This window comes from Cnephaeus nilssonii (genome assembly GCF_951640355.1).
Source record: "Cnephaeus nilssonii genome assembly, chromosome: 7".
NCBI lineage: Eukaryota > Metazoa > Chordata > Mammalia > Chiroptera > Vespertilionidae > Cnephaeus > Cnephaeus nilssonii.
In genome coordinates, this window is record NC_137078.1 from 11714610 (window position 1) to 11766398 (window position 51789).

General features: G+C 46.4%; 1 protein-coding gene across 1 annotated transcript; it reads right to left on the reverse strand.

Annotated features, from left to right (window-relative positions):
* Window positions 1–24338: 24338 nt before the first annotated feature.
* Window positions 24339–27538, reverse strand: LOC307103776 (tubulin beta-2B chain). The gene is made up of 4 exons (XM_079778284.1): window positions 27295–27538; window positions 26403–26511; window positions 25994–26104; window positions 24339–25656 (listed from the first exon to the last, which is right to left on the reverse strand). Exons 1-4 carry the CDS (start codon window positions 27349–27351, stop codon window positions 24596–24598), a joined length of 1338 nt encoding a protein of 445 aa, XP_079634410.1. The 5' UTR covers window positions 27352–27538; the 3' UTR covers window positions 24339–24595.
* Between the last annotated feature and the right edge of the window lie 24251 nt (window positions 27539–51789).

The window sequence follows — 51789 nt, forward strand, 5'->3', positions numbered from 1 at the left end:
GAGCCCTATAATAGAGGATGAAACATTTTTGGAGATAGTTTTCTATTCCAAATTGCAAATAACCCTTAATGAACTAGTACTTGTTAGGTTTTTAGTGTACTATCAAAGAATATATTCTATTATCAGAACAGGCATGAAAATACTCCTCCTTTTCTATAACATATCTGGGTGAGGCCAGATTTTTGTTTGTTTTTAATCAAAATAGCATATTATAACAGATTGAACACAAAATCACATATGAAAATCCAGCTGTTATGTATTAAGCCAGACATTAAAGAGATTTGTAAAAATATAAAACAGTGCCACTCATGTTACTGTTATTTTTTTGTTTAATAAAACATTATTTTTCATGTTAATATGTAATGTGTTTTATATTTTACTAGAGGCCTGGTGCACAAAATTCGTACAAGAAGCTTAACCCTCGCAGCCACAGTGGCTTGCCTCAGCCCTCACAGCCTCGACTTCGTCCAGACAGTCGTCTGGAAGGTTGTTCAACTGTCTGGTCTAATTAGCATATTATGCTTTTATTATTATAGATAATGGATTAATTATCCATTTGATTTAATGAATTAATAAATAGTATTTTTAAATGTTCTCAATTTCAATTATGGTAAATACTGATAGCTATAACCTGCATATACAAAAGCTCATAGGGTCCTTGATAATTTTTAAGAGTGGGCTCTGAGACAAAAATATTTGAGAACTGATGATTTAGAACTAGGACAGTAAAAGGGTTGGTCACTACATCATCTCACTGACATTATCACAGACCAAGTGTTCCCTACCTTTCTTGTCGGTCATCCTGAGCATATTTTTTTTTTTCAATTTTTTTTATTAAGGTATTATATGTGTACATATCTTACCATTGCCCTCCCCACACCCCACTCCCATATATGCCCCCACCCCCCAGAGTTTTGCATCCATTGGTTATACTTATATGCATGCATACAAGTCCTTTGATTGATCTCTTATCTCCCCCACCTCTCCCTAACCTTCCCCTTGTAATTTGACAGTCTGTTTGATGCTTTACTGTCTCTGTATCTATCTTTTTGTTCAAGTTTATAATGTTCTTTATTATCCATAAATGAGTGAGATCATGTGGTATTTTTCTTTCATTGACTGACTTATTTCACTTAACATAATGTTCTCCAATTCCTCCCAGGTTGCTGCAAATGATGAGAATTCCTTCTTTTTTATGGCAGCATAGTATTCCATTGTGTAGATGTACCACAGTTTTCTGATCCAGTCATCTGCTGACGGGCACCTAGGCTGTTTCCAAATCTTAGCTATGGTGAATTGCGCTGCTATGAACATAGGGGTGCATATATCCTTTCTAATTGGTGTTTCTAGTTTCTTCGGATATATTCCCAGGAGTGGGATTACTGGGTCAAATGGGAGTTCCATTTTCAGTTTTTTGAGGAAACTCCATACTGTTCTCCACAGTGGCTGCACCAGTCTGCAATCCCACCAGCAGTGCACGAGGGTTCCTTTTTCTCCGCATCCTCGCCAACACTTGTCGTTTGTTGATTTGTTGATGATAGCCATTCTGACAGGTGTGAGATGGTACCGCATTGTTGTTTTGATTTGCATCTCTCGGATAATTAGTGACGTTGAGCATGTTTTCATGTGTCTCTTGGCCTTCCTTCTGTCTTCTTTTGAAAAGATTCTATTTAGGTCTGTTGCCCATTTTTTTATTGGATCATTTATCTTCCTTTTATTAAGTTGTATAAGCTGCCTGTAGATGTTGGAGATTAAACCTTTATCAGTGATGCCATTTGCAAATATGCTCTCCCATGCAGTGGGCCTTCTTGTTGTTTTGTTGATGGTTTCTTTTGCTGTGAAAAAGCTTTTTATTTTGATGTAGTCCCATTTGTTAATTTTCTCTTTAGCTTCCATTGCCCTAGGGGCAGTGTCAGTGAAGAAGTTCTTTTGGCATATGTCTGACATTTTGCTGCCTGTGGATTGCTCTAGTATTTTTATGGTTTCCCGTCTTATGTTTAATTCCTGTATCCATTTTGAGTTTATTTTTGTGTATGGCGTAAGTTGGTGATCAAGCTTCATTTTTTTGCATGTATCTGTCCAATTTTCCCAACACCATTTATTGAAGAGACTGTCTTTATTCCATTGTATGTTCATGCCTCCTTTGTCAAATATTAATTGAGCATAGTGGTTTGGGTCAATATCTGGATTCTCTATTCTGTTCCATTGATCTATATGTCTGTTCTTGTGCCAGTACCAGGCTGTTTTGAGAACAGTGGCTTTGTAATACAGCTTGAAATCTGGTATTGAGATCCCTCCTACTTTATTCTTCTTTCTCAGGATTGCTGTGGCTATTCGGGGTCTTTTTTTATTCCAGATGAATTTTTGGAGAGTTCTTTCAAGGTCTGTGAAATATGCCGTTGGTATTTTAATGGGGAGTGCATTGAATCTATAGATTGCTTTGGGTAGTATGGACATTTTAATGATGTTGATTCTACCAATCCATGAACATGGTATGTTCTTCCATCTGTTTACGTCTTCCTCTATTTCTTTTTTCAGTGTCCTGTAGTTTTCCGTGTATAGGTCTTTTACCTCCTTAGTTAAGTTTATTCCTAGGTATCTTAATTTTTTTGGTGCGATGGTAAATGGGATTTCTTTTTTAGTCTCTCTGTCTGTAAGTTCACTATTGGTGTATAGAAAGGCCATTGATTTCTTGGCGTTAATTTTGTATCCTGCTACATTGCCGAATTCATTTATTAAGTCTATGAGTTTTTTGACGGAGTCTTTCGGATTTTTTATGTACAATATCATGTCGTCTGCAAATAAAGACAGCTTTACTTGTTCTTTTCCAATCTGGATGCCTTTTATTTCTTCTTCTTGTCTAATTGCAATGGCTAATACTTCCAGTACTATGTCAAACAGGAGTGGTGAGAGTGGGCATCCCTGTCTTGTTCCTGTTCTTAGGGGAAATGTCTTTAGTTTTTGTCCATTGAGTATGATGTTTGCTGTGGGTTTATCATATATAGCTTTTATTATGTTGAGGTATGAGCCATCTATTCCCACCTTGTTGAGAGCTTTTATCAAGAAAGGGTGTTGGATTTTGTCAAATGCTTTTTCTGCATCAATTGATATGACTATGTGATTTTTATCTTTCAATTTGTTTATGTGATGTATCACGTTTATTGATTTGCGGATATTGTACCATCCTTGCATTCCTGGAATAAATCCTACTTGATCATGGTGTATGATCTTTCTGATGTACTGCTGGAGCCTATTTGCTAGAATTTTGTTGAGGATTTTGGCATCTATGTTCATGAGGGATATTGGTCTGTAATTCTCTTTCATTGTGTTGTCTTTATCTGGTTTTGGTATTAGGGTGATGCTGGCTTCATAGAAGGAGCTTGGAAGTGTTCCTTCCACTTGAATTTTTTGGAATAGTCTGAGGAGGATAGGTTTTAGTTCTTCCTTGAATGTTTGGTAAAACTCTCCTGTGAAGCCATCAGGCCCCGGGCTTTTGTTTGCTGGAAGCTTTTTGATGACTGCTTCAATTTCGTCCATAGTTATTGGCCTATTGAGCTGTTTAGAATCTTCTTGATTGATTTTTGGAAGGTTATATTTTTCTAGGAATATGTCCATTTCCTCCAGATTGTCCAGTTTGTTGGAATAGAGTTGTTCGTAGTATTTTGTAACAATCCTTTGTATCTCAGCGGGGTCTGTTGTTATTTCACCTCTTTCATTTCTGATTTTGTTTATTTGGGTCCTCTCTCTTTGCTTCTTGGTGAGCCTGGCTAGAGGTCCATCAATCTTGTTTATCCTTTCAAAGAACCAGCTCTTGGTTTTGTTGATCTTATGTATTGTTTCTTTGGTCTCTATGTCATTTATCTCCGCTCTGATTTTTGTTATTTCCTTCCTTCTGGTTACACTGGGCTTTTCTTGCTGCTCTTTTTCTAGCTCTTTGAGTTGTAGGGTTAAGTAATTTATTACCATTGTTTCTTGTTTTTTGCAATAGGCCTGTAGAGCTATGAACTTCCCTCTCAAGACTGCTTTCCCTGTGTCCCATAGATTTTGGATTGTTGTGTTTTCATTGTCATTTGTTGCCATGATGTTTTTTATTTCTTCCTTGATCTCTCTGGTGACCCAGTCCTTGTTTAATAGCATGCTGTTTAGTCTCCATGTGTTTGATTTCTTTGGATTGTTTTTATTGTAGTTGATTTCCAGTTTTATGCCACTGTGATCTGAGAAGATGCTTGATATAATTTCTATCTTCTTGAATTTGAAGAGACTTTGCCTGTGACCCAGCATATGGTCTATCTTTGAAAATGACCCATGTGCACTTGAGAAGAATGTATATTCTGTGGCTTTGGGGTGAAATGTTCTGAAGATGTCAATTAATTCCATCTGGTCTAGTGAGTCATTTAGGATTGCTGTTTCTTTGCTGATTTTTTGTTTAGAGGATTTGTCCAGTGGTGATAGTGGGGTATTAAAGTCTCCTACTATGATTGTGTTGCTATTAATCTCTCCCTTGATATCCTCCAGGAGTTTTTTTATGTATTTGGGTGCTCCTATATTGGGAGCGTATATGTTTACCAGAATTATTTCTTCTTGTTGGATTTCTCCCTTTAGTATTATGAAGTGGCCTTCCTTATCTCTTGTTATGGCATTTACTTTGAGGTCTATTTTGTCAGATATAAGTATTGCTACCCCAGCTTTTTTTTCATTTCCATTTGCCTGAAAGATATTTTTCCATCCCTTCACTTTCAATCTGTGTGAGTCTCTTGTTCTGAGGTGGGTCTCTTGTAGACAGCATATATATGGGTCGTGTTTTTTTATCCATTCAGCTACTCGATGTCTTTTGATTGGAGCATTTAGTCCATTTACATTTAAAGTTATTACTGAAAGGTATTTGTTTGCAGTCATATCTATTTTTGTGTCTGTATTCCTTCTTACCTGTTTATTTCTTCTTTTTACAGTATTCCCTTTAGCAATTCTTGCATTGCTGGTTTGGTGGTGATAAACTCCCTGAGGCTTTTTTTGTCTGCAAAGCTCCTGATTTCCCCTTCAATTTTGATTGATAGTCTTGCTGGATATAGTATTCTTGGATTCAGTCCTTTGCTTTGCAACACTTTGTATACCTCCTTCCATTCACTTCTAGCTTGTTGTGTTTCTGATGAGTAATCATTTGACAATCTGATGGGTGTTCCTTTGTAGGTAACTCTCTGTCTCTCTCTTGCCGCCTTTAGGATTCTCTCTTTATCATTTATATTTGCCATTGAAATTATGACATGTCTTGGTGTGGGTCTTTTGGGGTTGATCCTGCTTGGGACTCTCTTTACTTGCGTAACTTTTATCTTTCCCATATCCGGGAAGTTTTCTGTCATTATTTCTTCAAATAGATTTTCTAATCCCTGCTGCTCTTCTTGTCCTTCTGGCAGCCCTATTATACGCATGTTACTTCGTTTCATGTTGTCCCGAAGCTCCCTTAGGCTTTCCTCCTGCTTTTTAATTTTTTTCTCCAATTGCTGTTCAGCTTGAGCTTGTTTCTGTACCTGATCTTCTAACTCACTAATTCGGTCCTCTGCTTCTTGTAGTCTACTGTTGAAACTTTCCATGGTGTTTTTGATTGTAGCTATATCACTTTTCATTTCTTCCTGATTCTTGCATAAGTTGTTGATTTTCTCATCCATCCGATGTATAAATTCCATGACCATTACTCTGAACTCCTTTTCGGTCATGTTGCAAGCTTCATTTTCACTAATTTCCTTTCTTGGCGACTCCACATTTTCTTTCCTCTGTGAGTTATTTCGTTTCCCCATTCTGGCTATTACCAGAAAGCTCAAGCTTCTGTTTGCGTGGACCTGGGCCGTGTGCTGTGGGGACTTCGCTCCACCCTAGTTTCACTGAAGTGCTCTGACACTAGGACGTGTGACTGTCTTTGGTTGGTGGTAACCAAACTTGCCCAGGATCAGTGTCCCCAGTGTTCCGTGTGGTCTCGTGTGCACATTTAGAATCAGGGGCCCTGTCTGCACCACACTGTTGGTATGTGCCGAGAATGAGATCCTTAGCATGTGCCAGGAGTCAGAGTTTCCCTGTGTCTGCACCAAGACTCGAGTGTCAAAGTCTCTGTTGCCTTGTGCGGTTTCTCGTTGAGAATCAGGGTCCCTGTGTGTGCACGCACCAACAATTGGGGTCGCTGGCTCTTAGTGTGAATGCGCTGTGAGTCAGGGATCCCAGGCAGCTGTGTCCGGCGTGCCAAATTCCCTGAAGTGGGGCTGCGTCCTGTGTGTGCTCTCTCTACTGAGCCAAACCGGCTAGAGCGCACATTCTTAAAAACCTGAAGGTGAGCCGGCTCAGTGCACTCTCCCAAAGTCCCGGAAGGGGGGCGGAGTCCGTTCTGCGCGCCAAATTCCCCAAAGGGAAGCCCCTCTGTGCACGCTTTTAAGAATCTCCGAAGGGGGAGCTGTGCCCCGCGAGCCAAATTCCCCCAAATTCCCCGAAGGGGAGCCCTCTGTGCGCACTGACAGATTTCCCCGACGGGGAGCTGCTTCTGTCCCGTGCGCGAGCGCGCGCCAAATTCCCTAAGAGGGAGCGGGTCCCTGCGCAAAGCTCGGCAGCTTGGGCCAGGGGCGGATCTATCAGTTACTATGGCGCTGTCTGCGCGCGTGCCTGTGAGCAGCTTGTGCGAGGGGCGAGTCTATCAGTTACTATGGCGCTTTCTGCGCGCTGTGGGCGCTCAGCAGCTTGGGGGAGGGGCGGGTCTATCAGTTACTATGGCGCTATCAGCGCCTGCGAGGAGGGGGATAGGCTCTTTGACTCACGGAAATCTGCCGGGAAGTCTGGATTCTTGTTTGTTTGTCTGAAGCTGTGATAGCAGTTCTCTGTCCCCAGTGGCTGCAGGGTCCTGGTTTGTGTCGGAAGCCAGGATCCGAGTCTCCCGCAGCTCTGTTTCCCAAGATGGCGTGGTCTCTGCGTCCGCACCAGCCGCCGAGAAGTGTCCGCTTTGTGCGCAGGGCTCCGCCGTCTAGGGCTGCCCTGTTCGGGAGCCCCTTGGAAGACCTGCAGAATCTAACTGACCCTATCTCATACACACACACACACCACACACATCTACACTCTCCTCTATGGGTTCCTCACTCACACTCTCTCTCTCCCTACCTTCCTGCCGGTCGCCATCTTTTTCCAGGAAAACCATCCTGAGCATATTGACCTGTCCTCTTGTATAGCTCTCCTTTTGTTTGCTGCTGCAACAGTTCCTCAAAGCATGTGTCCTCAGAAGCAGAAAAGGTACTATTTATTTTTGCTCAACAATGTTTTAAGAGAGAGGGGAAAAAAAGAAACTTTCCCCAGAACCAGTGTACTATTTTTTATTACCCTAACAACAACAACAACAACAACCCTCATTTAAAAGGAGTGTATGTGAAGTCATTGATAGCAGATCAACCAGAGCACTGGACCAAATATATGAAACAACTGTTTTCAGTCCTTAGGAAATACACAGGCAAGGACTGTAACTTCTGAAATCGGAAAACAAAGGAGCTGAGCCTTACAAGGCTCTGCTTTCTGCCTGAAGTACTTTCTAAACTATGTTAAAAAGAGAAGAAACCCCAGCAGAGCGCAGCAGTCTTTGCTCTAAGAAGCTGAGAGCTAAGAAGACAGAGACAGTTTTTTGGAATGCTGAGGGAAGTTGAATTTTCAAAGATAAGCAAAGAAATAGCTCATAAATCATGGTGCCTTGAAAGTTTGGGCTGAATGCTAGGTTATGATGTTCAGGTGAGATTCCACAAGGCCATGCAAAAAAACCCAAAAACAACAAAAAACAAAAAGAAACAACCAACTGACAGGAAAAAGAGTAATTACTGGGTAATTACAGAGTGCACAGGACTGGAGACATGTGAATTCTGACCAGCCACCTGGAGATTCTATATAATAAAATGTTAATATGCAAATTGTCCCTACGGGTGGGAGTTCAACCAACCAGGAGTTAGACATACACTGACCACCAGGCGGTGGCGTGGAACATGGCGGGCGTCGGCAACGTGGCACTGGCAGCGGGCAGCAGTGGAGGCACTGCTGCCCCCGATGGGCCCCAACGAGAGCAGGACATTATATTCAATTAATATTTGACAAAGGAGGCAAAAGCATACAATGGAGTCAAGACAGTCTCTTAATTAAATGGTGCTGGGAAAATTGGTCAGATACATGCAAAAAAATGAAACTAGATTACCAACTTACACCATACACAAAAACAAACTAAAAATGGTTAAAGGACTTAAATCTAAGACAGGAAACCATAAAAATCTTAGAAGAATCCATAGGCAGCAAAATATCAGACATATGTTATAGCAATATCTTTACCAATACAGCTCCTAGGGCAGTGATGGCGAACCTATGACACACGTGTCAGCACTGACACGCGTAGCCATTTCCGATGACATGCGGCCGCTAAGGCGGCCGCATGCTGAGGATGAAACATTTGTGAAATAATGTTTTTTCCTCAAAGTGACACACTACCCGAGTTATGCTCAGTTTTTTGGTGAAGTTTGACACACCAAGCTCAAAAGGTTGCCCATCACTGTCCTAGGGCAATGGAAACTAAGGAGAAAATAAACAACTGGGACTACATCAAAATAAAATGCTTCTGCACAACAAAAGAAACCATCAACAAAACAACAAGAAAGCCCACTGCATGGGAGAACATATTTGCCAATGTTATCTCCGATAGGGTTTGATCTCCAAAATTTACAGGGAACTCATACAACTTAACAAAAGGATGATAAACGATCCAATCAAAAAATGGGCAAAGGCCTTAGCAGACACTTTTTAAAAGAGGACATATAGAAGGCTGAGAGACATATGAAAACATGCTCATAGTCACTAATCATCTGAGAGATGCAAATCAAAACAACAATGAGGTACCATCTCACACCTGTCAGAATGGCTATCATCAACAAATCAACAAATGACAAATGCTGGAGAGGATGTGGCGAAAAAGGAACCCTCGTGCACTGCTGGTGGGAATGCAGACTGGTGCAGCCACTGTGGAAGACAATATGGAGTTTCCTCAAAAAGTTAAAAATTCAACTCCCATTTGACCCAGTAATCCCACTTCTGGGACTACATCCCAAGAAACCAGAAACACCAATCAGAAAGGATATATGCACCCCTATGTTCATAGCAGCACAATTTACAATAGCTAAGATTTGGAAACAGCTTAAGTGCCCATCAGCAGATGAGTGGATTAAAAAGCTGTGGTACATCTACACAAAGGAATACTACACTGCTATAAAAAAGAAGGAACTTTTACCATTTGCAACAGCATGGATGGAACTGAAGAGCATTATGCTAAGTGAAATAAGCCATTCAGAGAAAGATAAATATCACATGATCTCACTCATATGTGGGATATAATGAACAACATAAACTGATGAACAAGAATAGATCCAGAGACGAGGTAACACTGAACAGACCATCCAGAGAAGGCAGGGGAGGGGGGTTTAGAAATCAACCAAAGGACTTGTATGCATGCATATTAGCATAACCAATGAACACACACACTGGGGCAGTGGGGACTTGCCCTCAGGGGTGGGAGTGGCTGGGGGGTGTCAATTGGGGAAAAAGGAAACATATGTAATATTTTAAACAATAAATAAATAAATAAAATAAAGATAATTTCCAGATAAAACTGAATATATCAACAGCAGGCCTACATGATATGAAATGTTAAAGGACATTGTTTAGACTAAAGGAAAATAAAAGCAGAATGAAACTCAGGTGCAGCCACATGATGTGTAATGATAGGGTACATTGTGAGAAATGCATCATTGGACAATTTTGCCCTTGTGCTAACATCATTGAGTACACTTACAACAAGCCTAGTTGGTGTCGTCTACAATACACCTAAGGGATAGCCTATTGCTCCTAGGCTACAAGCCTGTACAGCATGTTACTGTGCAAAACAACATGAGATTAATTCAAGAACCAGAGAAAATGATGCAATCAAGAGGTTAAATAAACATGAGATGTGTGAGGCTGCTGCCAGTGTAACACAGCACACTGTTTTACAGCAAACTTTTTTATAAGTAGAGAGTCTACGCTGAAATAATGGTAAATATGATAGTACAGTAAATACATAAATGGGTAACAGCCATTTATTATCATTATCAAGTATTATGTACTGTACATATGACATGTGCTGTACTTTTACATGCTGGCAGCACAGTAGGTTTATTTACATCAGCATCATCACAAACATGTGAGTAATGTGTTATACTATGATATTACAATGGCTATGATGCCACTAGGCTCCATTATAATCTTATGGGACCACTATTGTATGGGGCCACAAAATGTTATGGGGCATAGGACCGCATACACAAAAGAATGAAGAACAACGGAAATGATAAATATGTGGATAAATTTAAAAGGAAGTCTAAGGAGAGAAGTAAAGTAAAAAACACACCTGTGTGTACCCAAACTCCCCAAATAAGGTCTAGATCAAATTTTAAGAACCTAGCAGCCACCACATCAACTCCAGAGTGGCCCAAGCGGAGCACTGGTGTTACTAACATAACTTCTGAGGCCGGTATTGAGGCTGGCAAGCAGGACCTCGGCCACTACAAAAGGCTCAGTCATGGTTAGTGGAGAATGGAACCTGGAGGTCCCAGCTACCTTCTGGTTCACATGCTGCACTGCCCTCTCCACAGCCTGCCTGACAACAGCTTGACCTTGACTCTGGCCCTTATTCTAATCAGATTCCGGGCCTACACCCCCCTTATAATGTTGCCCCACAATTCAGACACTAGCCCAAAGGCTTTCCTTTTCTTCTTTTGGCTTGGGGATACCTGGAGGAAAGAGAGAAGAACCAGCCGGTCTTCCCTCACTGCTATAGGGATTGGCATTGTGTCCAATTCCTTTCTTAGGTCACCTTTACTCCCTATTGCATAATGTCTGCTGTATGTGTTGTGAGTTTCAGACTATTGAGTTTCACCTTTCCCTTAAGTTGGCCACCCTGGGAGTGTGTTTTTTTTAAAATAAATTTTTATTGATTTCACAGGGAAGAGAGAGGGAGAGAGAGAGAGAGAGAAACATCAATGATGAGAGAGAAACATTGATTGGCTGCCTCCTGCATGCCTCACCCTGGGGGTCAAGCCCACAACCTGGGTATATGCCCCGACTGGGAATCGTGACCTCCTGGTTGGTCAACACTCAACCATTGAGCCACTGGCTGGGCCACCCTGGGAGTCTTAAGAAAATGTGTTATGTGAGTGCAACGTAAACTAAAATGTGTTTGCCAAGTGCTGCCACCCAAGATAGTTCTTATATAACCTAGAAAGTTGAGTTAACTAGCTACAGGCTACCTCAGAGGTATTTTGGATTCAGTTCCAGATCACCAGAATAAAGTGAATATAGCAATAAAGGGAGTCACATGAATTTTTTGGTTTCCCAGTGGATATAAAAGTTATGCTTACACTATACTGCAGTCTATTAAGTGTGCAATAACAGGTGTCCAAAAACAATGTACACACCTTAAAATATTATGCTAACCATCACCTGACCCTTCAGTGAGTCCTAATGCTTTTGCTGATGGCGGGTCTTGCCTCAGTGTTGATGAAACACAGTGTCTGTGAAGTGCAACAAGGCAAAGCTCAGAAAAGTGAGGTGTGCCTGTCATGCCTCTGATCCCAGTGGCGAGCCCCTCGACTGTCTTTCCCATCACCACCAGAGTACCTATTGCAAGTTATCATCCGAACACCACGTCACCACCCCGTTAAAATCAGAACTCTCTTCTAATGTACCACTGCTCTAACCCGGAGGCAGTGACTGCCAACATGTTTGCAGTGAGGGCCCAGGGTTGGGGGGACAAGGGAAGTTAGAGATCATAATAGGTGATGGGTTAGTGGATGAAATAAATGTCAAGTATACATGAAATGCTAGAGGATGATGTCATTTCCAGTGCAATTTTATGCATTATACACTGAGTGGCCAGATTATTATGATCTCTGAACGCATATATACTGAGTGGCTGAGTGGCCAGATTATTATGACCGCCCTATCAGTACTTTGTTGGGCCACCTTTTGCCTTCAATACTGCGGCGATTCTTCTTGGCGTTGACTCCACAAGATGTTGAAAGGTGGTGCGAGGAATCTGACACCATGCCTGATGAATAGCACTGTCCAGTTCTGTGAGATTTGATGGTTGTGGAACCAGCTGCCTGATGGCTCTTTTAACTTCGTCCCACAAATGCTCAATTGGATTGAGATCTGGTGATTGTGGGGGCCACCTAAGCAAGGTAAAGTCTCCCTCATGTTCTTGAAACCACTCCTGCACAATACGAGCACCGTGGCATGGCGCATTGTCTCATTGGAAGAAGCCATCTCCATTGGGATACGCCATCAACATGATAGGATGAACTTGATCAGCAATGATACTTAGGTATGTTGTGCTATTCAGACGTTGTTCCACACAAATTAAAGGGCCCAAATCATGCCAGGAAAACATGCCCCAAACCATAACACTGCCCCACCAGCTTGAAGGGTTGTACTCATGCATGTGGGGTGCATGCTTTCATGCAGTTTCCACGAAATTCTCACTCTGCCATCTGCATGATGCAACTGGAAACGTGATTCATCGGACCACATGACTTTTTTCCAATGCTCGACTGTCCAATCCTTGTGTTCCTGTGCAAATTGGAGACGTTTTATCTTGGTAACCGCAGACAGCAAAGGTGTTCGAACAGGCCTTCGGCTTCCATATCCCATATGATGCAGTGTACGGCTAATTTGCCTACAAACGTCAGGTGGTCATAATAATCTGGCCACTCAGTATGTGTGTGTGTGTGTGTGTGTGTGTGTGTGTGTGTGTGTGTGTGTATTAGAGGCCCGATGCATGAATTCGTGCATGGGTGGGGTCCAGCCAGCCTGGCCAGGGGGAGGGGACATGGGCAGTTGGCCGGCCTGCCTGCTGGTCGAACTCCTGGTCAAGGGGACAATTTGCATATTAGCCTTTTATTATATAGGATATACACTGAGTGGCCAGATTATTATGCGTTCAGAGATCATAATAATCTGGCCACTCAATGTATAGATCAGATATGTGTGTGTATTTCAGGCATTTGAATTACAAAAGCAATGCGATATCAAAAGTAGAATTAATAGCCTCCCCTCACCTCTCCTCTCCATCACCACAATGCACATATCCCTTTCTAGCCATGACCTTGGAAAGATGATTTCATGGAAATTCACAAGTTTGCTCTGCAGAGCTGATGGTCTCAGACGCTCATTGTTACATTTTTGCTGATTCTCTTTAAAAAGACAGGAAAATGTCTTTGGGGGCTACACCTGCAGCTTTGGGGCTGCGGGGCAGTGCCGGCCTGAGTACTGCAGGTGCTGCAAGTGTCTGGATGCCGCCCAGCCACACCCACCAGGTCCAAGCTACCTCATCTTCTGCGGCTGCCACCAACCATTGAGCTGCAACGGCCTGCGAGCTTTTAGGAATCAGTTTTAGGACTTCAACACCTTTTGAGGATCAGCCCCGCCCCCCCGCCCCCCGCCCCAGACAGGAGAATCTCTGTGCCTCCAGCTCAAGCCTGGTGCTCATCCTGCAGGGGTGGGGCCTGTTTGGGTTCCAAAAAGAGTCTCCAGAGATCGCAGGCGGTGCTTCAGCGGGAGCATCGGGCTCTGCTTGGAGATGGGCATGAGAGGGTTTGATTTCTCTTTTCGTCTCATTATATCCAAAATGGAGAGACTTCCAGGGTGGGAGCAGCTCTGAAATTCCTGGCCAGCTCCATTTCTCAGTGTAACATGGTTGCAGTAGACAAAAGAGCCTGGCAGGGTTTTATTGATCTGTCCCGACAGCTGGGCTGTGAAATGTCACGCACCATGGACATTTGCCCTGAAATACTTCTCGGTTCCCCAGAGGCTGGGAGGCCAAAGCTGATGCCTTGGAAGCAGTTCACAGCTCGTGGGCATCTCAGATGGGGAACCTGCAGGCAGGAGGTCCTGCCCGGAGGTGTAGTCCTCAAGCCAGCTGCTGTTCAGCGGAAATGTGGTGCTGGGGCTATGACTGAGACATTTCTCTGCGCTTGAAGCACTAAGTGTGGCAGAGAGAGAAGCAGAATTCAATGTAAAACTGTCCGAATGAAGAGGGCGTAGGAAATCCGCCTGGGAGCACAGGCGAGCCCGGAAAGGGGTGCCACACCTTGCAGGGGGCGAGTGAGCAACGCGTGACTGGTGACAGCAGTGGGAGGGGTGTCTGCAGGAAGAGGAGAGGAGGAGGAGGAGGAGCCAAGCTCACAGGCTGGTCAGCAGATTGTGGGGACAGCTTCTCATAGCGGGTAGGGCTTGAGGTTGCTGAGCTGTTGGGTGAGGGGATAAATCCACTCTAAGCTGGTGTTAGAATGCGTCTTACGGCACTTGCACTACATATTGTGGGGAAACAGGAGAATTGTAGGAGGAAGGATAGCAGGGTCAGGTTTTCATTTCTTACCTCCGCTGCAGTGCAAGGCATGGGCTAGGATTTTTCTTCACTTACATGGTAGGTGCTCAGTAAGTATCTGTTAAATGAATGGTCAGTGAAGAAAGGAAAGAAAAATATCCTTGTTAGTAGGCTTACAGGGCTTGCAACAAAAGGTGGGGTTGGGGGGACATGTTACATGCAACTTTGCTTTATTTTGTTTTTAATATGCTAATGTGCAAGGGAAAGGTTAATTCCAGGATCTCCAGAGCTAACTCTACTGACTACTTCCTAGCAGCAACAGCACCCCCTGGGAGCTCAGAATCTGCATTTAACACGACCCCCAGGTAAGGAGCAGGTCTAGACACAGACTGGCTGCATGACGAGTCACCAGAAGAACCTGGGAGAAGTGAGAGGCACTGGGAGACCTGAGGAACCCGCATTTCCTCACTTCTCTGCCTGGAACTAACATAAACCTATAGTTTTCTCCCAAAACCCCAGCAATTTCATATCATTCAAACTCATACCCTGGGAGCACCGATAGTGAGACCCCTGTGTCCACGCACCCTCCTCCCCTTTCTCTCAGTTACCTTATGGTGTCACTGTGTCCCCGCTCTCTGGCCTGGGTACCAGCCGTGCCTCCTGAGGAGCGATGGTCAGGATGCTTGCCTAGAAGGGCCCTCCCCTTCAGAGGGGACAATTCTGCACCTCCTTTAATGTACCAACAATGACGATAACACCCAGTGCTAACATCAAACACTGCTGTGTATGAGGTACGGTTCTAGGTGCTACATTTGTTTTTCACCTTATGGAACAGGCACAATGATATTCCCATTTTATAGATGCGGACACTAAGGCCCAGAGAGGTTAAGTAACTTGCCCAAGTCACACAGCTTATAAATGGAATTATGCCTGCTTATCATTTGCACCCAATGGCAGAGCTGTGTGGTATCTGAGTATTGAATAGAACCTTTAGCAAAAGACTTTGCTTCACTTATTGCCGGATGTATGAGCTAAAAGCTAGGGAAACCACTGAGACTCGGTGAATGGTTTTAAATGAGTTAAAGAAACTAGGACATGAAAAGAATCTGACTACGGCCATGCCCGTGTAGGGCAGGTGAGCTTCCAAGGTGCTCCTACTGCGTGCCCATAACCTCTAGCATGATCAGGCCCAAACTCTACTGTGCCACTGGGACAAATAGGGGGACCTCACTGAAGGGTGCAACTATTATGTCCACAGATGACCAGCTGTGTGTGGGGAGGCTGGACAAGACCAGAAGTGGGACAGAGGCGGGGAAGGAATGCCAGGCCACGGCCTTCGAGGCCTCCTGGATAGAGTAGCTGCCGGGTTTATCTGCTCCAAAAGCTTGAAGCTCCAAAGGTAAATGCTGACTGTCCAAAGGGGAAGTGTCTTCGTCAGTGGTCCAGGGATAACTGAGGGAACAAAACAGAACCCCCACCTCCCTGGGGCAGCCTGATGCCAAAGGTCCAACCTTGGGCCATGCCCCCCGTGAGAGCAAGAAGGAAGCCGTGCCTAGGGGACTGAGGTCCCCACCCAGATCCACTGTGTCTGCGCGTGCCCACTCAGAGCTGACGTGAGGAAGAGGAAGAGGAGACCCTGCGAGCTGTGCCCACAGAGCCAACCTGTAAGACATTTAAATGATTTGGGGCAAGAATCGTGTAGCTGGACAGCCATTGCAATACATGAGCCATTGCAGTACCTGAGCTCCACAGAGACAGCGCCGGGGCAGGTGTGCGGGGCAGGCACTGGGCGACTGAGCACTTGCTGAGGAAAAGTAGTAAAACTGGGCAAAGGGGATCCTAAGGCTCCGAGAGGCAAAATGTCTTCGTATGCTTTCTCTGTGCAAACGCCCGGGAGGAGCACAAGAAGCAGCACCCAGAGGGGGCAGTCAGCTCCCCGGTTTCCTGAGAAGTGCTCAGAGAGCTGGGAGACCATGTCTGCTAAGGAGAAAGGAACCTCTGCAGACGCGGCAAAGGCAGATGGCCTGCTGTGAAACTGAAAACTTACCTCCCTCCTAAAGAGGAAACGGAAAAGAAGTTCAAGGATCCCAACGCACCCGAAGCCTCCTTCAGTCTTTCTCTTGTTTTGTTCTGAATATCGTCCAAGCATCAAAGGAGAGCCTCTCAGCTGGGCTGCTGCAGAGAAGCGGGGAGAGTTGTGGAGTCACTGCAGCAGGGACAGGCAGCAGGTGGAAGGGAGGCGGCTAAGCCGAGGGAGGAGTAAGGAAAGGGTATCTCCGCACAGGAGCAAAGGAGAGCCTGGTGTGGCCAAAAAGGGAGTCGGCAAAGAAGGAAGTCACCAAGGCTGAAAAAGGCAAGAAAAAGAAGAAAGAGGAAGATGAGGAAGAGAGAGAAGATGAAGAAGACGATGAAGATGATGAATAAGTGGGTTCTAGTGCAGTGTTTTTCTTGTCTATAAAGTATTTAACCCACCCTGTACCCAACTCACTCCTTTTAAAGAAAAAAAGTGGAAATGTAAGGCTGTGTAAGATTTGTTAAGCTGTTCAGTGTCTTTTTTTGTACTGTTACCACACAACTGAATGCGTCTTTACGTGGCCCTGTCCTGGTGGTATTTTCAGTAGCCACTAACCTTGCCTGGTACAGTGTGGGGGCTGCAAGCTGGCGTGGGAATGTAAGCAGGCTCTTGCTGGTGTGCAGCACAAAGTAGTTAGATATGGGATGGACATTGTCTCATCTTCAGTTCTCTGATGCAGCTTATAGGAAATCATTATTGTTCTGCTAACTGAATACCACTCTGTAATTGCAGAAAAGAAAAAGTTGCAGCTGTTTTGTTGACATTTTGAATGCTTCTAAGTAAATACAATTTTTTTAAATAAAAAAAAAGAATCTTGTAGCTTAAGAGCAAAGGACTTTCTCTATTTCTATTTCTATTTGCTTAAAGGAAGTTTCCAACCAAATCATGCAGACTGGTGCAGCCACTGTGGAAGACAGTATGGAGTTTCCTCAAAAAGTTAAAAATTCAACTCCCATTTGACCCAGTAATCCCACTTCTAGGACTACATCCCAAGATACCAGAAACACCAATCAGAAAGGATATATGTACCCCTATGTTCATAGCAGCACAATTTACAATAGCTAAGATTTGGAAACAGCCTAAATGCCCGTCAGCAGATGACTGGATCAGAAAACTGTGGAACATCTACACAATGGAATACTACACTGCTGTAAAAAAGAAGGAATTCTTACCATTTGCAACAGCATGGATGGAACTGGAGAGCATTATGCTAAGTGAAATAAGCCAGTCAGTGAAAGAAAAATTTTACATGATCTCACTCATTTATGGATAATAAAAAACATTATCAACTGATGAACAAAAATAGATACAGAGGCAGAGAAGCAGCAGACTGTCAAACTACAGGGGAAAGGCTGGGGAGGGTTGAGGTGGGGGGAAGTAAGAGATCAACCAAAGGACTTGTATGCATGCATATAAGCACAACCAGTGGACACAGACACTGGGAGGGGGATGAGGGCATGTGCCGGGGTGTGGGGGAGGCTGGGGAAAGGTCAATTGGGAAAAAAAAGGAGACATATGTACTACTATTTGCAATACTTTAAACAATAATAAAAAAAATGAATCTTGTAGCTTTAGAGCAAAGGACTTTCTCTATTTCTATTTTCTTAAATGAAGTTTTCAACCTCATCATACAGAACTGTCTAAAGGGATTTCCTCACTTGATGAAGAATTTGTGGGGGGTGAGGGGAATGTCAGTGACCCTCAGAGGCCAGAAGCAATGTTCAACTGCAGTGACTTGCCTCAGGGCCTGGGTGCAAGCTAAGAAGCTGGAATAGGGGTGACAAGGCACCCAGAGGGGCAGGGGTTTGGGTCCTGGGATGGCTCTAATCCCTTCTCTTCTGGACTCTAAATTCCCTTCCTCCTCCCTTTTTAGTCAACAACTTCCGGGCTGTGCTTGCCAGTAGCTGTCCCCCTGCTGGATGGCCACTGCTGGGCTCATACAGGAAGAGGCCTTTAGCTCACACCCTCCCCTCTCCTGGCCTCGGGAGTGAGTTACCTCTGAGCTCTGGTTCGGGAGGAAGGCATAGCAGCATGCACTGAGGAAATGCTGCAAGTTCCAATGATAACACATCTTCTATGTCTTCTTTTAAATGTCTAACTGAACCTTTGCATAACTGAATACAGAATTCAATGCACACACACAAAAAAACACCAAAATAAACAAAAATACTGCTCCCCGTCCGCCCCCTCCACCCCGCCCCCACCTTCTTATGTCTTAGAAGCAAGACACACGCATTGGGCCTGGCTGGCATGGCTCGGTGGTTGAGCATCAACCTATGAACCAAGAGGTCACAGTTCAATTCCAGGTCAGGGCACATACCTGGGTTGTGGGCTCAATCCCCAGTATCTCTCTCCCTTTCTCTTCATCTCTGAAATAAATAAAAACATATTAAAAAAAAAAAAAGACACACACATTGGTAATGTACAGTGAAGATCTACCCACAAAGATGGCTCTGGGTAAAAACTGCCCTCTTCCTATGCCAGCCTACACACCAACCCACTGGCTTTTTATGAGAACCTCCAATCCAAGGGGCATGATCATCACCAGGAGCCAGCCTGTGAGCCTCCCCAGGTGATGGGTGGTATGGAGCTGGGTTGAATGGACAGGTCAAGAACACAGAAATGCTCAAGGCAGGACCCCTCTTTCAGCAGAAGATTGGAAAGCTATAATCTGGTGTGTCTTCCACAAAGGGAAAGCGATAGCATCTGCACCCAGCCCAGCCATGCTGTCTTCTTCCCTGAGGCCTGTCAAATTGCCAGGGAAAGAGGGAAACCAATGAACGAAGGAGGCCAGGCTGACGGTGGTGATGAGCACCCAGTGCCGCGGAGGAGGCAGCACTAATTACCTGGCTGCATTTTCTTTAATGACACATTTTGGCTGTTTTGAATGCTATTGTTTAAATCAGTTCACCCTCCTAAAGAACCCTGATTCTCATTATTGTGTGAATCACGTTAGACCTTCTAGTTTGGGTGGGGGGGTATAACTGTTGTTTCTTTATGAAAACTGCCTGGTTTGAAACTAAGGAGAATTAGTTGATGTTTTCTTTCTGTTTCCGTAGTTTCTTCACAGCGTTTGCCACAGCCTGTTGCACTTTGTTGTGCTTATATTTGTCTTCCCCACTGACTTGGAAACTCCTTGAAGGCTAGAGTATGCTTCTTCATATTTGTATTTTTAAAAATGTTTTTATTGATTTTTAGAGAGAAAGGAAGAAGGGACAGAGAAACAGAAACATCAATGAGAGCAAAACATCCAGAGACTGCCTCCTGCACACCCCCTATTGGGGATGGAGCCCACAACCCAGGCATATACTCCCACTGGGAATCGAACTGTGACTTCCTGGTTCTTAGGTTGATGCTCAACTACTGAGTCACACCAGTTGGGCTCATATTTGTATTTTGAGCACAGTGTCGTGCATGTAGTCTGTTGTATAGATACAGGTGTGAACAAAAACCATCTTCATCTCCTTGCCCTCTCATGCTGTGACTTCTGGCCAATCTCACTGTCCTTAGCAAGCACATCAAAGCCCTCTAGTTAATAATTATCTGTGTTCCTTAAAATGTAACCATAAATACTTTTGTTAGGTATGGCCGGAATGACAACCAAGCTGAATATCAAACTGGTGATATTATGGACCACAAGGAGGGATGGCCCAGCCACTGCTGATTCTTTTTCCCTTGGTCTTGTCAATCAGTAGTGCCCGAGTTATAGTATAAAAACAGCACAGCAATGGGAGTCTTTGGAGGAGAATAAGTTGTGCGAAAGTGAGGGGCTGTCTAGTCTGCTCCAGCCCAACTTTCCCAAAGGTAAATTATCCCATTTTAAATTCTGTTCTATTCTATAGAGTTGCCTGCTCCATCCTTCAGTCTGAAGATATCTTCTCATTACAGGGACAGAAAAATATTTGAAGAAATTATGGTAGAAATTTTGTGAATCTGATGAAAACTATAAGCTCACAGATTCAGGAAGCTCAAGTAATTCCAAGTAGAATAAACACATAGGAAACCATACCAAGGCACATCATATTAAAGCTGCTGGAAAATGGTGATAAGGAGATTATCTTAAAAGCAGCTAGACCAGAAAATAAAACATTACATGCAAGGAAACCAAGTTGATAATTACTAGTGACTTCTCACTTTACACAGCACAGGTCAGGAGATAAAAGAATAACATCTTTATCATGCTGACAGAAAACAAGTTGTCCACCTAAAATTCAGTATAAAGCAAAAACATCTTTCAAAAATGAGGCAAAATGAAGATTTTTTTTCAGCTAAACAAAAGCACTAGATTCATTTCCCACAGATCTGCACTACAAGAAATGTTAAAAGAAGTTGTTTTTTTTTTTTGTTTTTTTTTTCAGGCAGAAGGAAATGTGATCTACCCAAAGAGATGAAGAGACCTGACTGGTAAAATTGGACAAATATGCTTTTAATCTCTTAAAATGATAACTGTTTAAAGCAATAACAATGTATAGTGGGTTTTCAAAATATGTGAAAATAAAATATGGTTGCAGAGCATGGAAGACAGAGGGCCGATGGAAGTGCATTATAAGGCTCTCATCCTGTGCATAGATGAGAAGGCATTATTTCAAGTGGAGGGTGGTAAATTAAAGATTAATATTGTAAACTCTAGAGTAGCCATTGAACATATTAACACAAATAAGCCAATAGTGGAGACAAAAACGGAATAAAAATATCTGTAATAATAAAAGTGTAATATGGTAATTAGACTGGATGTCCTTCCAGATGTTCTTCCAGATGACCTTCTGGACAAAGCCGGGGCTTCGAGGGAAGCCTGAGTCCAGGGTGCCGGAGGGAAGCTGGTGCCAGCAACCAGGGGAAGGAAGGCCTACTCTTGCATGAATTCTGTGCATCGTGCCTCTAGTTTATAATAACCAATGACAATAGCCAAAATCTAAGAGAAAATGTCAGGATTGGGACTGAAGTTGCCTGGCTCCTGGGTCTGTGCCCATATTAGAACAACTGTGCAAATAATGTGCCGCTTGGAGCATCAGAGTAAAGAAAGTTTTTTGGGAAAAAGTGAAACCTTAATATACTTGAAGAGCTGAAAAGCATTTTAGGAAGAGAAGTGAAATAAGATATTCTAGTGAGGGAGAATGGCATAGGCAATGGTGAAGGTGGGAGAAGGGGAAGTACAATATTTTTAGTTGGAGAAGAGGATTCATGCAGAAAGTAATAAGAGAATATTGAGAGGTACCGGGGTTGTTGGCAGATGGTCAAGTGCCTTGATTAGACGTGGCCTGCAGGCCAGAGGGAGGCTCTGAAGCTCTGCCTGTCTCTGAGTCAGTGCCTCGCCCTCAGCAGCTGCTCTAGAGGTCCTTTTCAACCTGTGTAACCACTGTTTCTGGTGTCATAGTGCCATACACTTTCGAGTAAAAAACCCTGGGGTTTATATCCAGGTACTGTGCTCAGAAGTGACTATCCTCCTATGCACACCAGGGAGAGATCAAACAGTTCCTTTGCAGAGTGTTGAAAAAACACAAAACCACCACTACCACCACCCCAAATCCCATCACACAATGGTAACGTAACAAAGGACGCTAACAGGAAAGGCATCTCTTAATCCAGGCTAGTCTGTACATTTTCCTGCTTTTGAACTATTTTCCTGAGTGTGTATTTCACATGCATATTGATATGATACAAGTGTGTTTTCAAGCTTTGCTCCAGAGCATCTGCTTGGCTGAAGAGTGTGGCACCCTCTTCAGGTCATGCCTGAGCTCTAGCCGGGTGCGGTCGTGCACATGCTGGCAGGCTGGCCGGCTGGCAGGCTGCTGCCTGCGATCCCCTTCTCACACGGTAGGAGAGAAGCACACGGCTTAGTGCGCCCGCCCGGGCACTGGCAACAATCCCTCTCTTCTCCACAGTGACTGGTCATGTGTCTGACAGGTTGTGGGACTGCACGGCCAAGGAGAGATCCGGGGGCCCTGGCAGCTGACCCATGTCTTCAGGACATTTAAAACCAATGTCACCCTTCAATTAGGAGGTTGGAAGCTTTACACTGGGCTCCTGCCAGTTCACTGTTAAATGTGGAACAGGAGCAGAAGCCGCAGCTCCTGACCTGCTTGGCCCTCGGTCTAGCTGTTGTGGTGTATGCATGTAAAGTGAACTGCTGGTTTTTCATTGATGGGAGCCATTTGGTAGAATTAACTTTTCATACTATTTATGAATGATATTACTCACTTTTCTTGGGAACTGTTTTCAAATAGACATCTGTTTCGAATATGGAAATCCCTGTCTACCCTCATCTTTCCTTTTCTTTTTCTTTTAACACTTAGGTAGAAGAACCATGTAGAATGAAATAAATACAGGGTAAGATTTAAAGTAGTATATATTTTTCTAATTTTGAATTTGTCTAAAAATTAGAAAAAGCATAAACCTAGTTTTCTTGATTTTTTTTCCTTCCTTTTGGGGTACATAAGTAAGTTTTGTACGTTTGTTTATAACTTACACTCCACTTCTTTTCCTAAACAAGACACTGACTAACCCAGATTAAGGCAATGCACTGGCACCCTGCGACAAAGCACAATTTCTCCCGTGGAAGCATATCATCTTAACTGAGAGTCACTTGTTGAAATCCCACTGCTTCATTAGTGGTTGAAAACCCAAACCCCAGCTCTGCATGATAAGAATGCAATAAACCATAAAGATTATGGCTTGCCTATTTAAAGTAAAATTCTCCAATAATGGAGAATTCACTCTCATATAAATTCAAATGTCGTTAACTTAAATACAAATAGTTTGCTCTGGAGTATACACATGATTGCTGGGAAGAAAAGTTGCTTGAAAATTTTAGTGCATTAACTATTTATAAATCCATGACTATTCCTAAGTACAGGTGATTTCATCAGCCTAAAAAAGGCATCACCTACCTTTTGACAGAAAATCTACTTAGCAAAATTTACAAGCTATTCTCATATACACCATCTTATACGCACATAATTATTCATTGTGGCACTATAAGAAATAAGTATAAACAACTACATGTTCATTGATAGAAATTGCTTAAAATATGGTACAACTACATAATGGATGCTATGCATCCATTTAAAGGAGAGAAGGTCTCTGTGTTTTAAAGATATTCTATTTAGTAAAAAAAAAAAAGAGGCAGCAGAACAGTGTGTTAGTGTCATAATGTGTGTGACAAAAAAAAGGGGGGTGAGGGAATCTACATAGGTTTGAAGTATATGGACAAGGATGCTAAGAATGGTTGCCCTCCAGGGAAGAAACTATTCCACAAGACACAAAAGGAAGATATTTGCTTTGTGATGTGTGGATATAGTAAATATTTTTTAAAATGTTTGTAAAGGAAATAGAGGTATAGTAGGATTTCTACATGAAAATACTCACATTTAGTGTACTTTCAGGTAGGCATCCTTTCAATGAATTCAATCGTTACTTAAAGGCATTTTAACACTTGGATTGATGTCCCATCTTAAGTTGGGTTCGACTGTGATTGATTCAATCTTACCACTGAAAGACTAAATTCATTTGAACTTTTACCTATCCTTTCCCTTTTCTAAAGGAAGAATCTATAATAATAAAAGGGTAATATGCTAATTAGACCAGACATCTTCCGGAGGTCATTCCAGATGTCCTTCCTGACCAAGCTGGGCCAGAGGGAAGCCAGCCCAGGTCCCAGGTGCCTGCCAGTGGCTGGAGGAGGGAAGCCTGGGTCCTGGGTGCTGGAAGGAAGCTAGTGCTGGCAGCCAGGGGAAGGAAGGCCTATTCTTGCACGAATTTTTATGCATCGGGCCTCTAGTTTAATATAATGTGTTCTGAAAGTGACATTTAAGTGGATAATAAAGAACTCAATAAAGAGGAGACAGAAAAGAGGACTATTAGGACACAAACGTTTATGTGATTTTAGCCATTACAGATAGTTCAGAAATATCTCAAATGTTACATCGATGTTGTCAGTGTTACAAAAAGAAAACAAACAAAGGAACAGGCAACAGTGAAGAGCACCAGAGAGTCAGCGCACACACCTAGAGCAGACCATGCTTCTTCCCTTCCACTGCAGATATTTTCCCCAGGACCCCTCCCGCCCCTTGCTTTCCTTTTCAGCTCTCCCTAACCGGCACTGAACTGCAAACTTAAGCCTCGTCCTCCCCCTCCTCCTCCTCGAACTCGCCCTGCTCGTCAGCCGTGGCGTCCTGGTACTGCTGGTACTCGGACACCAGGTCGTTCATGTTGCTCTCGGCCTCGGTGAACTCCATCTCGTCCATGCCCTCGCCCGTGTACCAGTGCAGGAAGGCCTTGCGCCGGAACATGGCCGTGAACTGCTCCGAGATGCGCTTGAACAGCTCCTGGATGGCCGTGCTGTTGCCGATGAAGGTGGCCGACATCTTCAGGCCCCGCGGCGGGATGTCGCACACGGCCGTCTTCACGTTGTTGGGGATCCACTCCACGAAGTAGCTGCTGTTCTTGTTCTGCACGTTGAGCATCTGCTCGTCCACCTCCTTCATGGACATGCGGCCGCGGAAGATAGCGGCCACCGTGAGGTAGCGGCCGTGGCGCGGGTCGCACGCGGCCATCATGTTCTTGGAGTCGAACATCTGCTGGGTGAGCTCGGGCACCGTGAGGGCGCGGTACTGCTGGCTGCCGCGGCTGGTGAGCGGCGCGAAGCCGGGCATGAAGAAGTGCAGGCGCGGGAAGGGCACCATGTTCACGGCCAGCTTGCGCAGGTCCGCGTTCAGCTGGCCGGGGAAGCGCAGGCAGGTGGTGACGCCGCTCATGGTGGCCGACACCAGGTGGTTGAGGTCCCCGTACGTGGGGGTGGTCAGTTTCAGGGTGCGGAAGCAGATGTCGTACAGCGCCTCGTTGTCGATGCAGTAGGTCTCGTCCGTGTTCTCCACCAGCTGGTGCACGGAGAGGGTGGCGTTGTAGGGCTCCACCACCGTGTCCGACACCTTGGGCGAGGGCATCACGCTGAAGGTGTTCATGATGCGGTCGGGGTACTCCTCCCGGATCTTGCTGATGAGCAGCGTGCCCATCCCGGACCCGGTGCCCCCGCCCAGCGAGTGGGTCAGCTGGAAGCCCTGCAGACAGTCACAGCTCTCTGACTCCTTCCTCACCACGTCCAGGACGGAGTCCACCAGCTCGGCGCCCTCCGTGTAGTGGCCCTTGGCCCAGTTGTTCCCGGCCCCGCTCTGGCCTGCCAGAGAGAAACACATTTCATAAGTCACTGAGGATTGCATTTAAATTACCCTTAAACCCCTTCGTCAATGAGTCAGTGTTCAGATAAGATTAATTTAGGTTATCACCAGAATGTGCAGACATTAAAATATTTGGTCATGGATGTAATTATAAATAAGGAAGGCTAGGAATACCTGGCTATTGGAGGGCAAATTCGTTTTAGCTTAAACTAAGATAGAATCAGCACACAACTGGATGTTCTTCATACTTTCCCCTAGGCAGTCTCACACCCCTCAATGCTGAGCTGTCTGGTGTAAAATGAGCCTCCCGTGCCATCAGCCATACCAGTTACTCACCAAACACGAAGTTGTCCGGCCTGAAGATCTGGCCGAATGGTCCAGACCTGACCGAGTCCATCGTGCCCGGCTCCAGGTCCACCAGGATGGCCCGAGGAACGTACTTGTTACCTGCGGGGGGAAGAGCTGGACTTAGACCCGCCCACAGAGAGCTCTGAAGAGAAGGGCTGGCTGGGCACCAGTTTCCTTTTTGCAGGCACTGCTGGTGACCCCCAAACAAAGGCAGGCACCAGACCCACCCAATTCTCAACGGGTTCATTCGATTGTGAACCGGGAAGCTCACTGAAATGCCACAGTGTGAATTCAAAATCCTTTAGTCCACCCTCCCTTAGAGCCAGACTCCCAGGGTCAAGCCCCTGGAAAAAGAGGGGGTAAAAAATTAGAGGTGGGGGAAGTAAAAGGCAATTACCAGTGGCTTCATTGTAGTACACATTGATCCTTTCCAGCTGCAAATCACTGTCTCCATGGTAACTGCCAGTGGGGTCGATCCCATGCTCATCGCTGATGACCTCCCAAAACTGAGACACAGTAAAAGGTTGCACTTATCCATGCCCAACCCTCAAAGTGGCCAAGACTTACAAGGAATAGTACCCCCGACTCAGTTCTGACGACCCAACCTTTCAGGGGCTTTAGGACTGGGTGACCCCCACAGCCGCACGATTGTATTTTGTAAGGGCAAAATGTTGAAATTGGGCGTTTCCCCGACGAGTAGAAGGGACTTTGGGGGTGAGGGGCGGGGCCAGCCACCGAACCGCCGGCACCCTGCCGCGCTCAGGGTCACAGCTGCCTGCCGGCGCCCCAGGGAGGCCGGCGCGCAGGGACTCCAGCCGGCGCGGAGGGGGTGGGCGGGGACACCGCGACCGGAGGGACCAGAAGGAGGGCGGTTTTTGATTCAAAGCACGTCCTGAGACCTCAAGACAATTGCTCTCCACCCCTCCCCCTCCCCCCCTCCCCCGGCAGCTCGACTAGGATTCCAGCGAGTAAAATCAATTCCCTGCGTCCCGGTGCCTCCCGCAAACCCGCTCGCAGTCTCCCAGACAGCCCGGCGCCTTTTCAAGGTCCGTGTTCCAGGCTGAGTGAAGAGCAAGGAGAAAGCGGAGTGTCCATGATTCTGACCGAGTTACAGAAAAATGAGAGGTTCCCCGCCCCCCTCACTAACGTCCACGCCCCACTCCTCTGCACAAAGCACCCGGGAAGGTCTGTGCTTGGAGAGCCTTGGGCCTGCTCAGGATGCGGTCGGCACCCAGGAACCCCAAAGAGCTTTGGGCCTGGGTCCTCGCCCCCTCCCAGCCCAGCAGCACCTTGGCGCCGATCTGGTTGCCGCACTGGCCCGCCTGGATGTGCACGATCTCACGCATGGTGCTCGCTAGCTTCTTCTGGCCCCGGGCGGCGTCTGGTCAGTCTGTTCGTCCTCCCTTACACACCCACTGCGGGGTCACAGGGAAAGCGCAGGGGGAACCGACCGGCGGAGAGGACCGGCCCAGCGGGCTAGGCCTTTTATGCGAGCAGGGTGGGGCGGCCCGCGCAGGCCGCGCCCCCAGCCCGAGTCCCCCAGTCCCCTTCGCGCTAGCGCTCTCCAGGCCCCGCTGACGTAATGCTCCAAGCCTCGGGGACTGTCCGGGGGGCTGGACCACGGGCCCGTAGCCAATCAGCACCGGTTTGCAGACCGGGCGAGGAACGGGGGCTCTGCGGAGTAGGGTGGGGGCCTGCGCATTGTGTAGGGCTGGGGGTGGGGTGGCCAGAGCTGGGTTCTGAGAACTGGGGGTGGGTGATGGAACCGAGGGCACTGAGTGTGGCAGGCCGGGAATGGGGGAAGAGCTGGCACTGGGTGGGGCGGAGGGGACGCCAGGGGATTGGAGCAGGTGGAGAGGCCCGCAGGTGCGCCGGAAAGGAGCGCCCTTTACTTCGGGTGCTGGCAGGTGGTACGGTTGAGGTGGCGAGGGTGGTGCTGCCAGCGCAGGTTGGGTCGCCTCCTCCTCCAGGGGCCAGAGATCCATAAGCCAACCCCCCACCCCTCCCCCGTAAGACCATTGCCCCTTTCCTCAACCCTAGAGGTCAACGACTGTCTAGCGGCTGAGCCCTGGTCGCTCGGAGCCTTGGGAGAGGACAGGCGGCCGCAAGAGGAAGTCGTGTGTCATCAGGATGTTGGGGTCTGAAGAGCCGCGACCCTGGACACCTGAGGCCCTAGGGCCCCAGGATGCCCTGCGCCCCGCCCCCAGCATCCACCCGTTCTCTTTGTCTCTGACAGGGTCCTTCTGCGGCCTCTCACTGGCTGCAGCATCCAGGGCTGCGACCCTCTATGCTTCTCCCGCCCGGCCGGACCCTCTGCAAGAGTCCACAGCTCCTCGGCGGGTACCGAAGGCTCCTCCACCCCGAGGGCTGGCTTTTGTTCCTTGGGAGTGGATGGGGTGGGCGGGCTGGCTGCGCAGTCTGGACTGTCCAGCGGTCAGAGCAGGGTGGGGTCCAGGGGCGGGGCTATGGCGGAACAAAGGGCTCATCTGTGCGTGGATGCCTCCCACGGGTATCTAAAAACCACACCCCAGGCGCCCCCCGGATCTGGGTCCGGTTCATTCATTGTGCGGTGCGGGCGCGGGTTCCCAGGATGGTCACCGTACAGCCCATCGCTAACGTTCTCATCGTCCATCGGGCTCCGGACCCCACGGGGCCACGAGGTCTCCAATCTTCGAGCTCCCGACGGAAGGGAAGGACACGCCTAAAAACTGCGGCACTGGGAGGGAGAGCCCCCCTTCCCTCCCCCCCCCCCCCCCCCCCCCCCAACGAGCAAAGGAAGTGTGTGCGCAGACTCGGAGCACCCACCCTCCTTCAAACCTACAGTTTCCAAGTAGTCCAAGAAGGAGCTGATCTCTTTGTCACTTGTGTGTGTGTCTTAGGTAGGAGGAGAGAGAGAGGGAGGGGGAGAGAGAGAGAGAGAGAGAGAGAGAGAGAGAGAGAGAGAGAGAGAGAAGAAAGGGAAAGGAAGGGAAGGGAAGGAGAGGAGAGAGAGGAGGGGAGGGGAGGGGGAAGGAGGAAAGGGAGGGGGAGGGGAGGGGAGAGAGGAGAGAAGATGAACCTGAGTGTGCCAAAGGGGGGCTAAAACCTTCACTACATTCACTGCAGACCTGGATCCTGGCCCCTGAAATTCCACGGGTGAAGCGCTCCCAACCCCTCCCGACCCGGATGGGTCCTTTGCGAGGTGACAGGACTCCCTTTTCATGTCCGGGGAGAGCAGGCGAAGGACCCGGGTTCCCGCGGCGGAACGGAGCGGGCAGCTGTCGAGGGAGACCCGCCCAGAACCGTCAGCAAGCTGTCCGCGGTCCCCCCCCCCCCCCCCCCGCTGTGGGTGGGAGGGGGACGTGCAGCTCCATCCCAGGCACAAAGAGAAGCGGAACGGAAGCCGGCCGCCCCCATTCCACCCAGACTGAAGCCCCGGCAGTTCCCAGACACTGCTGCCGGGCTTTGGGTTAGGGTGCCCTGGGCGTGAGGTGCACGAGCGCGGAGGGTCCGACCACGTGCTGCGGTTGGGGGGTTCCAAGGATCTGGGACCTGACCCCGAGTTTCTAATCCCGCTCCGGCAGACGCGGGAAGGTAGAGGGCGAACGATTCCCAAGGTCACACAGCAAGTTAGGACTGGGCTCAGGCAGGAATCACTTCCGTGCGCCCCAGCCCTCGTGGAAGCTGCCCACGTCCAGGCCGAAAGGGCCGTGGCGGGTGTCAGCACCCAGTCCGGGGTGGGGCGCTCCGGTGGGACCTAGTCGCGCGGGGAGGAAGCCAGCGAGGGCCGCACCCTGGCTACTAGCTGAGTGCCTGCCGCCGCGCCCGGTAACTGGGGCCCGCCGAAGGGTTTATTTTCTCCAATTCTGTTTCAGAGCTAGACCGAGGAGTGCCCGGGTCAAACGCGTGTTTAGGATTATGTGGATAAAAGGACCCTTTCCTCTCGGGGAAAGGAATTGGGATGAGGCGAGGCTGGAATTTATCCCTCTGAAAACCCGGGGACTCCACACTTTTGGTTCAAGATCTGCTTTTCTTTCCTATGTTTTGCTCGCGCCCCACCCACTCCCGCCTTTTGAAAATTTTTATTGTTGACCCTATTACAAATGTCCCAAGTCCCCACCCCCACCCCCCGCCTTTCCCTCCTCTTAGCACCCCCCCTCCCGCCCCCTTAAGATCTGGCATTCTCACTAACTGGCCTACACCACTCGCCCAACTTGGAATTATTATGCTGCACACTTTTTTTTCCCCCCCACAAGGAACTGATTTTGTGTCCGAAGGGGTTTTCAAAGCAAAAAAAGATTAGTTCTCAGCTGGGTCCCCCTGAATTTCTTTTTGTCTATTACACACAATTTCTCTCCATCTAGGTCAGTGTATATCAGATATGAAGGTGTCAGGACCATATGGTTCATCATAACTTGCACAGGGTCAGTTTTAATGATGAGCTAACATTCCTGAATTTTCCCTTCCTGAGACAGTTGCAGAAATAACTCAGTGTAAAATAAACTTCAACATTTGTTTATGCGTATGCTGTGGCTGAAGTAAGATATCCCCTAAGCTCTCACAATTGTCAGAGTGCATTCAATGGCAGATTCTCGAGTAATTTTGCATTTCTTTATTACACATAAAATCTTTGTTTTAATTACTTGAAGAAGTTTGATAGAAAGGAGGCAATACATGGCTGATGTGGTAGTAAAATTTCAAAGTATTGTTTTGTTAAAACAAGGTATATCTTTTTACACACTTACTGAAATTACAAAACATCAAGCTTTCGGATTTTCCCACTGCCTGCCAGCATTCACCACTTAATACACAACTCACAGTCCTAGCCTAACAGCCAACCCTGCAGTTTCAAGATGCAGGCAGTTTCCTAGGCAACCGACACTTAGCCAATGAATGAGGAATTGAAAGAGACTGGGAATCCATCATTATTTCCTATATTACTCTTCTCAGTGCTCTCCAGCTAGAAAGATTGGAAAGCTACCAAGCCTAACATTTATGAAAAGGAGTCAAATGTTCAGAGGATTGGGACTAGGAAGCTCTCAGCCTTATAATATGACCGGGAGAAGAGGGGAGGGGGCGGTTCCTGGGACCCACAGAGCCTTGCGCTTTCTCAGCTTTGTCATTCTCCTGTTTATATCCCACTGTCGCCCCCCTTTCATCCCTGGCTCTCCCTTGCCCAGAGGAGAAGCCAGCTGCCTGGGTGGGAACCTCAGAGCCCTGTCCTTCTGCAGTCTAGGGGCTCAGTGGGGACCAGTGGTCCAGGTAAGGAGAGACTAGAATGAGCCAAGAAAATTCCAAGAAAGCAGTGCAGTGCGGGCACATGTAGTTTTGTTCCTCAGTCAGGCAGGCAGTTTTCCCTTTGCTGGCGTTCGAATTTGGGGTTAAATGGCCTGAGTCCAGACTGGGGTTGCTGAGCTCTCACGGAAGAGATTTGCCTTCTTTGTGCCGAGGGAGCTGAGCCCTGGCTCTCCTGGGCACCATTTCCCTTCTGTAAGCGGCCTCTCGCCCCCACACTCTCAGTGATGTGTGAGCTCCTTAGGCTGGGGGAGGGCCAGCCAGAGAAGGCTTGCCTCTGTAAATCCTGGGTAAATGGCGTTTTATGATACAGGGCCAGGTTGTGCAGAAAACAAACAGAAGAGCAGAAAGTATTCTTAAATGAAACATTATTAAATACTACAATTAACAGGGTTCCTTTGCAAAGTGCAGTCCCCGAAATCAACAAGCTTACGAATAAATCCCGTCTGAAATGAATGAGTATACACAGGAAGGTATGCTGGGGGAGCCATTTTCAGTCCCAGCAGCAGATCGCTGCAGGAGTGATGTGCCGGCAGGATTGCCCCTCCACCGTACAGGCTGTTTCACCAGCAACCGCTGCTCTTGAAGGTCTCAGCAGCTCTCCATTTGTCTTCTAAATCTGACCTAGACCTTCGTTTGGCATTTAAATAAAATTAAAACATGCATATTCAGATAGATACACACAGATTCATATAGCAACAGTGTTTGCCTCTTGGCTTTAGATGCCTAGTGGGTATTAATTATGTTTTCAAAGCAGAAACAGGTCAGCTTCTGAACAGGAATTCTTGACTTGGCAGTCTAGAATGCCCAGTCTACTTTATAAAAATTTATTTTTATTTTTTATTGATTTTAGAGAGAAACATCAGTGATGAGAGAGCATCATTGATACGCTGCCTCCTGCATGTCCCCTACTGGGGACCAAGCCCTAAACCCAGACATGTGCCCTGACAGGGAATCAAACCTAGACCTCCTGGTTCATAGGTCAACACTCAACCTCTGAGCCACACCAGCACCCAGCCTACTTTTGAATGGCCACCACATATTCATACATTTTTCAAGGAAACAATGCATTAAGAGAGCTTCTGAAAGAACTCACTACCTCTTTCCAAATAACCCCTAGGAAGGAAACATCAAAATATTTAATTTCTCATTTATACTCCAAAAAAAATTTAAAGCAGAGTTTCAAAGAAATATGTGTACACTGATATTCACAACAATATTATTCACAATAGCCAAAAGGTAAAAATAATCCTAAGTGTACATCAAACCATGAGTGGATTAAAAAACAGTGTATCTATAATAATCTATAATAATAACAGCATAATATGCTAATTAGACCAGACATCCTTCCGGACATCCTTCCAGATGAAGCCAGGGCTGTGAGGGAAGCCCGGGTCTTGGGTGCCTGCTGGTGGCCTGAGGGAAGGAATGTCTACTCTTGCACGGATTTCGTGCATTGGGCCTCTAGTATATTCATAACAAAATTCAACTGAGTAAATTTGAAGATCTAATTGGCTTTATTAAGCAATTCATGAATCAGGTAGCATCCCATCTAGCAACTAGAATGGTACTCTAAGGGGTTATACAAAATGGGAGGTTTTTATAAGAAGAAAGGTGAGGCAAGGGAGATATTAACAAATGCAAAGAAAGGGTTATATTTAGACCAGGACACCTTCTTTTGGGGGAGAAGGGAATGGCAAAGGTTTTTATCATGAAGACTGCCTTTTCTATGTACGGAGAATGGAGAAGACCCATAAGAAGGACTACCTCATTGGTGTTGACCTATGAAAATTCCAGACTGGTTGATTAAGATTATGTTTCTGGGGGAGGTTGAAATAGCAATTATAACCACAGAACCAGTTCAAAATGGCCCTCTCTGGTTTAATCCTTTGCACTCGCTTGCTTTTTTCTCGATTCCTTTATTCTACTCGGGATTTAATTTTTTAAATACCCCAGATTTTACAAAGCTCGGCAGTAGAATAAAAAACTGGAGTTTCTTTTCATACAAACTTATTTATTTGGATTTTTTTATATTTCAAATTATTGATACATTCAATACAATTCGACATACGAGCTGCTACCGATGCTAACCATGTCGAGTCACACTCGACATCCGAGTGCAAAAGGTTAATCAGATACTGAGTTGCTTTTTGGAAACAACAGACCAAAAACACAAGTTGTTCGGCCAAAGCATAGGCAGAAGAGAGAACTTTGACCTTAAACTGCACCTAGAAACAAAAGATGGGGATATAATCAGAACTTGAACACTGGAACCCTTTCAGAAGCAAAGGGTCCCTTGTCCAGAGAGATCTGGTGTTGACACCCTTTTACCATCAATGGCTAAGGTCCAACATCCTCCAATTTAAACGTGCCCCACCAGCCCTTCCCCATACCTGTTCCCCCATACCCTTAAAAAACTAGCCTGAACCCTGGATTTGGGAGTTTGGGCTTTTGAGCATTAGCTTCCCTTTCTCCAGTTCTCTGGGTAGTGCCATTTATAATAAAACTAGAGGCCCAGTGCATGGATTCATGCACTGGTGGGGTCCCTCAGCCTGGCCTGCGCCCTCTTGCAATCTGGGACCCCTCAGGAGATGTCGGAGGCCTGGTGCACAGATTTGGCCTGATCCCTGCAGACCAGGCCAAGGGACCCCACCAGTGCACGAATCTGTGCACCAGGCCTCTGGTATGCATATAAGATCTTTGGTTAATCTCTTCCTGCCCTCCCCCTCCCCCTTTCCCTCTGAGATTCATCAGTCTGTTCCATGTTTCCATGCCGGTGCCTTGAGCGTCTTCCCCCGGTGGTCAATGTGTGTCATAGCTACCAGTGGAATGGTCAAGTGGTCGCTTAGGCTTTTATATATATAGACTAGAGGCCTGGTGCACGAATTCATGCATGGGTGAAGTCCAGCCGGCCTGTCCCAATCAGGGCCGATTGGGGTTGGCCAGCCTGTCGGAGGCAGGGGCCATGGGAGGTTGGCCTCCAGCCCCACCCCCGATCGGGGTGGGGGGGCTGACTGGGGGCAGGGCCAGCCTGGGGGAGGGGCCGCAGGAGGTTGGCTGGCCAGCCCCGCCCCCATCGGGCTGGTTGGCCGGCTGCAGTGCGCATCATAGTGACCGGTTGTTCTAGTCATTCCAGTTGTTCCAGTCATTCTGATTGCTTGGCTTTTATATATATAGATAACCAATCCTTCTCCTCTGAAATTCTCAGTGTTTAGTGTTTGGCTCTGCTGGCTCCAGGTGGACAAGTCTTTCTCTTCTATAACAGTTAGATCAGGTATTAAATCTAGGTCTGGGGTTTGGTATCATGTGTTTTCACACAAGAGACACCATTTTTGGTTTTCTCTTTAATACATACAATGGAATATTAGTCAGCCTTAAAAGAATTGAAATTCTGACACTTGCTACAACATGGGTGAGTCTTGATGATATTATGGTAAGTGAAATAAGCCAGTTATGAAAAAACAAATACTGTCTGATTTCATGTACATAAGGTAACTGGAGTAGTCAAATTCATAGAGACAGAACGAATGGTGGTTGCCAAAGGCTGGGGGGAGGATGAATCGGAAGTTAGTGTTTAATGGTACAGAGTTTCAATTTTGCAAGATGAAAAGAATTCTGGAGATGGATGGTGGTGATGGTTGCACAACAATGTGAATGTATTTGATGCCACCAAACTGTATGGTTTGAGAAAAATATTTTATGGGTATTTTACCACAATTAAAAATAAAAAATTAGGAGGTGGTCAGGGGCTGGAAGGAGAGGGATAAAGGTGAGGGAGGGGGAATGGGAGACATCTGTAATAATAACAATAAAAATATATTTAAAAATTAAAATTTAAATTTAAAAAAGGATTCGTTTTTCATTATCTTCTACATATTGAGTGGCATTTTTTTCTTTTTGGTCTTGGTGCTAATACAGTACTCCAATCTTCTCAACAACGTGTAACCAAAATGAAAGAGAGTTCATCTGTCCTGCCCACAGCAGAGCCAAACCCTGAACCCTGAGAATTACAGTGGAGGAATTGGGTTCACATAATTGCAAGATACCAAGCAAGGAGAACAGGAAGCTAATTCTTAAAACCCCATAACACCCCAAATTCCCCAGTGGCTTACAATTAGTTTTAAAGGCAAAAAAAAAGAGCAATCATAAGTTAAGGGGTTTAGGGTCATGGGCTATGTTGATTGGTCAGTGCTTGTGCAAGCTTCAGTGATTTTCTTTGCCTGATTCATTTAGCTCTTGGTAGCACCCTTCCTGGAGTCTTTGTGGCTGTGATCAGGTGGTCTTGAAGCAGGTTAGTAAGAAGCTAGGAAAATTCCTTGTCAGATGGAATGGGGAAACTGAAACAGATAGCAATTTACAGCCAGATAATAAATTGCAATGTCTCATCTTCCCTAACCAAGTACACTGAGGAGCAAATAGTTTACACATTCCAGACCATGCTGGGACAGACCCTCCTCAGTCCCGGTCCCTCTTCAGTGACATTCTTTCAAGGTGAAACTGACCAGAGAATGACCAGGACCCCTGTATATGCTCATTTTGATGAATCAGCATATTAAAGGACATACCTGGAAAACTGATGAATATTCTATTGAGATCCTCCCCTGAGACTTCCCCTAAAATTCTTGCTTTTAGAAAACAGATTAAAAGCCTTAAGAGAAAGGACCAGTGCTTGCTCTTTTTTGAGCATGCCCAGGCCTTCCCCTCCCTTCTTTCCTTAGATGGGTATCGTTGCTTTTTTCCTCCTAAGCTATAAAGGTTCCCAGGAAACTTGCAACCAGGGGAGCAGCGGGCTGGGGCAGCTCATCCCAGGCTAACCCTTGAGCCTATCTCCAAGGGCCCTCCTTTTGCCTCTGTAATTTGTTTCCTGAGTCTATGCAGCCCAGCTGGCTCACTTCTGCCCCTGGGACTTTCTTTGCTCAGACTCACTCCTGTTGCTATAATCTTGCCTCTTCTATTTTAAGCCTTTCCTTCATTTCATTGTCCCTAGCTTTAATGAAAGTACTCTCAAAGTCACCTGGACTGGTGTCATGAAATGTTTCCTGCATGAAGTCAAGAACTCATACATTCCAGACTGTACCGTGACAGACCCACCTCAGCCTGGTCCTAGTTCCTTTCTGGTGACAGTCTTTCTTGCTCACATAGTTCTGCAAAATATCTTGGTATAGTGAGCCAGTTATGCTATCTTAAGGGCAAAAACAAACAAACAAAAACACAGAGCTATATATCTTTTGCTTAACAGGCTATATTCTTCTACCAGCTTAAGCAAGGTATACCTTCAGTAGAGACCTGGTGCACAAAATTCATGCATGGAGGGGGGGTTCCTCAGTCCGGCCTGCACCCTCTCAAATCTGGAACCCCTCGGGGGATGTCTGACTGCCAGTTTGAATGTCTAAACCAGCAGTCGAACATCCCTCTCACAATCCAGGACCGCTGGCTCCTAACCGCTCGTCTGCCTAATCTCCCCTAACCCCTCTGCCTGCTGGCCTTGATAGCTCCTACCTTGACCCCCTACCGACCTGATCATCCTCCATTGCCAGGGAAACCCAATCCTCCTGCTTGCTCCGCAGCCATCTTGGTTGGGTTAATTTGCATACTCGCTCCTGATTGGCTGGTAGGCGTGGCTTGTGGCTGTAGCGGAGTGATGGTTAATTTGCATATTACTCTTTTATTAGATAGGATGCATAGTACCTTGAGATACTGGCTTAAATAAAAATATAGTTTGTGGCCCCCAACCGTGCACCAGGCCTCTATCCTATCTAATAAAAGAGTAATATGCAAATTGACCATCACTCCAACACACAAGATGGCTGCCCCCATGTGATCAAAGATGGCTGCCCCCATGTGGACACAAGATGGCTGCCACAAGATGGCCTGCAAGGGAGGGCAGTTGTGGGCGATCAGGCCAGCAGGGGAGGGCAGTTGGGAGGGACCAGGCCTGCAAGGGAAGGCAGTTGGGGGTGATCAAGCCTGCAGGGGAGGGCAGTTAGGGGTGACCAGGCCAGCAGAGGAGGGAAGTTGGGGGCGACCGGGCCTGCAGGAAAGGGCAGTTAGGGGGGACCCAGGCCTGCAGGGTAGAGCAGTTAGGGGCAAACAGGCTGGCAGGGGAGCAGTTAGGCATCAATCAGGCTGGCAGGGGAGTGGTTAGGGGGTGATCAGGCTAGCAGGCAGAAGATGTTGGCAAAAATAAAATTAAAACTTATAGAAAAGTGTATTTTAAATATTGATTAACATTTTATGTCATTAATGAAACCCCTTATATTAAACTAGAGGCCGTTGCACGAAATTCATGCATGGGGGTGTGTGTCCCTCAGCCCAGCCTGCACCCTCTCCAATCTGGGACCTCTCGAGGGATGTCCGACTGCCCATTTAAACGGGCAGTCGGACATCCCTCTCACAATCCAGGATTGCTGGCTCCCGACTGCTCACCTGCCTGCCTTCCTGATTGCCCCTAACCTCTTCTGCCTGCCAGCCTGATCATCCCTACTTTGCCCTCTGCTGGCCTGATAGCCCCTAAGTGCCTCTGCCTCAGCCCCCAGTCTGGCCTCCCTCTGTGTGAGGTGACCTGGTGGATCAGGGGAAGGCACCACCCCCATTACCCTGCTGCTGCTGCTGCTGCCACTGCTGGCCTGAGCTAAAGCCTTCGCAGCTGCCCATGGCTGCCTGAGCCTCGGCCCTTGCAGCCGAAGACATCCACTCTAATTAGCATATTACCCTTTTATTAGTATAGATTTGGGGATCATTACAACCATGCAGAACTTAAAGAAAACACATGGCCCTGGCTGGTTTGGCTTAATGGAGAGAGCATCGGCCTGTGGACTGAAGGGTCCCAGGTTTGATTCTGGTCAGGGGCACATGCCTGGGTTGTGGGCTTGATCCCCAGTAGGGGACCTGCGGGAGGCAGCTGATCAGTGATTCTTATCATTGATGTTTCTATCTCTTTCTCCCTCCCTCTCCTTTTCTCTCTGAAATCAATAAAAAAATATTTTAAAAAAAGGAAAACACATTATTTTCACTTTGGGCTTTGTCATTTTACAATATCCTTTGTGTAGTATTTTAACTTCCCTCAACTTTCCTTTACCCAACTTTCTTTTTCATGGTTTTCTTACCTGGCGATGGGCTTGACTAAGGGCTTGTACCAGGAGCAGCGTGTCAGCTCTGCCACTTCCTTATTTTTTAAATGAGTTTTCATCACTAATATCATCTTCACTTTGCCATTTCTTTGCTGTTGTGTCTTAAGCCACTTGCCCAGTTGTGAGGATCAGCAGAGCAAATTCTAAATAATATGGCTGGTGAGCACATTGTAAGTTCCTCCTTCATGGACACCCTTTCCAGGGAATGATTCGTGACACATGGCCACAAGACATAGCATCCTGTGAGGGCACTAGTGTCATTTGAAACACTAACTATTTAAAGCATAATTTCTTTACTTTTATAGGAACTAAGTATAAATAAGAGTTCTCATAATTTCTTTCCATACTGCAAAGGATGCTCTTGCTGCCCACTTTGAGATCTGTGTATTAGATTAGAATCAGTTGCATAGAGGCCTCTGTTTCCTTCTCTTTGTGGTTTTATAGCAGGGACCACTGTGTCTTATTAGCCTTCATATGTGCCACATTGCTTGAAACTAAGTACAAGCAAACAATAAATATTCTCTCAGTAAATAAAATACTCAATTACAAGGAAATTAGAAAAAAACCCCAGCTATTTCTCACCCAAACAAGAGCAGGTTGTTCTTCGAGTAAGCACTATGAAACCATCCTTCTTTCTCTTTATCATTGCCTCCTGGCCTGGCCAGGCCACGGCTCACCCTTCACAGACTGCTGTCCCAGCAGGACGTTGGACACTGCAGGTCTCCAGAAGGTGCACCCACCTCTGGATTTACCTTTCAATTCCTTGCAAGCAGCTGCCCAGCCCCTTTCTTGCATTTGCACCCTCGCTTGTCTGTATTGGTAATGCATAACTGAGACTCCTGGATAAGCCTACCTACTAGGGCAAAAAGAAAGGAGAGAAGGAAATAACTCCCTCAGGAATCAGCATTGATCACTAGTCTGTGTCCTCCTTCTCAGCTTGTCTTCCTGAGCAGTCAGGTTTGAAGATATCAGAACAAAGTGGGCTTTCCCCTCCCTGAGGAGAAGAAGAAACAGAAATGCAAATCCCATCTTTCATGAACCTAAAGGAAAGACAAAACAGTTGGCACCATCTTTATGGACCTCTCTAGTAAGGAAAGATTAATTTGGGCAATCTAGAACAACAATAAAGTCATGAATAAAACTGGGAAAAAGTCACAGTTGTCCCAGACTTTTCCAAAAACAATAGTCAATGCTAAAAAAATAATAAAACAATCCCTATATATATTTTAAGGAAAATGTGTCCTAAAATTTGTATATCTAACTACATTGCCTTTTAATTTTAAAGATAATAAGTATACTTTTAAAAATCTTTATTGTTGAGAGTATTACAGATGTTCCCCTTTTTTCTCCCTATTGTCCTCATCCATGCGGTTCCTGCCCCAACCCAAGCCTTCACCACCCTACTGTCTGAGTCTATAGGTAATGAATATATGCATATTTGGTTAATCTTTTCCCACCCGCCTCCCTCTTCCCTTTGAATTTCATCAGTCTGTCTTATGTTTCCATGCCTCTGGTTCTATTTTATTTGTCAATTTAATTTGTTCATTAGATTCCTTATTCATTTATTTTGATTTTTAGATTCAATTGTTGTTAGATATGTATATGTTGCCATTTTATTAATCATTTCTCCTCCTCCTCCTCTTCCTTCTTCTTCTGCTCCCTCTTCTTAAAGAATATCATTCAACATTTTATGTAATACTACTTTGGTGGTGATGAACTCCTTTAGCTTTTTCTTATCTGTGAAGCTCTTTATCTGACCTTCAGTTCTAAATGATAGCATTGCTGGATTTCTGGGTAGAGTAATCTTGGTTGTAGGTCCTTGCTATTCATCACTTTGAATATTTCTTTCCACTCCCTTCTGGCCTGCAAAGTTTCTGTTGAGAAATCTGCTGACAGTCTATGGACACTCCCTTGTAGGTAACTAATTGCTTTTCTCTTGCTGCTTTTAAGAGTCTCTCTTTGTCTTTAACCTTTGGCATTTTAATTATGATGTGTATTAGTGTGGGCCTTGTTGGGTTCCTCTTGTTTGGGACTCTCTGTGCTTCCTGGACTTGTAAGTCTATTTCTTTCACTAGGTAGGGGAAATTTTCTGTCATTATTTCTTCAAATAGGTTTTCAATATCTTGCTCTCTCTCTCTTCTCATTCTGGAACCCCCATAGTGAGAATGTTGGCATGCTTGAAATTGTCCCAGAGGCTCCTTACACTATCTTCATGTTTTTTAAATTCTTTTTTTCTTTTTGCTCTTCTGATTGGGTGTTCTTTGCTTCTTCATATTCCAAATCATTGCTTTTATTCTCAGAATCCTCTACTCTACTGTTGAATCCCTGTACATTGTTCTTTATTTTAATTAGTGTATGCTTAATTTCTGACTGGTCCTTTTTCATGTCTTTGAAATTCTCACTAAGATCCTTGAAATTCTCACTAAGTCCCTTGAAGCTCTCATTAAGATCCTTGAGAATCCTTATAACTATTGTTTTGAACTCTGGATATAGTAGTTTGTTTGCTTCCATTTCCTTTAGTTCTTTTTCTAGAGATATATTCTATTCTTTCATTTGTGACATATTTCTTTGTCTCCACATTTTCACTGCTTCCCTGTATTTGTTTTTATGCATTAGTAGAACTTCTATGTCTCCTGGAATTGGTAGAATGGCCTTGTGTAGTAGGTGTTCTGTAGGGTCCAGTGGTTCAGCCTCCCCAGTCACCTGAGCTGGGCTCTGGATGTGGGCTGTGTGCACAGTCTTATTGTAGTTGAGTTTTGATTGCTGTTGGCATCACTGGGAAGAATTAACCTCCAGGCCAATTGGCTGTGAGGACCAGCTATAACTACAGCAGAAGAGCTGTTGTGCAGGAGACACTACAATGGAGAAAGACTTGCTTCAGTGGGGCTTTGGTGCTCACTGAGTCTTCCCTTTGAGTGTGTCACTCATGGATGTGTAGAGTTGTAATCTGGTAGGGTGTGATGCTATCCACCAGGTGCACTGGCTCTAGGTTCTCCTGGGAGGTGCAAAGTTAGCCACTGCCTGGGGCCACAGAGCAATCTGCAGATGGCTGCTACCTGTGTTGAGCTTGGGAGTGCCCAGGCAAGGTCAAGCTGTGAAGGAAGATAGGCTGCTGCTAGTGCTGGGCCCCCAGGGGCCTCTTATTGAGAGGAATGGGGCATGCTGCTTGTTTGAGAGATTTTAGGAAAGTCTGAAGCCTGAGTCAGGACAGGCCATTGATATGGAAAAGCTGCTGTAAACACCTTCGGTGGGGCTGCAAATTGGGTGGAGTGGGGTCTCAGGGTATCACCAAGGCAGAGTGAACAGTGTTAGCCAGGCTGATGGAAATTCAGAAATGGCTTCCAGTCAGCTCTGCAATGGGGGAGGTCTTGGCACAGGAAGGATGATCCTTGTGAGCACCCCTGTCTGGAAGAAAACCAGCTCCGAATTCTTGCTCCCATGACAGACAATCCAGTTCCTCCCTATACCGTATGTCCCTGGATCCCCCACAAGCTTCTGTCCCAGTGTTGGAGTTCAGATGGAGTGAGTCTGAGTAAGTCTGTGTGCTTGCCCTTTAAGAGGGATTGCCTGGGTCTCCAGCAGCCTCCACATCATTCAGCCACAATCCTAGCTGGTTTTTACAGCCTGAAGTTATGGGGACTTCCCTTCCCAGCTCCAGACCCCAGATATCCCTCCCGATTCAAAAATGCCACACATGGGTGTGGGACCAGCTGGTTCCATGTCTCTGACTCTCCTACCAGTCTCAATGTGCTTTCTTCTTTACTTCTTTAGCTGTACTATTTCCATCCAGCCAGATTTCATGTGTTTCTGAATAATTGTTGTTCTGTATTTTAGTTGTAATTTTGATGTGGTTGTGGGAGACAGCAAGTACCATTGCTTACCTATACCACTATCTTGGTTCTCTCCTATTTTTAAACATAGAAGAACTAAGAAACTGTAGCTTCTGTGAGTATTCTTTTTTGGGGGGTGGGGGGTGGGGGAAGTATCCCAGAGAATATAGAAATAGATCTTAGAAAGTTTGGCTCTTTGATGGCATGTGACCTAAAGGATAATGCTGTCTTTGAATGTAGCCTAGATACAAATACAGAAATCATACAGATGGGGAAAGTTCTGTTCCTTCAGTGAAGGGCTTTGGAAATGCCACCCCAAGATGCTGGTGGCCAAGGACCTACGGGTGCCAGGTCTTCATTGAGTCCCCTGAAAATTAAAACTATTATTGCCTTTCAGGGAATCCCTTGTTTGTCAGTTTATTCTGGAAGCTACTTCTGCCACAGTGTCGAGGACATCAAGTAATGGAATAACAGGCCGCATAGACATTAAAAATATCACATAAAAGAACTTAGCAAATTGTAAGATTTTAGGCAGAAAATAAAAACAACAAAGACATCTTTTGAAGGTCTCACTATTGAGGAGGCAAGTGGGCTTAGAGACACAGAGTACTTGAAGAAAGGAATTGACCTTAGTAGAAAACCTGCTTCCTGTCCTGGCCAGTGTGGCTCAGTTGGTTGAGCGTCATCCTGTGCACCAAAAGGTCACCAGTTCGATTCCTGGTCAGGACACATACCCAGGTTACGGGTTCACATAGGAGGCTACCGATCACTGTTTCTCTCTTCCTTCCTCTCTCTATAAAATCAATAAAAACATTTTTAAAATGAACACCTGCTTTTTACTTTGATAATGATGTAAAGAAACAGGATCAGTTATTGGAGATCCAATACCCTATGGAAATATCACATTTCTATAAGGAATTTTTGAAAAAACTTTCAGAGGCAAAAATATGCTATAATGAAGCTAAACTACTAAGGAAAGATAAAGTCTAAAGTCTACCAAACTTAAAAAGAATATTACCCAATTTAAGAAGAACGTGGAGCAGTTATTGTGGAAAAATGGAAATAGGACTACTCAGAGCTCAGTGAGCTAACTAAATTGTGTAGGAATGCTTTGAAAGATGTCCAAGAAGCTCTGCCTGCAGAGAGAAGGAAATTGAAGTGTTAAATCAGTGCATTTTTACTGTTGATATAGAGGCAAATTAAAAAAAAAAAACACTCAGAGAAGGAGGAAGATGAAGTGCTCATAGACAAACCTTGTCTAAATCCTTTGTTTCCAACATAAACTGAGTGGTGAGGGGTCATTTAAGCATGACCTTTGTCCAAAATCCTGCTGGAGAACAAAAAAAAAAAGCCTTGCAGCAGAAAGTAGGGACTATTAATCACTCTTCTCTCAAGAAATGTGAGGTTCTGCAAGAGGAGTGGACTCATGACTCATGTAAGTAGGAAAGAGATGGTAGAAGCTACCAGCTGCAGGGAGTGAAGACTTACAAGCAGAGGAATGAAGAAATGTTGAATGAATTATGGCCAACAGAGAGATCTTACAAAACTCACACTGTTTTTCATGGTGAGAAAGCTCATGACAGCTGGCCCACTATTCTCACTGGAGTAGAAGTGAAACGTGCCAGCCTGGGACAGAAATTAATGCAGCTAAACTGGTGGTGTCCAGAGTGAAACCCTCTTTGCCATCTCCTCTGCTCCACCCAGTAAATTGGAGGCACACGCAAGCTCTGCCCAGTACCCAAGTAGACGATGTCTCCACAGCTCTGAACTTCTCTTCTCTTACGGAAGAAATACATCCCAAATAGTCTGTGGGTGGGCCCAAGTCTGGTCTGGGGAATCATAGGAGATTTTTGGAACAAAATTTGCCTAGCACCTGGGCACCAGGAGCTTTTATCAATAAATCCAAATAACGTCTTGCCCGCCCCCCTCCCATTTTTTAAAATGTCTTTATTGATTTTAGAGAGAGGGTAAGGGAGACGGAGAGAGAGAGAAACATCAATGTGAGAGAGAAACACTGTTTGATTGCCTCCTGTTACTGGCGACTGAATCCGAAACCTGGGTAAGTGCCCTGACCAGGAATGAAACAGGTGACCTTTCAGTGCAGAGGACAATGCTCAACCAACTGAGCCACACCGGCCGGGCAGCGTCTTCCCTTTCACAGCGATGAATAGCCAGGTAACTCTGGGGTCAGAGAACCTGAAGGTTCAATGGGAGGAGGCCCAGGAGTCCACCTGCTCATGCTCACCGCGTGGCTCTGGGCCTCTGTGCTTCTTCCACTTCCCATTCCTGCTGGGCTTCTCCTCCGGGCATGGAGCATTCCGCACTTGGAGCGGGCTTTCACACGGGAGAGGGGTGTGCCTCTGGCCCCGGAGAGAGTCCACCCTGTAGGAGCTGAGGCCCTCAAGGCCCGTGCCTCTGACCTGGCACTACCCCTTCACCCTCATCTCATCCAGGGCTTTTGTCTTCACCTTGTGCCAGTTTCAGAAATGTCTTCAGGCTCCATGGTTGGCTTTCCTCTCAAGGCTTGTCACAGGATGACGCACAGCCTCCCCGGATCTGCAATGGTGACAGTGAACGGGCCTTATGCTTCAAATCCGTTTCCATTGTACTGTTTGTTATTGAATTTTTATCTGCTTAGGCCCGTGGTCGGCAAACCGCGGCTCGCGAGCCACATGCGGCTCTTTGGCCCCTTGAGTGTGGCTCTTCCACAAAATACCACGGCCTGGGCGAGTCTATTTTGAAGAAGTGGCGTTAGAAGAAGTTTAAGTTTAAAAAATATGGCTCTCCAAAGAAATTTCAATCGTTGTACTGTTGATATTTGGCTCTGTTGACTAATGAGTTTGCCGACCACTGGCTTAGGCTTACCTGAAATTGTGCATTTTGAGCCACAAATGAAGAAGACTCTGAAGATGAAGCCACCTACAGTGTTATCTGTTTTATTTCTGTTGCTGTAATTCAAGTAATTAACAAGTTATTTTAAACATTGTGAAAACATTTAAAAACAAAATACTTTCAATGAATATTTTTAAAATTCGGAAGTGTTGTCAGGGAACTCTAAAATGAAAGAAAACAGCCCTTATTGCAATTGGAAGTGTAGAAAGGAGGGCTCCACCTACACACGTAATAACTTCTTCCCTCGGGAACTGAATAACCGGAAGTGCCACAAACAGGACTTGATCCTGTGTACTAATGGTTGCTTTTATCCTAGAAACTGGTTGAAATCATATGTGCTCCTGAGCAGGGCACCACACTGCCACTTCAATGGTGCCTGGACCTCGAGGACCCAGTTCTCTGCGGGATCAGCAGATGCCAGGGAGAATGGGTTATGCCACAGAGGGAGATGAGGGCGAGAACACAGGGCTTGCTTTACAGTGCTGCCCAAAGCCACCTTGGTGACAGATGTAGAACCAAGTGCATACCGTATACTGGTGCTTTCCCAGGTGAGAAGAGAACGGTGTAACGGGCCTTCCAAGGAGAAAGGAATGGCTCTGGCTCCTCCTCCAGGTAAACTAGGACCCTCCGCCCGCCCCCCCCCTCCTCCATGGGGCCCTCAGGCCTTTGCAATACAGCCAGGCACACCCGGCTTCATCCTTTAAAGTGGTGAATTCACCCACCAAATGCTTGCTGTGCCTCAGGCACTGTTCTGGGCAGCAGAATGGCACCAGGGAGCGATCAGGCCCACATCCCTGCCACCTGGAGCTAGCATTGCACCTAAAGTTGTCAGGTTGGAAAAGCACAATTCCTCAGGCCTGCAGTTTCCTGCCTTTTGTTGTTGTTGCTTCTTACTTATTTCCTTTCCTATCATTACTTTTTTTATCCCATTTTTTATTCTTTTTTTTTTTTGTACCTTCCTCTTTTCTCTGCTGAATAGTGTGTGTGGTGGAACGAAGTAATTAAAGGTTACAAAGGACTTAGTTGACACTGAATAGTGTCTGGGACACCTTATTAGACAGGTGCCACCAAGGTGATCTGAATCACAGATGCTTCAATAATGACACTGTTCCAGCCTCCAATCTGGCTTCCCTCCCCCGCCCCCCTTTTCTATTTCTTTTTCTCTATTACCTGATATATAAAAATAAGTGACTGATTCTGGGATTTCACTGAAAAAAAAAATACACAAAACAACCCCTCTACCCCACCCCCTCCCACACAAAGTAACAAACTTTCAGCCTAAAATTTGGCGTCTTTAGTCATTATAGGATCATCACTAAGGTGACCTCTAAGGCAAAAGCCAAACCATCCCGTCACGATAGCCAGGGAAGAGAGATGTTTCGATGCTAATGGACAGACAAATGTGAACCTACTTTCCCAGACACACCTACCCGTTGTCAGGGCAGCCCGGGGTGGGTTGGAAGGTTTGACAATGACAGTGTGACTTCAGAATACAAGCGGCAGGAAGAAGAGCTGCCCTCACATTGCTTTCTCAGCCTCTCACTGACTCCTAGTAGCTGTGAGACCTCGGACCAGCCGCTCGACCTGTCCCCGCGGTGCCGCCTTTATCTGTAGACAGAATAAGAATAACATGCTTTCCTGAGATGAGATCACGCTGCCATGTGCTTTGAACTCTTTTAAGGTTGGCACTGAGGGGCCCCACGGTGTTATTATAGCCGTGGTGGTAACACATCAACGTTGGATTAATATAACCTGTGTAGTTGCACCCTGGAACATAATTTTCTTAAGTGTCTGTGTTCTTTCATACCCCTTGCCTGCAGAAGTGGTACATAGATTAGACTTTAAAAATGTACTCATTTAGTGTCATTGAACTTTGCTTTTTTCCTTTCCTCCACCCATAATTGTCAGTCTTTAGTTATTGAGTGACTGCTGTTGCATTGAGAGGGTAGGTATGTTGTTTCAATAGAGTTGCAGTGTTATTGTGTGTGTGTGTGCATGCGCACGCGCCTGCGCTAAGAGAGCATACTGCATGTGGCTAGCTTTAGTTCTGCTTGACCTCAGGCTTGTTCTCTGCAACGGAGATGCCTTTTTAATCTTATGTGTGTGAAATGTTTGCACTGTCTTTCCTTTGAATAAACTGTCACCTTAAGCTATATTGCCGTAAGAAGTAAAGGAAACTTCATACCATTGTCCCTACCATGTTCCTACCCGTAATTCAATTCAAACCTTTGTTAATAAGTGACTTACTGACTTCTACTTTTTTTCCCAGGTCTTTCTGCTTATGATGCCTTTATTTTCCCCTAAAATCCTAACATACAGCACTTTTTATGACACTATCAGATTTCTGTCTGGTCAGACCCCAAGTTCTCCCTCCATCCATCAAAGGTGACTTTTGCTCTCAGAGAGATGGAGTGTTGAGGTGTGGAGACTTGGCCCGAGTTTGACTGCAGGTGAGATCAGGTGATGCCCCTTCCACATCACTCACTCAGTGCTCTGCCGCTCGCTGCTTTGCTCAGGTGGGACTCAGGAGCAATTTATTCTTGAGTTGTTCCTTGTTTGGTGCCAGAGTTTTCAACACCCCATGGGAAGTGTCCGGTGGGGAGAGCTGTGCCGCTCTGTAAAGCAGGGGGCGGGGGTGTGGAAGCCCAGCTGGAAAAGGTGAGCTCGCAGAAGGCAGAGCGTTCTCAGGCCCAGTGCTCACAGGAAAGGGTACCTGTGTAAGCTGGGGGTCTGTAAACAGACCCTTAACGCGATTCATGACTCTGCACCCCTGGGAAGTCTCTATGTCTCCCCAGTTTGCATTCCGCGCTCTGAAGCCCACTTTGCTACAGCCCAGACACCCAAAGAGAGAGACCCAATCTCTCTGGCTCTCAAATGCAAATTGCTGCAAAAGGGATTCTACTGGGGCCTGGATCTCCAACCTCCAGGCCAGAAGCACAGTCCACGGGGCGAGCGCTGTGAGGAGCCCACTGTGGTAACCTTCAGGGTGCAAGGGAGGGGCCTTTTCCATGAAAGCGTGCATGGGGACGGAGCAGGCTTGGGGTGTGCGGGTGGGGTGCGGGGTGGGGGTGGGTGCTGGTGAATAGGGAGCTCTCTAACCAGTGTGAGTGAGGGTTCTCATTTTCAGCTGTGAGGACATGGTCACTCTACCATCCAAGCAGGATTGTGGCTAGTTTAGCCTGGATTTTTAAAAAATATGCTTTTATTGATTTCAGAGAGAGGAAGGAAGAGGGAGAAAAGGGTAGGAACATCAATGATGAGAGAAAATAATTGATTGGCTGCCTCCTGCCTCCCTTTACTGGGCATTGGGTCCACAACACAGAGCATGTGCCCTCACCAGGAATGGAACTGTGACCTCATAGTTCATGGGCTGACACTCAACAATGAACCACACTGGCCGGGCTGGCTTGGATTAGAGTTGGAAGATTCCACTAGGATTTTAGGAAGGCCTGGACAGGGGGTCACTTTCTCTCCCTGAGCCCCGCCGCAGCCATGTGGTTTTAACGGTTAAAGGTATCTGCCAAGGTGCTGCCACTCCTCCCAACTCGAGACAAGAATTTCCAGGGCGCACATTGGGTGGGGGGTTGGCTGAGGGCAGGATCTGGGCAGCGGCTGGCTCATTCCTCAGCCTCCAACGGGCTTTGGTCCAGGAATAGGGCAGCACCTGGAAAGGGGGGGGGGCGTTTCCATCAGTGAGTCTGCAGGGTTCTGGGGCACATGTTCTGTGCAGAAGTGTTTCCTCGCTGTTGCTGTTGGACTAGGAACCAGGCCCTGTAGGAGCCCAGAGGGAAGGGGCTCGGAATATGAAGAAGCGGAAGGTCCAAGGAGCTTGTGACAGGCTGGTGTGCTGTCACGTCCTTTTAATCTGAAGGGAAGCCTTAAATATTCCTCCCAGGGGAGGCCAGGTTGCACAAATGAAGCAGAAGGGCAGGGTGGTTTGGAAGCAAATAACTGATTGAATGGCGAAACTAAGGGATATTAGTACCTCCCCATGTATAGTTACCCTGAGTACTTAAAGCCCACACAGCTGTTCCTAGCATGGGGTAGGTGCGCGTTGATAGGTGCCTATTATCGCCATTGTTACAATACAGGATGGGGTTGGAAAAAACAAGTCCAGGAGAACAGGAGTCTGCATTACCTGCCGATGACAGGAAGAAAATATAAGGGAGCTTTGCGGTGTGAGCGGGGAGAGCTCAGACCTGCTTCTAATCTCAGCCCCGCCGCTGTGGGCCCGTGGGCAAGTGGCCTCCTCAGCGTGATGCTGAGATAATCACATCCCTCTCGGGGTGCTGGGGGCTGGAGAAGGCAGGTTGTGGGCACCCATTTGGCAGGGCTCTGTCTGCACTGGGAAGCAGGCGTGGTGGGCTTTTAGCAGCAGCTTCTAGGAGCTCTTGGAAAGGAAGTTGATTCAGAAGAGCCAAGAACTGTAAAGTAGAATTGTTTTAGAGTCAACAACTATTTGTGACTCATCCTGGGTTCTCAGAGGAGAGCCTGTTATAATTTGGGTAGCAAAATACCTAGAAGCCCTTTAGGAAGATGGGACTTGGTCAAACGCTTGCACTAGATGACGGTCCTTCCAAGCCAAGGTCACTTTTCTTTCTTTATTTTAAAATGTTTAATTGTGCTAAAACACATACAGCACAAAATTTCCCATTTTTCTATTCTTAAGTGTACTAAGGGTACTAAGTATATTCACTTAGCGCTGTGCAACACCATCATGTGTTCCCAGCACCATCTGTTGTCTCGATTTGGGAGAGGGAGCACCCTTACAGGATGATTTTCATCATCTTACAAAACTGATGCTCTGTACCCATGAAACACTAAGCCTCCATTGCCCTCCCCTCTGTCCCTGGCAACCACCATTCTACTTCCTGTCTCTGTGAATCTGACTATGCTAAGTACAACATAAGTGGAATCACACAGTATTTCTCCTTTTGTGACTGGCTTAGCTCACTGAGAATAATGTCCTCAAGGTTCATCCATGTTGTGGCAGGTGTCCGAATTTCCTTTTTTTTTTTTTTTTAAGACAAGGTTGCCTTTTAAGCGGGAGCCCAGATACTCGGATGAGGGTTTTTCATGGGATCAGATCACCAGGGACCATTTTGCTAAACTTAGTTCTGCCCTTCTCCTCCATATTGCCGCCCTTTCTCAGCTCAGTCTCTCCCTATTCGAGTAACAGCTTCTTGACCCGCTCTGTCCTGTGGTGTCCACGTTGTTCTCAGTACTGTCCGCCTTCTGACCCCTTTGCAGTTCCCCCACCTGGCCTCCCCTCTGAGTGCCTGTTCCCTACCCAGGTCTCCCTCCATGTCCATCTGGCTCCTCCCCCTCCTCCCATTCTGCTCTGCTCTTGCCTCTCCTAGGAAGCCCTCCCAGTGGCGCCAGCTGCCCTGGGTGAGCCTCCCAGTCACGCTGCTTATTTTTAGCCCAGCACTCGCATTGCATGTGTGTGTGTTTCCCCCCATTTCTTTCACTAAACGAGCTTTGTCTTCTCCTTTAAAGCTCGCACAGTAGTTACTCAATAATTATTTGTAGATAAACTTATGCATGAATAAGTGAAAAACTACTAGGGTGGCCTTGTGTACAAGCCAGGTGCCATCATGATGATCGATGGGCTTGATTGCTGTGTTTTGTGGACTGAGATGAGCTATAAGGAAGATCTTTTTTGGTGGAGACATTAAAGTTTGGGCTGACTACTTCAGGGGCCAGATTTACTTAGATATGGTCCAGTGCAAAGATAATTCATAGACTAGCTGCCTTTGCAGGCCTCCTGCTCTCTGATTCATGTATATGTACAAACATACATAAAATCTTCTTGAACTACTGGGCAGATGCAGAAAAGTGCTCGGACTGTAGGTGTGTGGCTTGAGGAACGTCCTGGTGAACACACTAGCCTCCCCCAAGCCCCTGGTGCCCCCACGAGTAACTGCTGTCCTGGCCGTTAGCACCTGGTGTTAGTCCTGCCAAGTTGGGACTCTATAACAAATGGGGTCAGCTGTTTGTACCCGTGTGCATCTTGCTCCTTTTGGAGAGATTCATTCATCTCGCTGCACATCCACCCCACCTCCCCCATCCTCAGAGCCCTCCTCTGCCCCGGGCTGTGATGGGGACCTGCCCTTGGGAGTATGCGCCTGTGTGGAGCCCAGAGTGGGCAGCCCGGGAGGCGGCGCTCACCAGCTTCAAGGGCATCATTGTGTCTCCCCAACGCTGAGTGCAGGGCCTGGGGCACAGATGGCTTCAGTAAATGTTTGCTGAGGGAGCCCAATGAATGGCATGTTGTCACTGGACCTTGTCATTTGTCCCTTGGCTTGTTCCCTGGTTCTCCTGGAAACACAGCTGCTTTCACGGCCGAGTCTTTATTAGGCGGTTGTGCTTGTTTTCAGTGCCAGGAAGAAACAGCCAGCGCAGAAACGCGCCCTCCGGGCAGCCGTGTTCTCAGCAAAGGACCGCCTTTGTGCCAAGAATAGAACTGTCTACACCCTGGATGGGGGTTTGGGGCCCATCGGATTGGACTCAGAGGGGCCAAGCGACGGGGCTGGCAGAAAGGCCAAGCGTGACTCAGACAGTATCCGGGCACCGATTCAGGGGACAAGGGCTCTGACATTCTGGGAAAAATCCCTACACCTCCCAGCACAGCCAGCCCACCTGCCCCTCCCACCCA

Coding starts and splice junctions, on each gene's coding strand:
- LOC307103776 (XM_079778284.1), bottom strand. CDS start 27,351: ATGCGTGAGATCGTGCACATCCAGGCGGGCCAGTGCGGCAACCAGATC. Junction 26,512..27,294: donor GCAACCAGATCGGCGCCAAG/GTGCTGCTGGGC, acceptor ACTGTGTCTCAG/TTTTGGGAGGTCATCAGCGA. Junction 25,657..25,993: donor GCCGGACAACTTCGTGTTTG/GTGAGTAACTGG, acceptor TCTCTCTGGCAG/GCCAGAGCGGGGCCGGGAAC.